A 64,111-nucleotide genomic window follows, 5' to 3' on the forward strand; every position below is an offset into this window, starting at 1 on the left:
TCTCTTTCTAGACACCTTGATGCAAAATGTCCTATCTTATTACATGAAAAACATTTAAGAGGTAACTTTCCTTCATACATACCGACACCTTTAGGAAATTTTCTGGCAATAATTGCTTCAATCTCCTCAAGCTCTTTTTCTTCATCTTCCATCTTTTTCATCTCTTTGTCATATCTGGATACTCTTGTAGAACTTTCTCCTAGATCATATCTCTTCTTCCCAGATACAGTAGATTTGAAGAAAGATTCAATATTAGGAAGAGGGTCACCAAACTCACTCAAATCAAAAGTACCAAATTTACCAACCAACATATCTCTTGTCACATTTGTCACAACCCAGATCTCATCTATAGAAGTAGCCTTATGTCTATAAGCAGGATGCAAGGATATCAATACTTTAGCAACAATCTTAGATTCTTCAAGGACTCCACCAGCACATCTAATTCCACACACAAGCTCATTCACTTTTTTCATAAAAGAAGTAATATTCTCATCTTCACCTATCTTTAGGTTCTCATACTTTCCTTTCAAGCTTTGCAACTTAGAAAATTTCACATGACTATCACCTTCATGCAAGGTCTCCAACTTTACCCAAATCTCATAAGCAGGTGAACTCACAATAATGGTTCCCACTTTTTTACCACTTTGGACACTGAGATGAACATTTTTAAAATAATCTTCAACTTTTGAGAACTATAAATTTTTAACTATTTAAAATTTGAAGATGATGTAAGTTAGTGATTTGTAGCATTTTGTCTATAGATTTTATATATATTTTTTCAAATTTTTTTGAAGTATTTTTTTTTTAATTTTTCCATCTCCCTCGAAAAGTAGTTTTTTACAACAAACTACATTTTTTAAGAGTGATGTGCCTCCCGAAACACATTTTCTTTTCTATAAATGATAAAAAATCAATTCTTTCGAATTTTGGTTTGTAACATCAATATCCAGGGCTTGCAGTTGGTTTGATAGTGATATGTTGAATATTTTTCATTTTATTAAGTTTTGAAGTCCGACTAGTCATAATTCAGACATAGGTTTAAGTTTGAACACATAACTTGTTCTATATATATCGAAATTCTATTTTATTTTTTTTAGAAAGAAGACATAAATACCTAGGGCATAGATATTTTTTAGATTTTTTTTGAATTAGTTTCCTATTTTTCCCAATGCGTTGAATAGAGAAGTTCATGTTCGGTGAAAAACCAATATTCCATAAAATTAAAAAAACAAGAACATAATAAATTCACAATGTAATAAAATTATACTCGTTGGAAAGATTGCTCCAAGTACTACAATCTAATATTTTTGGGTTATTAAGATTATTTTATTTGTGCCTTGAACCAGAGGTCCGAAGGCAAAAATTCCTCAAAACTTTGAAATTTTTTGGGAGAGACCTCTACAAGAGGGTTCAAATGAACACTGGTTTGAGTGAAGGGGATTCACACCCCACTTCGCTCAAACCCCTAGGCAAAATTATGACATGCACATTTATGTAATGGCCAGGTTCGAACGAACCCAACCTTTTTTAACTATTGGCGTTCGTTCGAACCTTGGCTGACTCAATTTTTTTTTTTTTACATTTTAATTTTTTTTATTTTTTAACACATAATTGATTAAAACAATTCGCATTTTTAGATGAAAGAAGACATTTGAAAATTATTTTGAGGGCAATAATATGAAGATATTTGAAGGTTTTTTTTAAAAGCATGGGGAACAAGAAGAGAAGGCAAAATAAGACTTCAAGGAATTATTCTCCCAAAACGGAACAAAGATATCGAGAAAAAAGAAGGCAAAGATATCATGATGCAACTATTTATTTTTATTTTTATTTTTATTTAATTTTATATGTATTACGTACCAAAAATTGTGTTTATTTGTTAGTATTAGTTAAATATTTTTTATCTAATATTTTTAATGAAAATTAATTTAAATAAGATTAATTAAATTAATTTAATTTATATAATAATTTTATCTTAATTAATTCTAAATGATGTTATTTTTATTAAATTAATTGGAAATAGTAGGATTAAAAATAATCTCATTTTAATTAAAATTTATTATGCTTTAATTTTAAATAATATGTGTATTTGCAAATTTCAAATTCCATTAACTTGCTTGTTGTGTAATTGACTTTCTCCTATATAATTAAGTCCATTTATAATAGATCATGGTTTTAATTTAAAATTTAGATCTTAGGACCCCTCTCTTTCCCATTTATTATTTATAATTTATAATTTAATTTAGATAGTTCGTAAATATATAATTTAATTTAGATTTTGAAACCATGTCTCTTTATAGTTTAGCAAAAACTTCAATTGGTGCTCTAAAATTAACAAACTTGTCTTTTGTGTCTTCAACAATAGGCTCTTTTTGTTTTACCCTTAGAAAGAGGTCTGCCTCCCAAGTAGCCCTTAAGGCTTGGTGAGAGGTAACGGCCCAAAGTGGTAACAAGCTAAAACCAAGCTCTTCCAAGCCACTATAAATAAATGTGTTTGTGATGAAAGTTGCAAGCAATAGGTGTTACAGGCTGCTATAACGACATTATGACTCCCCATAAACCCTATAGAGCGCAACCTCTATAGGCTGGGAGGCCTTCCATTTAACAGAGTGTAACACGCTGCTGATTATAGCCACCCGGACGGATGCCCTTACTAGACACCTTTTGTGTGAGAAGCCAAAAACCTTCTAGTTGTTGGCGCAGGAGGTCGGACCTCTGAAGTGGCTCACATTCTTACGGTTCTTAGTAGAGATACAAAGTTCACCATAGGGAGTTTTCATGGGGACTGGTGCTTGGCTGCCCCAGAGAAGTGAGTGTCATGGAGGGGAGCCAGTGGGGTCAAGCACTTAAGTATCCACTCTAAATTGCGTAGCTTGGGGTAACCCCCCAAGTGAGATTCAACAACTACTATCTCGTCCAACCCTAGGATTTGTGCTTGCATGATCAGAACAATCAAATATTTTCAAACAAACAAACATTATGTCTTCTTTGTTTTCAAGTGTATGCAAAAATATTTCACATTATACTTGAGTCCCCTTAAAACCTATATTATGTGATACTAGGACCTATTATGTGATATTAAGACCTATTATCTGCGATAATACCTATCTTAAATATGACATAATAGAACCTATTATGAAATAATAGAACCTATTATGACATAATAGAACCTATTATGACATAATAGGTCTTTTTGCAACTTAATAACATGATCACGTATGCAATCTAAACATTTCACATTATATACTTGAGTCTGGGCCTTAAGATTTCTATATTTATGATATATTAGGGCCTATTATGTACATGTGATAAATTGATGACCTATTATTGCATAATTTAGGTCCTAATATCACATACATAATAGGTCCTAATATTTGCATAATACAGGTCTTAAGGGGAGTCAAGTATAATGTGAAATGTTTTTGCATACGTGGTCATATTAAGTAATAATAAGGCGTATTATGTGATATTAGGACTTATTATGTGATTATAGGTCTTAAATGTGACATAAATATAGAACTTATTATTTCATAATAGGTTCTATTTATATGACTTCACGTATGCAAAAACATTTCACATTATACTCAAGAGTCCCCTTAAGACCTATATTATGCAGATCATATTATGACCTATTACATGTGATATTAGGAGGTCTATTATGCAATAATAAGTCTTAAATACATGACATTATAGTCCACCTGTTATGACATAATTTTTAAACCTCTTAATAAATGTCTTGAAAATTTGTTTTCAAATTAAACTTGGAATTTTGTTGCATTAAAAATATTCTCTATCATCTTAAATTATGTGCAGAACGAGGTCGAGAAGAAGGGAGTTCTGAAGCCGGAGTCAAGGCAAATGAACCTGTTGAAGAACACAATATAGTTGATGAGCATAGAGAGTAGCTTGCCCAAGTTGAACCAATGGAGGTTGAAGGAGAAGGGTTAGGCTCCTTACCTCCTACCACTGGTATGGATGAGCATATTGTGGATCTAGCTAAACAGGTGAAGAGAAATTTTTCTTATAAAAATTTAGATCATTTACTTGAAATGGATGTGGATGAGTTGAAACGTCTCAGTGAAGAACCTAGACATACTAAAGGAGGTCAATAAATAAAAGTGCAAAATAAATAATGTCTCATTTCTACAATCTTGATACTACACTAAAGAAAGCTCAATTGTTATTAATTGTACTTACTCATAAAGACTTAATAGATCCACTGAAATTGTTGGGTATAGATATAAAAAGTCAAAAGAGGAAAACTTCTCAGCTACAACAATCTATTGTTGATAATGTTAAGAAAGGTTTGGTGAACATTGGTAAAAATTATCGAATAGTAGATAAGACCATTTCAAGAAGAGTGATGTTGACATATTTAGTAAATGAAAGATTGCCTCAAAAAAGATAAATCTCTTCACTATCATCTGAGTTTGGTTTTAGTAGAAGGAAAATATCAAAATATGCTAAAGGAGAAAGAGCTTGAATGATACTACCTCAGAAGGGAATTTGGCAATTATGTGTAGAGCTCCTCATTCTGATAGAATTGAAGATGTTGTTAGGAACTTCGTGACAAGTTTTTGGAATGATAATACTCTTCCTTCATCAAACAGTAGAGATGTTATCAAGCAAAGGATTGGCCCTGATCGTTATGATCTCCATGTAAAATAATGGATAGACACAAAAAAACATGAATTGTATGTGTTGTTTACTAAAACAAACCCTCATATAAAGATTGGACAAACCATGTTTGAACGGTTAAGGCCATATTATGTGAAGGTAAACAAAGTTTTTGAAACTTGTTGTTGTCATTATCACATCGAATTTGATCTATAATATCAGGTGTTTTGAAAGATTAGAGAAGATAGTGATGGTTATGAAAAATCTCCTCCTAAATGAACAAGTCAATTCATAGCATCCATCTTATGTGATAAATTAGATGATAATGCAACTGGTCAAATAAATTACATAAAAGGAATTTGTGGAACATGCAGGGACTTGGCTAAATTGCCTTTGAGAGATGAAGATACTGACATGAGGAAGATGGTAAATTGCAATAGTTACAAGTACAAAAAATTTGAAACACAATTTGGAAAGGAATCTACAAGGTTAGATTATGTAGAAGAGGAAATACCTATTGGAACATTTATGGAAAATTTTTGTAAGTTGATAAAACCATACATATGCCATGGTTTTTTTGCCAAGTGGCAAGCAGAACAATTTAAAAGATTAAGAGGTACTTTCCCACTTGGAACTATTCTATCTATAGTGGACTTTGCAGAAAATTACTCTTTTGCACATCAAAAAGAGATTCAATTAGAGTATTGCTTTTCAAAGCAGATCACTATTTTGGTGCATGTGTGTTATTGACATGCACATATGGATTTGGATGGTGTTGATAGTACATTTGAAAATCATGTCATTAAGAAAGAGTACGACTTCTATATCAGTGATGATAAGGAGCATGACACACTTTTTGTACAACATTGCTTTAAGAATTTTTTTGAATATTTGAAAGAGAGAGGCATAACAATAGTTAAACATTTAGTTTGGTCTGATAGATGTGTGGCACAATTCAAATCTTCAAGGCCATTTTATGCAATATGTAGATATCATTGAAATGACAAAATACCACATGTTTGGAGTTTTTTTTAGAGTGGTCATGGAAAGGGTGAACATGATGGTGCAAGAGATTGTATCAAACGTGCTCTATGAAAGCATCAAATAAATTACATAGGAGATTGTATAGACAATGCACATGATGTTGTTGAATGGTGTAAGAAACACTTTGAGCAACCTAATTATCCCAGTGAATCATCATTGAGAACATACAGACCCATTCCATATAGAGTGTTTTGGGAGATAACCGGTACGTGTTCTCTTTTAGTGTTTTATTTAAATTTATTTAATTTTTTAAAACATATTCCTGGTTCAAATGTTTTAATTTAACAACTTGATCTACATGTATGTTCGTGTACACATGTACATTTTGTAGATGTGGATAGAAGATCAATGCATGGATGCAAGAGCTTGGAGAGGACAAGATCTTTGCATTGTGTCATGAGTATAGATAATCACCCATGGACATTATACACTAGGGATCATTCATGTTTTTGTTCTGACTGCATTTTGGAAAACTATGTTGATTGCAAGAACCGAGAGCTTGGATATGTTAGTGAATGGAAATTGGTGCCACTAGATGTTTCTGACACATATGAGGATTCAAATGAGAACGAAATCCTTGAAGATATTCCTTTGATTTCTGGTGATTATGATCATATTTTAGGATTGATTAAAAAAGGTATATGACGTACACATATATATTTAAATTATATATATATTTATTTCCTTAAAAATTATTGTGTACATGTAAGTAAATTATATATAAGTTTTAAATCAAGTACATGATTTTTAAAATTTATTTAACTTGTTTCAAATTGCAAGATATATTTTTGCAGTCATAGAAGAAGATGGAAATATAAAAGGTGTTAGTTATTATTTATTGCATTGCATAGAAGAGAGAAAGAAGTTAACAAAATATGAAATGAGCGATGGAATGTCCTTTTCCATAGGTTTGAACTGATTCAATCTACGTTTAAATTATTTTAAATAAATTTATATTAAACATGCACACATCTACACATGTTTTCATTTTTATATGTACACAGATTGCTTACATGCAAATTTTTAATTTCTCATTTCTTATATACATGTACATGCAGGCTCAGTTGTAGTCCAAGGGACATATTTCAAACAAGTTAAAATTGTGCAACATGGGATTCATTTCATTGAATACCAAATTGACAACAAGGTATATCAATATAGCCGCTTGGTCATTGTTGTTGGCCTAATTCTTCAAATAGTTCCACGTCGCAGGCGGTCTCAAAAGTGGAGACTAGATAGTGAAGATCATGACAAAATATTAAGTGTTATTGAAAAGCATTTTGAACCACTTGATGTGGTATGAACTATTCAGTAAACCAACGTATAAGTGGTTCAACCCATGAATTGAATTAATACTTGATAAATTAGAACTTAACTTGTTTTGAAACTTAGATAAATAGTTGAATTTAATATTTGATCTCTCTCTCTCTATATATATGGCTTGTGTGGACCATATATTGTTTTGTTAAATATGAAATTTTCAATTATATTAAATTAGGATGTATGAAGTTAATTTGTATGTATGTTAAATACTACTTGCGTGCATGTATGTAAAGTAAATTGGGACATGTGGATGAGTTGAAAATGTGTTAAGGCCCGATGTATGCAGTTGATTAGCATGTATAGTCTATCTAATTCTAAATGCATGTATGCAGATGTAATTTATAAGTTGTTAAAATAATTTTAAAGCATGCATGTACAGTAAATTAGGACATGTATTTATTTAATTAAAAATGTACATGAACGTAAATTTAATTAAAAATACATATTTAAATTAGAATGTACATGTGTAAATTTGATATTAAATTAGGACATGTGTGTAATAATTGAAGAGCGATCTAAACCACTAAGTGATGTGTTGTGAACTATTTAACTTGTATGTACCTAGAAGTACATGGTGTGAACTATTTAGTACACCTAGAAGTACACCTAGAATTTAAATTATTGAATATGTTCATTAACTTTAGTTTGTTCGTTTGATATGAACAATTGTGATTTTTATATTGTTCATGACTTGCACACTGGAGTGGATATATATTGTTCACAAATTCTTTTAAATTAATGCATACCTACTATATACATGTTACATGTAGTAAAATTTAAAATTTAAATTATAAACATATCAATCTTTTTTTAATCTATCGACATGTACATGTAAATTTAGTCATAGATATTTATAAATTTGAAAGTTTTAGAGAACCATGTGTATTCAATCATATATATTTAAAATGTGTAAGTAATCTAACATGTGTGCATTCAATCATATATAATTATTTGAATACAAATGATGTGATATATTTAATCCAGGATCAAATGTACAAACTATACATATATAAAGTATAATCTAACCATACATGCACATGATATATATAATCCAGTCCATCAAACACAAACTCTATAAAGTACATAATCTAACATACATGCATGAAATATATAATCTGATCAAACACAAACTATATAAAGTATAATCTAGTCTAAACTTCATACATGCATGAATATATAATATGAAAGTCTAAAATGTACATGTATATATAAAAAGATAAACAAATGAGCTATAAAGTCCAGCAAATCAACATGCATCATGTCGGCCACGAACAAAGCGACCATCTGAGGGAGAGTCCTAGTGAGAGTCTGGATGTCCAATAGACACCTGCAAATGTATAATTTATTTATATATTAAATGTAGATCTCTAGACACATGTACATCAAATCCGACTAGAGTTAAATTAAAATTAAACTATAAATTGTAACGCACATACATACATGTACATATATACAAAACACCATAACTAACCTATCCACTAACAACATCGAAAGAATCTTTCCTATGGACACACTCAGAGCTCAAGCTAGGAGTGACATGAGCTCATTGTTATATATATATGTATTTAAGGATTAGTCCATGATCAATTTAAATGATACAAATTAACTTAGAACTATTATTTATTAAATGATCTACATATAGATTTATCGTACATTACAACATATACATGTCTTGTAAAAATTAAAATGCACATGTATGCACATACCTGTGTATCAGGAGTAGGTTGTATAGTCTGATCATGTCTTGTGATCATATCAACCACATCACTCGTGCCTGCGTATCTCTCTCTAGTTGTACATATGATTGAGGAGTGTAAGGGGATAACTAGATGACTAGGCATCGTGGACGAAGTGTCTGACTGTAGTAGCATATCCATAAACCTAGTATGGCTCAAACCTCACAGTTGCTCCTCAAATGAATCCAAGCCCTCATCTATGATATGGACCTGATCAACTCGTATCTCCTCCTCTGCAGCAACATAGTGATATGTAGGTGGGTCAGTGCCCAGAGCATGAATTCCTCAGGGTATGCATCGATGCAGCAGTAGCCTACTCGTCTTTGAGAATCTCCTCTCTAACAAAAGCCAATGGTATCCCAAGTCGAGATGAAATAAAATGGTAAGAATGTAGTAGGTCCTCGGCTAAATACTGTGAGATTTGTACGTGTCTACTACCTCCGACTATAGCTACTACCTCATATGGCGAGGGGATGCCAGCAGTAATATACTGATCATCTAAATCTGAAGCCACCCCATGACTAGAAGATGCATGATATGTGGATGATCTCAAATGTTGTCGGCTCATCATATATCTCCCCAGCTTGTCAGATGATATGGTGGTTGCTGCTGATGCAATTTGTCCAATCCTATCAATTTCTTCTCTGAGAAGCAATCACAATGTGATCCGCTATGGGGCGAGGCCTGGGACTACTGCTGGAAATGTCTTGCCAACAAGCTCTTTGTGTCTAGGTAGAGTTCTATCACGCCTACGACATGCATCTCTATCAGCAGTCCTGCCCCTCCTCTGTCCATAATATGTTGGAATATCAAGGTAGTTTGGTTTCATCTGACAATGAATCTTAGCAAATACCTATTGTGCAAAGTAAAATAGTATCTAGTCATTATTAGGATAACAACCATGGGCAGCTAAGAAGCGTGGGTAAATCAATGATGCAACCCGTGGGTCGATACATCTCGTGACTTGATATCCTCTCACCTTACTCTTATCCTGATACTGTGGAAATAATCTCTCCTTGATGGTCTCCTTCGAGAGCACCCTCACCACATCAGCAAAAGAATCAGGACCCCTCACCTCACTCCTCAATTGTCTATAAATATCCTCTATAACCTCAGGTGAGAATGAGGTGTGAGAAACTAAGCGGTCGCTCAATGTTTGCAAACTATCAAAAATGGATGTGCATGTACTCTTGTACACACCATCAGTATAGGGGTCATCTAATATGACCCTCAACCTATGCAACTCACGATCACTGTACTGGAAAATGGTAGCAATGTCGGGCAATGAGGATCCTGGTGTGGATGATCTATATCATCAATGTGTGGCTCCTGATTAGGAGCCTACGCAAGTGGATCCTGATCAGGAGCCTGTGCAGGTGGATCCTGGGACGTCATCTATCTAGGCAGGTCATAAAGTTAAAATAAATACATAAGCACACACACACATGAAGTGCATTCAATTTAAAACATTAAAAATTAAAATCAGTTAAATTCTAGAGAGAGGGAGAGAGATTGTTAATCTTGAGCTCATTAAAAACTAAAATGTACACATGTGAAGTTCTCTCATAATTAATAGATATATATATATACACATGTACATTTTAAATTAAATTAAAACATTAATAAGAGAGAGAGGGAGATCATTTTCATGACAAAGAGAGAGAGAGAGAGAGAGAGAGAGAGAGAGAGAGAGAGAGAGAGAGAGAGAGAGAGACCATTAAAGATATATACATACAACTTTACTAAATTAAAACATATATATATATATATATATATATATATATTTCTCATTTAAATCTTGAATACGTAAAAAATTCAAGAACATGATATATAATTTTTATAAGTCAATAACAAAAAAAATTACACCTATATTTTATTGTAACGTATAAATATTTTTGTGTATATCAAAAATAATTTTTTTGTTCACTAAAACATGGGCATTGATCTACAAAATGGAATGTAAATTCTCTAAATTTTTTGACATTGTTTGTTATTGAACTCCATATCTCAAAAAAATAGAGGTCATTGTATTTTTGTAATGGGCATATGATTATGGCGTCATGAGTGAGATGGCTCTGCGTGTGCATGGGTGTCATGCTAGGGCCGAAGTGCCCTAGCTTGTGACCTGCACTCTGCTTGCTTCGTTCCTGGGGGGGGGGGGGGGGTTCTTTCTTGCTGGGGGTCAATTTTTTGCTTGCCCGTGGTCGGGTTTTTTAGGTTGTCGTAGGGTTTTTTTGCAACCCTTTTCTGTTTCTTCTGCTCTGGGTTGTCGTTGGGGTTTGTGGGGTTTTGGGGTTGGATTTTCCGCCTCTCTTCTTTTTATTCTTTTGGTATTTTCTCTGGATCCATGGAGAATAGAGGAGTATCCTCTTCTCAGATGGTCTCTAGAGATCTAGATATGGCGAATCCATCACATTTGACGCATGCATATGCAAAAGGAACACATTGGTCATTACCAATTAGGGGTAGATGTTTCTTCTTTGAAAGAGCCTTTTCACATGAAAAAGGTGAATGGCTGTTTGGAGAGATCCCAAGATCGTCCAATTCTGGTTATTCAACCTGAGCGAATTTCAGAGGATGTTGAATATTGGTGCAGCCATGCTCTCATATGCAAATTCATCAGTCTTCACCTCTCTATACCTGTTTTAGAGTCTTGGGCACGCCGTGTCTGGAATCTTGAAGGAGGCATGGAGCTACTTATGATAGCCAATAACTATTTTCTGGTTATTTTTTCCAACCTGGCAGACAGGAACAAGGCTTTTGAGGGTGGCCCTTATTTTTTCAACCAGGTGGGACTCTTTATCAAACCCTAACATATTGGCTTTAATTCTGCTAAGGAGATTCCCTCTTGTGTGCCCATGTGGATTCAATTGTCGAGGCTTCCATTGGAATTCTGGAGAGAAGATATTCTTCACTCAATCTCACTGCTTCTTGGTAAACCTGTGGGTTTGGATTCACAAACTCAAGATCGAAAGGTAATTTCCTACGCTCGCATATGTATAAAAGTTGATTTAAATAATCCTTTGCTAGACTCTATGGAAATCAGTTTGGGGACATCTTCTTGGATCCAATAGTTGGACTATGAGACCCTGCCATTTAGATGCAAAATTTGTCATGAATATGGTCATGTACAGTGGAGATGTCCCAGAAATAAATCTTCTAAACCGACTGTTTCCAATCCTCCCCACTCTGTTTTGGGGGAAGATAAGGGGAAAGCCCCTTTGCCTAATGGTCCTATTGATAAAGATGGCTTCATTCCTGTGAAACCTCAAAATAAAGACAAGGGAAAGAAGAGAACCTGGTTGGATAGGCAAAATGATGTCACCCTAAATAGGTTTGAGGTTCTAGAGGATTTGATCCAAGAGGAAGGATTTCCAGTTGAAATGGCCTTGGGTGCCCAATTTCAACATGAGGTGCTAGATGGGGATTCCAAGAAAGAGGGTGGGGCCCTATCTTTGGAAAATCAATAGGATGTTCAAATGGTTAAGGATTTTCCTTCCCATGTTCAGGACAACAAAGATCTTAGTGAGTCACAGGTCCCTGAAGGTGCAATGGTCATGGCATCTACTCCTCCTTCCACTATAGTGGCCTCAAGTTCAATGAAGAGTAAAACAACCCCACCTATTTTAGGTTTGCAATAGAAGATCCTCAAAAAGGGTTCTTTAGACAAACCTTTGAGGAGTGGACAAAAAATGGATCAGGAAAAGGTTAAGCTTATTGGTGATACTTTGGTTGAGTCGAGGTCTGTGAAGCCCATTGATTCTCACTTCTCTCAACCACATAAATGATTATGCTCTCATGGAGTGTAAGGGGTTTGAACAACATCCCTAGACAAAAGGTTGTTCACAGATTAATTGACTCTGAGTCTCCTAATGCTATTTTTATTTAGGAAACCAAGCTTTTAGTGGATGGTTTGGGCAGTTGTGCTTTGTGTGTTTGGCCCCAAGGCCTTTGGCAGGGAATGAGCTCTCATGGCAGTTCAGGGGGGGTTGCTTGCTTTTGGAACCCAAGGAAAGTTTCCCCTTTGTGGTGGTTTTCTAGCAAGTCTTCCATTTCTATGGTCGCTTCTAGCTTTGAGACAGGAGAAAGATGCCTCTTCTCTAATATTTATGCTCCTATTGATCTTGTGGGTAAGTCTCATATTTGGTCTTACATCAATTTTGTTTGAGATCAAGATCCTTTTCTCCCCTAGATTTTGGCTAGAGATTTTAATGCCATTATTAGTTTGGAGGAAAAGCGAGGTGGGTTATTCAGGCTTGATCCTTCCTCAAATTTACTCAGAGATAATATTGGTCTCTTGAATCTTATTGATGTGAAGCCAATTAATGGTGTCTTTACATGGAATAATAGGAGGAGTGGTGTTGAGGCTATCTCTGAAAGGCTTGATAGATTTTTGGTTTCCTACTTTAGGGTGCATGATAGGTGGTCCACCTGTTGAGAAATTCTTGATTGGAGGGGTTCTAATCATTGGCCTCTTAAGCTTTCTATTACATCTTTTAGAACCTCCAAAAATCCCTCTTTCAAATTTCAATTGATGTGGCTTCGTGATTAGTACTTGAGGGATCTTATAGTTGATTGGTGGTATGAAGGGGTGCCTTCCCACGGGCAGGATATGTACTCCTTTGGGAAGAGATTACAACATGTAAAATACAGGCTGAAGAGGTGGAATAAACAATGTTTTGGGAACCTGCATAGGCACAAGATGTTAGCTCAATCCAAGCTGGATGAGGCTATGCGTCAAATTAGGGATCAAGGGATGACTGTGGAGCTCAGTATGGCCGAGTCCCTTTCTCTAAAGGACTTAAAAGAGTGGGAGTTGCGTGAGGAGATTTTCTAGAAACAAAAGTCTCGTGTGGATTGGCTCCAAGAAGGTGATAGAAACACTTCTTTTTTTCATAATTTTGTTAAGGCTCGTAGGTATGGTAACTCTATTACCTCTCTCATTTATTCAGAAGGGGTTCATCTTTCATCTAAAGAAGAAATTGCTACAGAAGCTGTCAGTTTTTTTTCTAATTTGTTTACCAAAGAGGATCCTGAAGCTATGGTGGAAGAGAGGGCCATCCTAAGCTGTATTCCCCCTCTTGTCTCTGTTGAAATGAATGATTCTCTCTTGCACCCCATTTTGTTGTCTGAACTTGAGGAGGTTGTGTTTCAAATGAAAAAAGGCAAGGCTTCTGGTCCTGACGGGTTTCCTATTGAGTTTTTTCAAGAATTTTGGGAGATTATAAAGTATGATCTTCTAGATGTGGTTCAAGAATCTCATAGGAATAAGCAAATTCTCAAATTTATGAATTCTACCTTCTTGGCTCTCATTCCTAAGAAGGAGGGGGCTAATAGCTTGGATCAGTACATGCCTATTGCTTTATGTAATGTTATCTACAAGATAATCACTAAATCGATTTTTGAACGACTCAAACCTCTCCTCTATACTTTGGTTTCTAAGGAAAAAGGTGGTTTCATGAACAGAAGACAGATCCTTGATGGAGTTGTGATAGCAATGGAGGCTATTCATTTGATGGCTTCCTCTAAGGAGAAGGCTATGTTTATTAAACTTGACATGGCCAAAGCTTATGATAGGGTGAGTTGGGATTTCTTATAGAAGATCATTTTAGCTTTTGGTTTTGGAGAAGAGTGGGTAAATTGGGTTCTTAGTTGTGTTACTTCTACCTCTTTCTCAGTTCTTATTAATGGGGAACCCTCAGAATTATCTAGCGCTTTGCGGGGGCTTCGGCAAGGGGACCCTTTATCTCCCTATTTCTTTATTCTCATGGTTGAATGTCTTGACAAATTTCTCACTTCTCAGGTGAGACAGGGTCTTATTCAGGGCTGGATTTGGAGTAATGCTCTACCTCCCTACTCCCATCTTCAATTTGTGGATGACACGGGTTTGATGGGCAAGGCCAGAATCAGTGAGGTAGTGAATTTCAGTAGAGCTTTGGATATCTATTGCAAAGCCTTAGGTCATAAAATTAATGAAGATAAATCATCCATATATTTCTTTAATACCCCTTGGCTTATTCAGATTAGGATTGCCAAAATCCTTAGATTTCAGATGGGGTCTTTTCCTTTGTTGTACCTCGGGATTCCTTTAGATTTGGGGGTTCAGCGTGAAGATTTTTGGCAAGCAATTTTGGATAAATTTCATTGTAAGGTTAATCATTGGACTTACAGGTGGTTATCCTCTACTGAAAGAGTGATCCTTTTGAAGACTATGGTGCAAGCTCCCCCGTCCAGCTTTGTGAGAGATTTTAATGCTCTTTCTCATCAATTTCTTTGGTCTGGTAGTTTTCTTTCTTCTAAGTGGAGTTTAGTTAAATGGGACTTTATTTGTAGACCGAGACATGCTGGGGGTCTTGGCCTCAGATCTATTGCTCTGGTTAGCAAGGCATTGGTGGCTAAGCTGTATTGGAGGTGGTGTAATAGTCAGGATCAGGACCAGGCCAAGATTTTAACCCACAAGTATCTCCCTGGTGCTAATGATCATGAGGTGCCTCATCTTAGTTTAGTGGGCAGGGGCTCTTGTATCTAGAATACTCTTAAAAAAGGTGCCTAACTTATTAAAGATGGCCTTTTTTGGATTTGTAATAGAGGCTCTAAATCTATTTTTTGGCAGGACTCTTGGGATGGTCACCCTCCTATTCAGTCTACTTATCCATAGCTTTAGTCTCTTTCCAACATTTTCACTGATGCTGGATGGGTTAAGGTGGAGAATTTTAAAATGGTTAGGCGCATTGGACAGGTTGAGGTGACTTGTTGGAAGGATCCTCTTGAATGGCTCTTGGGTGGTTCAGATGAAGATCGTGTGGTGTTGGTTAATACCTTGGAGGGTAAGTTATGTAGTTCCCTCAAGGAGAGAGATATTCTAGCTTGGGGTCGTAATCCAAAAGGCAATTTTTCTGTTGCTAAAGGTTATGCTCAACTTGATAGGCAATTGCATGGCCTAATGGATGTTCCCTGGTGGAAGAAGGTTTGGAATAGCTTCTCTTTGCCAAAATGTAATTTCTTCATTTGGTTGGTTGCTAAGAGGAAATGCCTCACATGGGAGAATCTTTGTAAGAGAGGCTTCCAGGGACCATCTATCTATTATCTTTGTATGCATAATGAGGAAAAATACTCCCACTTGTTTTTCCTATGCCCTTTCTCTAGGGATATTTGGCACAAGTGGTGGGAAGCTTGACAACATGCTTGTTTTCATGCTACCTCCTTAATTGAATTTTGGGATAGCTTGGGCAGACCCCCAGCAAAGACCTCTTTTCTTCAAGTGGCTTGGGCTATTGGGCCAAGTCTTATTATCTAAATTTTATGGTTGGAAAGGAATCAGAGGGTCTTTTGTGACTCACATATAGGGAGTCCTCAGTTGCGGTAGAAGATAGTTAACAGGCTTCAGGAGACAATCTCGGCTAAGTGCAATTTTTCTAAAAATGTTGATCCAGGTGATTATGCTATTGTAAGGAATCTACAATTGGAAAACATTAAAATAGACTATGCTGCTGGAAATAGATACCGTCATGCAAAGCAGCAGATAAGTAGAGATGGAAGGTGGATTCCCCCTCCTATGGGAATCTTAAAAATTAATACTGATGCCTCTTCCTGTGGGAATCTTGGACATACAGGTATTGGAGGTCTAGGTAGAGGTGATGATGGTTGTGCAGTTTTTTTCTTCTTTATTTATATTTGGCAACACTCTAACAATCTTATGGAGGCCCTAGCTATTAAGATTCCTATTGAGCGAGGCTATTCTTTAGGATGGAGGAAGATTATTTGTGAGTCAGAGTCTCAGATTGTTGTGGATGTGTTGAACAAACAAAATTTGAATGATGTGAGTTGGCAATTAGCTTATGTGGTCAAACAAATTTTACAAATGTGTAATACATTGGAATTTGTCTCCTTTTGTCATATTCCAAGGGAGTGGAGTAGAGTGGCTGATTGTTTGGCCAAGTGGGCTTCTGAGCGCGTTGATGGTTCAGATTTTAGTGGAAGGGATGGTATACCTCATGATTATCTTGAAACTTTAGACAGGTTAATGCTTGAAGACAGGATGATGCAAGAGCACCCAGTGGTGTAGGATCAATTTCCCTTTTATGTTTGTTTCTTTCTCATTGTCATTTTTTAGACCCTTCAAGGCTCCTATGGGGAATTTCGTATGTACACTAGGATGTTATAAGGGGTTATATGTAGTCCTAAGGGGTCACACATGTGTTAGAACACATGCGTGATCCCTTAGGACCACATATTCAACCCCTTAGGACATTGTACATGTGATCTTAAGGGATCGTATGTCGTAGACACTAGGATGTTATAAGGGGTCACACATGGACATTGTTAGAACACACATGCATGACCCATTATGACTGGAAATATGACCCCTTCTAGGACACTATGTGATCCTAAGAGGTACATGTTGTATACAATAGGATGTTATAAGGGGTCATATGTTGTCCTAACGGGTCACACATGTGTTAACGCATGTGTGACCCCTTAGGTCATATGATGCATGTGTGACCCCTTACCACATATGACCCCTTAGGACACCATGTGATGGACTAAGGGGTATGTCATTCACACTAGGATTTTATAAGGGGTCATATGCGGATCTCAGGGGTCACACATGTGTGACCCCTTAGGACCATATATGACCCCTTAGGACACTATGTGATCCTAAGGGGAATGTCGTATGTACACTAGGATGTTATAAGGGGTCATATGTGGTCCCAAGGGGTCACGCATGTGTTAATGCATGTGTGACCCCTCAGGACCACATATGACCCTTTAGGACACTATGTGATGGACTAAGGGGTATGTTGTTCACACTAGGATTTTATAAGGGGTCATATGCAGTTCCAAGGGGTCACACAGTGTTAGAACACATGCGTGACCCCTTAGGACCACATATGACCCCTTAAGACACTATGTGATCCTAAGGGGAATGTTGTATGTACACTAGGATGTTATAAGGGATCATATGTGGTCCTAATGGGTCATGCATGTGTTAACGCATGCGTGACCCCTTAGGACCACATATGACCCCTTAGGACACTATGTGATGGACTAAGGGGTATGTCGTTCACACTAGGATTTTATAAGGGGTCATATGCAGTTCTAAGGGGTCACACATGTGTTAGAGCACATGCGTGACCCCTTAGGACCACATATGACCCCTTAGGACACTATGTGATCCTAAGGGGAATGTCGTATGTACACTAGGATGTTATAAGGGATCATATGTGGTCCTAAGGGGTCACACATGTGTTAACACATGCGTGACCCCTTAGGACCACATATGACCCCTTAGGATACTATGTGATGGACTAAGGGGTATGTCGTTCAGACTAGGATTTTATAAGGGGTCATATGTGGTTCTAAGGGGTCACGCATGTGTTCTAACACATGTGTGACCCCTTAGAACCACATATGACCCCTTAAGACACTATGTGATCCTAAGGGGAATGTCATATGTACACTAGGATGTTATAAGGGGTCATATGTGGTCCTAAGGGGTTACGCATGTGTTAGAACACATGCCTGACCCCTTAGGACCACATATTCAACCCCTTAGGACATTGTACGTGTGACCTTAAGGGAACATATGTACATTAGGATGTTATAAGGGGTCATATGTGGTCCTAAGGGGTCACACATTTGTTAACACATGCGTGACCCCTTAGGACCACATATGACCCCTTAGGATACTATGTAATGGACTAAGGGGTATGTTGTACAAACTAGGATTTTATAAGGGGTCACATGTAGTCCTAAGGGGTCACGCATGTGTTAGAACACATGTTTGACCCCTTAGGGTCCACAATGAGATCATCTAACACATGTGTGACCCCTTAGGACCACGCGTGACCCCTTAGGGTCCACAATGCGATCATCTATGATCCTAAGGGGACATATAGTGTCATCAGGGGCATATGTGGTCTTAAGGGGTCATGTTGTGTGTCTAATAGGATGTGAAAAGGGGTCACATTGTAGAGAATTTATTTTTTCTAATTTGTTTAAATTTGTTATGTAAGTTTTCTAATATTTTTTTAAATTTAAATTTATTAGTTTTCCTAACGTTTTAATTTATTTTATTTAGATTTGTAAAATTTTTCTAAATTTTTTTTTGCTAATGTTTTTCTTAGTGTTTTTCTAAGTTCTAATTTACTACCATGGTTTTCTAAGTTTTTCATAACATTTTTTTTAAAAGTTGAAAAAAAAATACATATACAGTTATGTAATTTTAAAAACAAATTGACAAATTTAAATCAAAACATTAAATTATCAAAAAAATTTCTAAAATGTTGAAAAACAATAAATATACAATTATTTAATTTAAAAAATAAATTAACAAATAAATTATTTATTAATTTTTAAATAAATTTAATAAAAAAAGACATTATTAAACAAAAAAAGGGTTATTCTATGCACCTGAAATAATGTACATCGAAAGGTGAAAGGTGAGACGTGTTGGCTACTAAAGATAGGGCATGGTGGCATGGTGCTGATGTCAGGTTCGCTCTAACCCCCTCTGGACATAGAAAAATATAAGTTTGAAAATGATAGTTTAACTGTCATTTTCGGATTTTATAGAATTTTGAAAAAAAACAATTTTAAAATGGGTTCGATCAAACCCCTTAAAAATAAATATTTTAAGGGGTTCGATCAAACCCTCAAACCCTCCTGGGGTTCGATCGACCACATGTCCTATGGTGGGTTCAAGCGAACCCCCCCCCCCCAAACAAAATTCTCCACTTTTGCCAATTTCCTTCGTTGGCAAAAGTGGGAACCATTAATGTGGGATAGCCCAAGCGGTTTCAAGATCCATCACATTAGTCATTTCAGAATCTAACAAGGCACTCAATAATGCTTCCTTGGCTCTAATAGTGTATTCTGCTTCCTTTAGCTCATCCAGAGTAGAAGTACCATTCTGAGGAACATTATAGACATTCTTAGTGATCTTCCAATTCTCTTCTCCAATACATCTCAAATGAAGTTGCATCCATCTCTTCCAGGGAGTGTAGTTGATTCCATCAAATCTCAGAGTATCTTTCCTAAAAGAAAAGGTTTCCATCCCAAATCTCCTCAAGCAGTCAAGATTCTTCTTAATGATCTAGCTCTGATATGAATTATTGGTAAAAATGCTACGAACTGAGAGGAGGGGTGAATCAATTTGCACCAAAAACTTCTGCAACTTAAACCATAATTTTGATCTGATAATGAACATTTAAAGCATTAGACAACACCACATCAATACGCACATAACACTAAGATTTTTGATACAAAAAACCTAGTTAAGGGAAAAACCACGATGGGAACCTACCCACAATGAGATAATGCCTTGTTAGGAGTGAGTGAAATATTACAATGGGGAATACACATGCATTTAGGCACACTGCCTAGAGCTCACTGCCCAAATTACAAAACCCGGAAGGGATACAACCCTTAGGGAAGGTTCACTACCATACAAGAAGTCACACTGACTTACAAAAATATTTGGATTACATCTAGAGAATCATGAACTAATGGAATGGAATCTCAACATGCCTGAGTAAGTTTCAATTAAGCTCACTATTTGATCTTCTCTACAACTCACCTCTTCACATTTCTGAAGGATCAAGAACTTGTTCACACACTTAATCAACCACACACATTCACATTTACTTAAAGATTCTTCACAGATACCTCTCATAAATGATTACAATTCTTATTTATACGATTTATTAACCTATCTTTCAAGGTCGACTCACCACACACTACATATTACAAAAATATAATCACACATGCTACAATAATGCATGCAGACCAAAACAATGTTAGCTAAGACATAGTCTAGATCTAAACAACCACTGCAAATATGAAATGCCTCCAAGAATTATGCCTCAATCATCCACAACATGCTACATCACTGAAAACATGACATAACAAGAAGAACATCACCAAACGCACGACAATCAATGCAGACCACCAATACACATAGCACATGATCTAGAAACATCCATAAGAAAACGTGAATCACACCGCAACAAATGCAACATCTCACATTACTAGAATCATCATCATCATCATAATATCAGATCTAAAAAACATCAACAAAATTGACTGTCAAAATGAAATATTTTCTTATGGACCTTCAAATCATGAACCACTCGAGCTAAAGACATACATCAACTTCCAAAACACATCCCACACATCCGCAACCAATGATATTACAATTTCAGAGCACAACAAACGGATTCACCAAAACTGTCGATACAGAACAATTAAATAACCAACCATAATACCAGATCACACAACTCGATCAAATCATTATATGGACCTCTAAAACTACAACTGAATCAACTAGAGATAAGTATCTCACAACCCATTAAACCACATTAGCTCATCTACAACATACATGCTCAACCAACTCAACCAATCTGACTACAACACTGAAACACATATGTTGACATCAATGACAACATATTAGCCAATATCCAACAATATATATTTTTCTAATAATTGTGACTATATAGTTATAACATGTGAATATAGTTTCATAAAACAAGCAAACTTCTTTACATAGGCATTGCATTGTACCAATTATAGTAGCCCCTTATTAAAGATGTTTTGTATATTGAAAGCATGTAAGGGGGTAATAAATTTTGAGCACAAAGATAAAAATTGAATACTGTAATCATTAATGTGTTTGTTTGATCTTTGAACACACTCATAGATTGATAATAATTACATTATACAACATATACTTATTGAGATCATTGAATAAATCTGTAGATCCTCAGGGAAGTGAATATCATGATCTTTAAGATTTTCTATACACCTTTGTGAACAACTTACCCTCATAGAGGAAGTTTGTACAAGGCATTGAATATGGTTTTAGATACATGTTGATTGATGAAATACAAAACCCCTTTCTATAGACTTACAACATTCAAAACACAGAATACCCTTTTCAGAGACTTTCTGCTACAAGTGAACAGTTAGATTTCAAAAAAACAAACTTATAGGTTCATCAAATTAGCAACACAAGATGTCATAACAACCAAGTCAGGGAGAACAGTCAAAATTCTATTAGAACCCTAGCTATCCTCACTACCAGGAAATCTTGTGAACAAAATCTGTAAAGTCTTTTTAACAACTCAGAATTTCAAATCATCGGCAATGAAAGGTAACACACACTCTACACCCACATGTACTCACTTAAACCGTTTGAATCCAAACAGAAATATGTAAATATAAAATGGAGCAAATTACATAAACAAAGTGAATTGTAGAAAATAAGCTTCCAACACTGAGCCAATGATTTCAATTTTTTTTTATAAAAAACACCGAGTTTACATTACAAAACTCCCCCAGTTTTATCCCTCTTTGCCTCTTGTTCTCTACTTGTTGCTCATACAATTTATACCAAACTTGAATTTTCTCGTCATGACAGTTGGACTGCATAACTGTTCAAATTCAAAAACTGATGAGTCATTGTCAAATATAGGTGTCGGAATAGCAATGTCGATATGCATCAATGTTGGGTACCGATGTCAAATTAGCAACCCCGATCATGACCTTTTTGATCGCTCATCGGAATAACTCTTCAAGGCGGAGTAACCATTTCATTTAATTCTGACAAAATAGCCTACCCCAATATCGCTCATTTCAGTATAGCTTATGCTGAACAAAACATTTGAAGGTCTATTGGTATAACCCATCGAAGTCGGTTGAACAATATTTTGTAATCCCGATAGTGTAAATTAGCCCAGTGACAACCTTATCGGATTAGATATTTTGATGACAACTTTCCACCACAATGATGCATATCGGGTTAACTATCTCGATGCCCATATTGATATCTTATCAGAATAACTATTTGAAGTTAGTCGAATAGGATTTTGCAAAATTGATAGTATAAACTATTCCATTAACCACAATGATACCCTTATCAGTTTAACCTATCCCGATAACAGAAATGATAACATTTTGAGCAACTTTACAAATTTGAAAATCATGATTCCAGTTTTGACAAACAAACCCAAAAACGTGAAATAACATTACAAATGGTTTCAACAGAACTTATTGAATCAAAATAGACCTAACCCTAACTCCTAAGACTCAAAACACCAAATTGACACATTTACTAAACCTTATGTGCTCCTGCACCAAACACCTGGGCTTGAGAATTTTCCAAGTCCCTTGGAAACTGGATTGTCCTTGTTCATCTCTGACTTTCCAAGGTGTCATCTCTGCTTGAGTGCCTTGAACTGGTTTCTTCATCACAACCGGTTCATGCTTTCCATATATGTCCTTTGACTCTTGCCAAACTCTCCCAGCTCCTTGTCCAAACACTTGTCCTTTATGCCTCAGGTTCTCTGTCATTGGAACCCCTGATCCACCATGTTTAACAAATCCAAATTTCTCTATTATTGCACAACATGTCTGCTTATTAGTTTATTTTCCACTATAAGGTAAATTAGAGTCCCAATCATGATTGCTTTATCCTCCTTCCACCCATCTTGTGGCTGCACATACACTTGATCTTTAGCTTTTTTTTGGTCTCTTTTAGGTACCAACACCTTACCTCTATCATCCATGCCTGAAATTGTCTGCAAACCTTCTAACTTGGTATCTCTAAACATAGGAGTGACTGCAACTTTTCTTGACTCATCTTCACTTACTTTCACCAACTCCTTCTTGCCAACAAAGATAATTTTTGCTACCTTGCCTCTTGCTTCTTTAGTCTCCTGCAATGGGGTTAATACAAAAGTTTTTTCATCCTTCTCAATGGTGTAGGTATTACTTCTACCATAATAAAGTGTTTGCCTATCAAACTTCCATGATCTTCCAACAATTAGATGGCAACAATCCATGGGTAAAATATCACAAAGTATCCTATCTTTGCATTCTCCAATATGAAACTCAACATAGGCTTGTTCATTTATCAAAAGTGACTGATTATCATTTTCCCAAGATGCTCTATATATGGTGCTTCATGAGGAATTATTTCTAGTTTCAATTTATCTACCATCTCTCTAGACACCATATTATCAGTGGAACCTAAATCTATTACTACCTTACACACCTTACCTTGAAATTTGCATGTGGTCCTAAACAAGGTCCTTGTTTGAGTCATCTCCTTCTCCTTAGATTCCTTCAAAAGTGTTCTTTTCATCATCAATGCTTCACCGAATTCTGGAGTAGCAACATAATTTGGAGTGCTGGCACTTTCACCTTCATCTTCCTACACAATTTGGATTGTCTTTTCACCCCTTCTTTCACTACTTGATGTAGATCCTTGTCACTCAAGACACTTGAATGATGGGTGTCCAAACTCTTGACAATTATAGCACCTACCTAAAAATATATTGGAATTCCTACCTCCACCAAATCTGCCTCTTATGCCTCTACCTCTTAAATCTGCACCTTGCTCTTGACTCTTGTTTGCATATTCTTGTCTTTCATTTGATTATCTTAAAGTAGAAAATGTTCCTCTACCCTGAAAGGTGTTGCCTCTATCCCTACTTGACTTATCTTGTCTCCTCTTGATCTCTTCTTCCACTTTAATGGCCAATTGAAAACATTCCTCCACCATCCTTGGATTTGCCACAACTAGTTCATCTTGAATGATAATTCTAAGTCCACCAAGGTATCTAGCAAACTTTTCAACCTCATCTTCCATCCTACTTGATCTTATGCCCAACTTGTAAAATTCATTAGTATAAGTTTTGACATCTTACTCTTTTTGTTTCAAACCTTAGAGTTTCTTATACAATTGAACTTCATAATATTTAGGAAGAAACTTACCCTTAAATTTAGCAACCATCCTATCCCAAGATACTATTGTGCTTTACTTCTCTTTCTCCTCTCAACTTGTTCATAGTACCACCATAATAATGCATGTCCTTTCAACTTTCTCTTTGCTATCTTCACCTGTTGCTCATCGGGAATATCTTCACATTAAAAGTGATTGTCTATAGCTGTAATTCAATCTAGAAGCTCTTCTTCATCCAAATTACCTCCATACATAGGCAATTCAACTTTCACCTTATGTTTATCACCTTGAAATGCTTTTAGAAGTCTTATTGTCCTCTATTCCTTAGGGTCCAATTGCTCTTCTCCTTCTTCTTCCTGGAACTCTTCTTCTTCTTCCTCTTCACTCACATCTCGCAAATCAACATTCCTTCTCTGATTAGACTCTAAGGCTTCAAACCTTGCCAACACAACTTTGGCAGGACTCCTACAACCTTGTATTCTTCTCTCTCAACTCTTGCAACTCTCTAGCGGTACCAATGTTCTTAGGAGGCATCTTGTCTATAATCACTTACTCACTCTTCTTTCAAACTTCCAGTATCTCCTTTCAAGGAATCTACTCCCTTGCTCTCATACCACTTGATGCAATACAAAACCCCTTTCTACAAACTTACAACATTCAAAACACAGAATACCTTTTTTAGAGACTCTCTGCTACAAGTGAACTACCAAATTTCAACAAAATAAACTTATAGGTTCATCAAATTAGCAACACAAGATGTCATAACAACCGAGTCAAGGAGAATAGTCAAAATTTTGTTGGAACCCTAGCTATCCTTTCTACTAGGCAATGTCATGAACAAAATTTGCAATGTCTTTTTAACAACTCAGAATTTCAAATCATCAACAATGGAAAGTAACACACACTCTACACCCACATGTGCTCACTTAAATCATTTGAATCAATATATAAATACAAAATTTGAGCAAATTATAGAAACATTGAAAATTATAGAAAATAAGCTTCCAACACAGAGCCAATGATTTTGAATTTAAAAAAAAAATCATTGAGTTTACATTGCAGAATTTCCCCAGTTCTCTCACTCTCTACCTCTCGTTCTCTACCCATTGCTCATACAATTTATACCAAACTTGAATTTTCCCGCCATAACTGTTGGACTGCATGACTATTCAAATTCAAAAACTAATGAGTCGTTGTTGGACACAAGTGTCAGAATAGCAATGCCAATCTGCTAAATCAATGTTGGGTACTGATGTTGGATTAGCAACTCCAATCATGACCTTTTTGATCGCTCACCGGAATAACTCTTCAAGGTGGAGTAACCATTTCATGTAATTCTGATAGAACAACCTACCCCGATATCGCTCATTTCGGTATAGCTTATGCTAGACAAAACATTTGAAGTTCTATCGGTATAACCCATCGAAGTCGGCTGAACAATATTTTGTAATCCCGATAGTGTAAATTATTTTGATGACAACCTTATCAGATTAGCTATTTCGATGACAACTTTCCACCACAATGATGCATATTGGGTTAACTATCCCGATGCTCATATTGATACCTTATCAAAATAACTATTAGAAGTCGACCAAACAGGATTTTGCAAAACTAATAGTATAAACTATCCCAATAACCACAATGATACCCTTATCGGTTTAACCTATCCCGATAACAGTAATGACAATTTTTTATCCCAATGACATCTTATCGGTATAGCTTATCCCGATAACAGAAATAACAACATTTTGAGCAACTTTACAAATTTGAAAATTATGACTCCAGTTTTGACAAACAGACCCAAAAACATGAAATAACATTACAAATGATCTCAACAGACCTTATTGAATCAAAATAGACCTAACCCTAACTCCTAAGACTCAAAACACCAAACTGACACATTGACTAATCCTTAGGTGCTCTTGCACCACTAATGAATGTGAAACATATATTTAATCATTGTAGAGTAGACTAAAATAACAACGAGAATTTGTCCCTTGTTAATATGCACTTATATTTAGAACACTTTATAAAAAGAGATATGAAACTAATGAAAAAATGACATGGATAAACAAATTTCACTTTTAAACATATAAACATATCAATCTAATTTAAAATATTAAAAATCATTACTAATCCATTCATTTAACATATGCTTATTAGACCATTAAAATCCTTTCATTGAACATATACTTCTTAAACTGAAGAAGATAATCCATTTCTTCCTCTTTCAACAATATTAATATATTGCTGGTGTACAAAACTGATGAACATTAAATTCAATAACATTACCATTAAAAATTTACATCAAGAAAGGGACCCATACATTTCATTTTTCCTCCTAAGAAAAAATCACAATACTCCATCACACTCTCACACCCAAGGTCAAACGGACAATTCTACTTTCTTCTCCTACATCTTTATTGGCTCTCCAAACAGGTGAAACGAAAATAACATATACGGACATTATTTAAGCTTGACCAAGCGCTCATGTAATTTCAAACAATGCAATCGGTATCGCTGTAATCGCCATCGCCATCGCCATCAGTGTTCCGTCGGTCTTCCACTCGCTGGTTGGTCACGCTTGGAATCTGTGAGGCGTGAGACTCTGTCTTACCTTGAAGCATCAGCACCACTTGTGCCATGTTCGGTCTGGTCTTCTCATCATTTTGAATGCATAACAAACTTACCAGGGCAGATCTTCTCACCTCTTCCACATCTGCATCACTTGCAATCCTTTTATCCACAATATTTATCATGTTTCTCTCACAAATTTGCTCTTTAACCCAGGCTGGAAAGTAGTACCTACTTGGTTCTTGCACATTTAGGTCCAGATTTCTCTGGCCAGATATAATTTCCAAGAGAGTCATGCCGAAACTGTAGACATCAACCTTGGGAGTGATGGGAAGGCCAGAGAGCCATTCAGGAGCCAAGTATCCTCTCGTTCCTCTCGTAGCAGTTACCACCTTGCTGAAATCTCTACCCACAAGCTTTGCTAAGCCAAAATCCCCCAACTTGGGAGTAAAATCCTTATCTAGCAGAATGTTTTCGGGCTTTATGTCGCCGTGAATGATGCGCTCGCTGCATTGCTCATGGAGATAAAGTAATCCTCTTGCAGTACCCAATGCAATCTCAAATCGGGTTCTCCAATCCAGTATCTTCGATTGGTGTTTCGAATTATTGGTGAAAAGAAAAGAATTTAGAGAGCCGTTGGCATGTAATCATAAACCAGTAACCTTCGCGATCCTTGTGCACAAAATCCTCTAAGCCTCACCAAATTCGCATGATTTATGATTCCCACGGAGTTGATTTCCGCTCGGAATTGCTTTTCACATTGCTTTGAACTCTCCAGTTTCTTTACGGCTACAAGCGTACCGTCTGGTAGAGTTCCTTTGAACACTGTGCCGAATCCGCCGCTCCCCAACTTATGTCTGAAATTGCTGTTTGCGGTCTTCACCTGGTTGTGAGTGAACCTTTGGGCCCACCTTTGCGGACGCAGTGCATCCGACGAAGCTGCACACCTCTGGGTCGGTCTTAGCCGACGCCTCTGCCAGAATAGAAATGCAAAAATCAAAGCAACAAGGACAGCAACAAGAATCTCCGACAGAATTATAATCAGAAATTTCTGAAGTGTTAGTGCCATCAAATAAGAGTCATTTCCCAAAAAAAAATCCCTAAAAGATGCTCAAATTTCTAGTTGGTTCTTTTGTACGGGACGGTGCAAATGGACCTTTACACATCTGAAAATTTGAGCTCTGTGAAATGAATCTTCACCTGCATACGTCTGACAATTTGAGCTCCTTCAGAGTAAATTAACGCTCAACTATTGCTAAACCAGTGAGTGCATATGCCTAAATACACTTGAAAAGATATACATTAGAAAGCTTTCCGCGAAATGACTTGGTCGTCGGAGAGAAAATACACGCAGTCTTTGTAGCGTCTATCCTATGATTGTGTGGATGATGCAAGCTTAAATTTGATGCAAAATGTTTAGGTATGAGTGGTTTAGAAATTTATTTATTTTTTTTAATTTTTCAACCATCTTTGTCGTTTCTATTTTAAAATTGTTTTTAAGATGAAATGGAAGGTAAAATCAATAGTGTTTGAAATTTTGAACACAAAGACGTGTACTATAAAGTGTGCTATTGACTAGACATGTTTGGAAAATAATATCATAAAAAAAAGGTTTAAATTTCAATATTTGTTTCTAATAGTAGTGAGAAGAAATTGGTCTTTGATGGCAAGCGTAAATTTGATTCAAAATGTTTAGGTAAGAGTGGTTTATAGATATTTATTAAAGAAATCATTTTAAAAATCTTTGTCCATCTTATTTTTTAATTTTTTTAAAGATGAAATGAAACGTAAAGTCAATAGTGAGAGAAATTCAGGACACAATGATGTGTACTATAAACTAGCATACCTATATTCTATCAATAAAATTTATGTAGATGGCGTTGAGAGATATCAATTTTTACAAATATTTACCCTTAACATAGGTTAATTAATTTCATATGGTTTATATTTATTGCAATTTAGTCTTATTTTAGAATATGAAATGATTTGCATGAAAAACATAGAAGTTTTTAAATTTAGATTTAAAAATATAAATTTTAGAGCCTTGTTTAGAATATGAAATGATTTGCATACAAAAAAAATAAAAATATAAGTTTTTTTTTAAATATAGATTTAAAAACATATTTTTTTAAATTAGATGTTTTTTAAAATATAGATTTAAAAATATAATTGTTTTTTACATTTAATAAATAATAATAGTAGGAAGTTGCTTTTTAAATTAGATTTCTCTCTCTCTCTCTCTCTCTCTCTCTCTCTCTCTCTCTCTTTTTAAATGCTCTCTCTCTCTCTCTCTCTCTCTCTCTCTCTCTCTCTCTCTCTCTCTCTCTCTTAAATCAGAATCATTGAGAATGTGGGAAATAAAATATCATAAAGAGATGTGTAAGAATATTATCCTTAAAAATGTCAATAAAGAGTCTAATAAGCTAAACAAAGATGATATTCTCAAGGCTATGCACTTTCTAAAAAATGCTAAATCATCTAGCATTGATGGCTTGCTAAGTGAGATTTGTTAAGATGATTTAAATTTGATTGTAAATAATTTATTTCTCATGTATAATGAATCTTTTGAGAATGGCTCTTAAGGAAACAAAATAAATAGAAGAATTAGTAAACTCCTTCCTAAGAAAAGACATAAAAATCAAAAAAATAATTGGAAGTCAATTATTTTGTTTTCGAAAGATTTATTTGTGATAAAAAAAATTTGTTTTAGATCCAAAATCAACTTTAACTGAATAAATGAATGCCATGTTTCATTAATTGTGAAATGCATAGACATTTTTTATGGAGGCAATAAACATTGGCGTAGTAAGTTTTAATCTTCTAAAAACCATGTAAACATTGGTGTGGCATGTCCCTATCATGCATAGGCTTAACGAATGTTATTATTTTAACAAGTCAAATGTTTTTTTTCTTTATAGAAAGGTCTGCTTGCCTACATGAGAATCTTCTCACCTACTAAACAAATCGATATTTTTATTTGAATCAAGGTAAATGTAATGGTTTTAGTGGGTCTTTTTAAAAACATATGGTTCCATCAAATTATTTGACGTGACAGTTGGATGAATTTAATGGTTTTAAATAACATATTACTTTATAAACAAGCATGCTCAGCAACCCCAAAATATTCCCACCAATAGAAAATTAATCAAAACAAACTCAGCATCAGAGCCTTTTCGACATGCATGAGACACTTTTGGTGGGGTGTTGCCCACCTAGAAAAATCCTATTGGCTAAATATAAGCATAAATTGTAGCAAGTCTATATAGAACAAGGAAAAAGATTACCTAGCTTAAAATCATAATATTTTGGCAATTGCCTCTTAAGGAACAACAAAAATAATTATAAACCAAATCATGGAAGGGGTACTTTAAGTTACAAAGGATATATTTTAGACCAAGGAACATCTTTTTACATGATTGGTGACAAATTAGTGTTTGTTGATTTTGTTGAGGAGAGGAATATAGTTTCGGAAATTATTCTTAGAAATCAAAAAAATAGTTGTATTGGATTTCATAAGTTTTGAATTTAAGATGGAGCTTTGAAAAAGAATTTGTTTGTCTAAGGCTTAGGGATTAATCTTCTCTCAATATACGTGATTGTATTCAATAAAGCTATACATTTATTGGTTCGATTGATTTAGTTATAATTAGGAAAGAAACCAAATAAAATAGTTGTTATAGGCATTATTGATCACAATATCAATCTTTCCAAGTTTGATGAAGTTCCTAAAGCGTTGGCTTGTCTAATGTATTATATGTACAGATTATAATGTTATATACTTGGATATTTAAACTATAAACTATAATGTTATATACTTGGACATTTATCTAAAACTTTGAATATTTGATCACTACCAATTTTAAAATGGCTCTTTTTCCATATGCTTAGCATTTTATTTTATGAATGCACTTAAAGGATTACTCTAGAACTACAACATAAATAAAGTCTTATATCAATGACTTTAAGAATGCAACCTCTTATAATGGGGTATAATAGGGTTTCTTCAAGGTCCTCCATAAAGATATATAGACAAGGGATTGAATTTCTATGATGTAGTAAGGAAATATATAATATATATAGCTTATATGGTAAATAAGGATCATGTTTTTATGGAGGTAGTAGAACCAAGAGTATCTTGAATATTAAAAACACCTTACAAAATTAGTAATGATCTAGGACTTTTTAATATAGTGGCATTTTTAACTCTCCCTAACTATCGCAATATAGAGAGATTTGTTACATAATTATGGATTCATGGATAAATAACATAAACAAAAGTATGAAGAGAACTAAAGAAAAATAAACAAAAGCTACATAAGAAATGGGGAATATCAAAGGATCTAGCTACACTAGAAGTGATAGAAATCTTAGATTCACCACCCCCAATTGAAGTATCATACAATGTGTGGTATTCTAAGCACCCAAACACATGAATCTTCTAGATTTTAAATAAGAGACTCTTAAATTCTCAAACTAGTAAGGAAAAAGGAATTAGAAAAATGATTACCATAACTCACCTTAATAGGAAAACTATAGTCTTTGAAAAAAAAATAGAGAAACCTAAATCACTAGAGGTAGAACTTATAGAATCCATCTTACATATGAGAAATACAAATAATAAAGGTGAGACATGCCAACATAGGAAGAAGCAATAGTTAAAAAGAAACTACATTGTAGCACATAATAGAGAATATAATTTGTACAAGATAATATAAAAATAAGAAATGATAATATATGTAGAGAGGAAACACCTACAAATAAGTTGAAGGTGTATCAATAAGAAACAACCGCCATTGTTGAGAAATAAGGAACATATAAATATAAAAAATAGGAAGTAGAACAACCAGATGAGGATAAACATAAGGAGAAAGTAGAGGAAAAAGAAGAATTTTTTAACGTGAAACTACTATTTAGATATTTATTGGGATTCTTCTCACCATTGTATATATGTACACATTTATAATTAAGTAAATAAAAGAAGGAAATAATTATGAAGGCAATTCTATTTTTCATCCTAACAGCACTATAAAACTTTATGGAGATAATTAGAAAAAAATATAAAGGAACTAGCAACAATATTGAAATAGAAAAGAGAAGAGATAGCCAAAATTAAACAAGATGTGTCTTTCCAGACATTTAGTGCCATGATAGAAACACCTTGTTGGTGAGGTAGCCACCACAGTTCAAAACCTCATTGCACCACTGAGAGTGCAAGTCTTTGTGTCGTCGCTACTCCGTTGGGCTCACAAGTTTGAATAAGTGAAGTGTGGGGATGAGGTCCCTTGATTTTGACCTCACTATTTCATAGCTCTCCAAGTCAAAATCATTTCATGTGGACCCGAAGAGCATGTCATGCAAGTGTGACCAGTCACATTAAAAATTTTACTAGACATAAGAAGAAAAAATAAAATAAAGAGGATGTAAGAAATCAAACATTAGATTCAATAGTAGCAAAGTTGTCACCAACTTAGAAAGAAATGCTATAGAAAAAATTAAAATAGGAGATTGTGGAAGAAACTCAAACGAATAATAATGCTTTTGTGGAGAAAGAAGAAAAAGAATAAACATAGAAAGAAAATTAATAAAAGTTGAAGAATGAAGAAAATGATGGGAAACAAATCCTTATAAATCAATCAATCCACAAATTAAGTGACTTGAAGATCATCAAAGAAGACATTAATATTTTTTATTAATTGATAGTTCTCTTCAATTCATTAATAGATGCGAGGTTGCAATAAGATGTCAAATTATTTGATGAATAAGAATCTCAACGACTATGTTTTTTTAATATTTTTATTTAAAAGTTTAAATTTAAAAATAAATATGTATTTTGAATAGATAATTTTTAATATATAATTGCTTAGCAAATACAAAGACTAATTAAAATATGTTGCAATGTTAATTATTATAATATAAATAGTAATAAACTTACTTCTTGAAGTAGCTCTTAAACTCTTAAAGAAATGAAATAGTTTGAATAATAAAAATAATCTTCACTTGAGGTATTCATCCAACTCATTATATAAGACAAAGAACAACATAATTTATAATCTATTAATATTACTCACTCTATTCGAAAATCAAAGATTTAATAACATCTTTATACTCTAACGAATTATATATATAATTAACCTTTGATTGTTGAATTTATGACAAATCTCAAGAATAATATAGAAATAAAATTATATTTGAATAAAGAAATTGATCACTTCTTTTCACACTAGGAGATATATGAAATTAATAAATACTTATGGAAATAGAGACTCTTAGGATGAAAATAATAAACTTTATCAATTACGATATCAATTAGTTATGAGAAAGAAAAATCGCTTATCAAATTTTTTCTTCTATTATTAATGGAAAAAAAGACATCTAGTCTATCTAACCCTCCAAATACACATTTGACCATCCTTAGATCGAGAATTTAGGGTTCTAGCAGAAGCTGACGGGTAATAAACGAAGTGGTTGATTTTACTCGACTTGACTGACTTCAGAAATGTCAGTTTTTCTCTTTTTAATTACGGAGGGAAATAAAGATTGCTATGCTTTGGCTCTGCTCATCGTCGATCGTTTCATTCTACATAGCCCGTGCAGGTGAGGTTCACTCTTATTGAGACGCTCAATTGCATAGAGGAAAGAAATTGGAATTGCTTATCTTCTTCAGTTGCTTAAATTTTCATTATTGTTGCAGCCAAGTTATATTTTTAGGGTATATAAAGTTCTATGCAAATGTTGTCAATTTATTATAAGGAAAGAAGTATAATATTTCAATCAATTTTTCATTGGATGAATATTTTTAATTTAAATTCAGAAAATCTGTTAGGTTGTGGTCTTATACATCGTGGTTTTCTAAAATATGAAAATTTTCAGAGTATTTTAATGCAGGTAGTTTAATGAATTTTGGGTTAGCCTAAGACTTGAAGTTCCAAAGTTGGTAGTTCTTTTAGTTTTTTCAACAACAGTATTGCCAAATGATTTTGCTTATTTTTGTAAGAAGATGGCCGTTGAATAAGAAAGTATCCTTAAAATTGTTCTCATAATCTAAATTTAACTGCAAAATCTCCCAAACTAGTTCTTTTTAAGGAATAATTGAGAGCTTGGTTTAATCTTATTATATGTTTTTGATTAGATAAAAAAGGGAAATTAGGGTTCTATTCTTGTTACGAAATCACTAGCAATGGGTGATGAAGCTGTGCATGAAAGTTTCCTTTGTTTCTTACTGCGCTGTCCTGTTGAGATGTATGTTGACGACAAGGATAATGTGAGTTTCCAGACAAGTCCTGTGACACCGGGAAGAAAGTGTAATAAGCCTGTAGTTGGGTTTGAGGTTGACATATAAGCTATAGATGCTACGATGTAGTAATTGATGCTGAAGATGCAGACATTGGAGAAAATTTGGCAGCAGATTTGTATAGTTATAAGAAAAACATTGGTACGGGGATTATGGAACTTACTAGTGGATATACAATGCCTCTATTGGAAGATGATAGACTGGTTAGGGTAGTGTGAAGGGTGAGGGGATACAAGGCTTTAAATTTCAAGGGTTAGGTGAGGCAGTGGGACCAATGATTCACTCAATGGTTGCAGTTTTGATTAATGGAGTTTATACTAGGGCTTGTAATCACCAATCGACAGATCCATCTACAATGAGAGTGGTCCATTGGATAATTTTCACAATTGCTCTAATGTTTTTGGTAGTGTTATGCGTGTTTTGTAATATTATCTGGTGGCTACTACTGGTTGCCAATTTAGTCTTATAGTTTAGAGCTATGTTATATTTTTTATTAAATAAAAACGAAAGTTAGGATCATAAAGGTAAATTGGGATCCTATTTCTGTTACAGAAACAGTCAGAGACAATAGCAAACAAAATTATTTAGAAGGAATAATGGAGAGCACAGAGGAAAAACAAACAGTTATAATGCCAACTTAAACAAACACAAAAGAGACATTCCTTGAAAACTTAAAGACATTTTCTTATATTTTAATATCAATAGTTTATAAAAATGAACTGTTAATAAAACCCCATATATTAAATTTAAAAAATTTAGATTCTAGTGAAAGTAATTTGTAGTCTTTTCATTTTTATGTCCAGCAGATGGTGAAAAGATAGGAGTATGCTACGGAATGCTTTCAGACAGTTTGCCTTCTCATGATGAGGTGGTGAATCTGATGCAGTCAAACAACATAGGAAAGGTGAGAATATACATGGCAGAGCAGACCGTTCTAAAGGCCCTGAAGAATTCTGGAATCGAAGTTCTTGTGGGAGTTGGCAACGCTGAGCTTCAGACGATTGCAGATGACCAGGATGCAGCGAACGGATGGGTGAGTGACAACATTAAACCATTCTATCCTTCTGTCAACATCAAATACATTGCAGTGGGAAATGAGGTTTTTGCAAGTAGAACACGGCGTGTGCACAAAGATGGTGGTCAGAAAAGTGGACACTACCCAAAAAAATTTGGAAAAACAGGTAGCGCATACGCGGTCTGAAATTTCAAATTCCTACATACGTGCTTAGGTTTGTTCTTCCCAAGCCTAGAAAAGGTAGCGCGCACGTGCTAAGTTTCGGAAACTGAGTGCGTACGCGCTACGCCTAGGAAAATTAGCGCGTATGTGCTGCTTATAGAAAAATGAGCGCATACACACTAATAATCCTAGTAAAACCGCGTACGTGGTGCCTGATGAAAAAAGTTTTTAAAAAAACTGGGTCCTCATTTACCCGAAAAGCGCATTTTTTACTTTGTTTTTTTCCAATTTTCTAACCTAAACCACGAACGGGGTGCGAATTTGTCCTCCAGGCTATGGATCAAGGTTAGTTTTTGGTTATTTTTGTCTTTCTTTCTGGTTTATGCAATTTGTTTTACATTTTGAATTTAATTTCATTAATTTTGATTAGGTTTTTTCATTTTTTGTTTCAAAAACCAGATTCTTCTAATCCAGAACAAGAACAACCAAATGCACCTCCTAAAAACCCACAAGAACAACCAAATGCACCTCCTGATAACACACAAGAACAACCCCCAATTCCTCCTTTTGACCGCACAGCTGAAACACAGGAAGAATTAATTAATCAATTAGGGCAAAATACATCCAAAATCAATAGACTGATTGTAAAATTGAAAACTTCTTAACTTGACCATCATCAATCCCTCGCCACTAGCCTAGAAACATTAGCTAGTGGTGCCATAGTTGTTTCCATAGAAATTACCAAATGGGGAAGCTTTAGGGATAGGTGTCATCAATTCTATGCCAATGGGCTATCATACGATGGAGTTAAAAACAAAAATATTTCTAAACAACAAATATGTTCCCTTTTTGTTGACCCCAAAACTGGTCAGTCATTACCTCCTAATGCAAAGAGGTTTCCCATACATTGGTGTACTAATGTGCAGATGAAGAATCTTTTTTGGTAGAGGTGGTGGATGGTCTTTGATTATCCACCTTGTAATAATTATGAGGTGCCATTATATTTTTTGAGAAAAATATATTGTGAGTTTGTGCTCAATGTCCGCCCAAATTATTTTGACATGAGAGAGTTTCATGGTAGAGGTGGTGGCTTTGCCCAAGATAGACCTAGAGCCTGTAGGCGATTAGCCGTGGAGAGTCGCCGCCGCCTAGCACCCAAACCCAAGGTGCATTAGGTTGTCCCATTAGAGCTGAAAGAGTCGATGGAGCTACAGACTCTTCATGCGGCCACAGCATTGGCTAGTGCCATCATCCAGCATGGGACATCATTAGCACACCCTATTGTATTGGATGATGAGCCGTTAGAGGGCAACAAAGAGCCCATCAAGCATATGTGTGTCAATTTCTCGGGGATATGCTCGGGGATAGATGATGCAGCCAGTGCAGATGGATACTTATATAATCTATGCACGATTTGTGATTGTAGATGTCAGGCTCACACACTTGAGGATGTCGTGCTAACAGATGAGTTGATGGACATGGTGTTTGCCCATGAGCCACAGACACAGGTGTGCTGATTTGAATTCATAACGTTTTATTTATCATTCACTTTAATTTTGTAATTACATAAATGAATTTTCATTTATACATTGATTTAAATTGAGACAAATAATATGCATTTCAAGATGCAGCAGTGGTATCCCATACACCTCCCCCAGTTACCATAGCTGCAACTTCGATGCCTGAGGTATAAATTTTGTAACATGTTAAAATAGAATAGTACACTTTGAATTAAAAAAAATACAAGATATACTAACTATCTTTAATGCTTGGTCCAATTTCTGGTTTGTAGGTGTTGACAGGGGATGGAATGTCCCAGATTGATGACATCACGCTCTTGGCGATCGATTTTGGCCTACAAGGCTATACGGTATGATATTTTGTACAACTCTTTTATATATTGTTTTGATGGAATATGCAAGTCATTTCATTTTAGATTTTTAAAATTATGTTTAATTTATTATTTGTACTAATATCTCATGTTAATTTTGTGTTTTTAGGGCACCCCCTCCGCGTCTAGGGCTCGTCCTAAGAAAAAGAATTCCTCGAAGATGCCAAAACGTGTGAAGAAGGTAATTGAACACATTTTTAGTTGTACAATTGTTTGAAAATGTTGAAATCAAGTATTAGTTGGGGTTTGTAGATTGATTAGTGTTTTTTGTCTATTTTACATGTATAGTGGCCATTGAGCTTTGTGGATATGTTGAATGCACCCGATTCACCCATGGATCGAGAGGGCAGAGGTATGTATCTCTACTTAATTTTCTTGATTTCATGATTATATGCACGCATACATGTGAATTTGTGATATATTATAATTTCTTATAATTTTTTCATACAAGAAATTTCCATACCTATTTCGTCCATGGCGAACCCTCCTCCTTGCACTGGAGAAGCACATTAGGATCCCGTACACTTTTGTTTGATATGTAAAATTAATTGTTTTCAACCTTCAATACTTATCATTATATTAATTGTATTTAATCTTTGTACATTTTTTGTATAGCTAATAGCGTTAGTTTCTACATCGATGGTGAGCCATCCTCAGTCCACTGGTGAAGTGTCTTAGGCACAGGTATGTCATTGTTCTCTATATTATAGCTTTTAAGTGTTTTTGATATATTTATGTTAGTACATTTTATTAATTGTACATTTAATCTACAATAGACTCCTTCGCGGTACGGCCATAACGTGGATCAATTTAAGTATGTCTTCAAGAAAACACCTAAGAGTGACAAGGAGAGGAGAGCGAAGACATTAGCTCCTGGATCAGTCGATGAGGTAATATACATTTCAATTGCAAAGGAATTAAAGTTAAATGCATAGTTATAATGTTAATTGTGAACTATTTTCTACAAAAAAATTCTAACTTGGCTTTTGAATTGTGGTTTTGCAGCCATCTACAGAGCCGCATACTGTGCCAAAGAGGCTTGATTTTGATGATCCACCAGAAGTTTAGGATCATATAGTGTTAGTTTTGGTCATAGAATGACCAATACATGTAGATATATTCTACATTTTTATTGTATATCGATTTGGACATGGCATATGCCACATTTTTGTAATACTTGTATTGACTTGGCAGACATGCCTTTTTTAATATATATAAATATCGATATTCGATCCAATAAATGTGTAATGAGTTTATTATTTTGTATTCCTTGTATTTTGTGGTTATCCTTTTATAAATTTAAATGAATATTTGCATATGTAATCAACAATATGAATATAAACAACAAAATTTGGCAAAATAAAGCATGGCAATTGTGGAATATGATTTGATAAAATTTCTAAAATGTTGAATTAACCCTACAAAACTCCTTGTATTCAGTTCATTATTGTGTATTCGTTGTATTTGGTGGCTGCTCTTTTATAAATTTAAATTAATATTTGCGTATGTAATTAACAATATGAATATAAACAACAAAAATCAATAATATGAATTTAAACAACAATGTGTTTGGTGCGAGAGCACCCTCACACTCGCAATTGTCAAATTTTGTTCCTCGTGTGCACAAACTGACATCGCGAGCATGTCCGGGTGGGAATGTTTATGCTAGGAATACCCCTTTCGTGCATCCCAAAGCACTAGAACGTCGAGAGTCATACCCTACCGGTGTGATCTCTCAAGTGCCTTGAGTCCAAAAAATTGTCAAAATTTGATGGACCGTTTCTTCCAATCCATGACACATACGGTCAATCTGTTTGATCCCATGGGGTTGCATGAGGCTCCTCTACAATGGCCTATCTTGGTTTTCGACAACTCGGAGCCATTTTCAATTAGTAGCATTTTTTTGCCTGCTCAAAAAACTGTCAGTTGCTTGTAAGGAAAAGTTGCAAGATTGGCTAGAATTGATTATGTTCCTTGTGTGCACAAACCAACATCGTGAGCGCATCTGGGTGGGCATGTTTACGCTAGGCATGCCCTTGTCATGCATCCCAAAGCACCAGAACGTCGAGAGTCATACCCCACCGGTGCGATCTCTCAAGTGCCCCGAGTCTAAAAAATTATCAAATTTTGACAGACTGTTTCTTCCAATCCACGACACATACAATCAATCTATTTGATCCTATGGGGTCGCATGAGGCTCCTCTACAATGGCCTATCTCAGTTTTCAATGACTCGGAGCCATTTTCAATTAGTAGCATTTTTTCGCCTGCTTAAAAAACCGTAAGTTGCTTGCAAGGAAAAGTTGCAAGATTGGCTAGAATTGATTATGTTCCTCGTGTGCACAAACTGACATCATGAGCATGTCCAGGTGGGAATGTTTACACTAGGAATGCCCCTGTCGTGCATCCCAAAGCACCAGAACGTCGAGAGTCATACCCTACCGGTGCGATCTCTCAAGTGCCCTGAGTCCAAAAAATTGTCAAAATTTGATGGACTATTTCTTCCAATCCATAACACATACAGTCGATCTGTTTGACCCTATGGGGTCCCATGAGGCTCCTCTACAATGGCCTATATTGGCTTTCGACGACTCAGAGCCATTTTCAATTAGTAGCATTTTTTTGCCTGCTCAAAAAACTGTCAGTTGCTTGCAAGGAAAAGTTGCAAGATTGGCTAGAATTGATTTTGTTCCTCGTATGCACAAACAGATGTCGTGAGCACATCTGGGTGGGCATGTTTATGCTAGGCATGCCCCTGTCATGCATCCCAAAGCACCAGAACGTCAAGAGTATACCCTATTGGTGCGATCTCTCAAGTGCCCTGAGTCCAAAAAATTATCAAAATTTGACAGACTGTTTCTTCCAATCCACAACACATATAGTAGATCTCTTTGATCCCGTGGGGTCATGTGAGGCTCCTCTACAATGGCCTATCTTGGTTTTCAATGAATCAGAGCCATTTTCAATTAGTAGCATTTTTTTGCCTGCTCAAAAAACTGTCAGTTGCTTGCAAGGAAAAGTTGCAAGATTGGCTAGAATTGATTCTATTCCTTGTGTACACAAACAGAAATTGTGAGCGCATCTAGGTGGGTATGTTTATGCTAGGCATGCCCCTGTCGTCCATCCCAAAGCACTAGAATTTCGAGAGTCATACCCTACCGGTGCAATCTCTCAAGTGCCCTGAGTCCAAAAAATGGTCAAAATTTGACAGATTGTTTCTTCCAATCCATGACACATACGGTCGATCTGTTTGATCCCGTAGGGTCGCGTGAGGCTCCTTTACAATGGCCTATCTCGGTTTTTGATGACTCGGAGCCATTTTCAATTAGTAGCATTTTTTCACCTACTTAAAAAACCATCAGTTGCTTGCAAGGAAAAGTTGCATGATTGGCTAAAATTGATTCTGTTCCTCGTGTGCACAAACAGACATCGTGTGACATATTATTCAAAAATTTGCCTCTAAATATGGTCAAATCAGCTCTTGGCTATTTGATTATACAAAAAATTGTCTTACAAATAATCTCATGGGCTTTTATACAAAATTTGGCATTACAATATATGCGATTCATCTCATCGCCATTTTAATCTACAAATCATCTCATGGGATTTTATACAAAATTTGGCATTACAATATGTGTGATTCAGCTCATCGCCATTTTAATATACAAAATTTGGCATGTACATATGTACAAATCAGCTCATTTCCACTTAAATATACAAAATTATGCCCCTAAACATGTAAAAATCAACTCATGGGCATTTATATATACAAAAAATGAATATAGATTTATACAAAATTCTCAAAATCATTCTACTCTGAACTGTAGAATCAATCAAGTGAGCCTTTAGGATTGGCTCTAACCCGTATTGTGTCAAGTATTGCCTCATGGTCAGATTCATGAACTTTCCATAAAATCTTGTTATGAGGTCTACCATGATACTTCATCAAATGAATATTTGTTGCAACAACAAGGTTAGAGAAATGAAGAATATGTCTGTGTGTTTCAAAGTCCTCGAACAACCAAACATCAGAATTCTTGATAGGGTATCTCCGAAGCCATGTTCCTGTCACGACAACAGACCCTATTGGGTACTCAATACCCTCTCCGTCAATGATTGTGGTTGTCAATTTTCTTTTAGGCTCAACACAACAGCACAAATAGTAATCTGTTCCTTCTTCATTGTTCTCTTCTGCAACAACTACATACACATGACCTACATTTTATAAAGTGTTAATTAATACCAAAAATAAAGTATGATGTACAACAAAATGAACCAAAAAGAATACTAGCAAAAAAATTAACTCAAAAAATCACCTGAATCCACTAGGTCGGATACATGGTCAAAATCCACTAATGTCTCAATCTGGCTCAATTGTAGTGCTTTGAGAATTTGATATGAATCAATGGGAACCAATGGTCTACAAGAACATTTGTCAACCCACTCTTCTGATTCACATTCTTCCCACAAACAATACATGCATGAAGAGCAAAAACATACCATCTGTCTCGTATAAATTACTAGTGAACTTGAATTTGAACTCATAAATGAGTGCATGTCACTCGATCTCACAACTGTACAACAATCTAGATAGTTTTCAATGTTAGATTCAGTAATCAACCAAAAATATCTACGAACCAATGACGTACCTAGATTACCTAGACCCATTGTAGACTTACACCATCGCACAATTGTTTCTGCATCTACCAACTCAGCACCACCTTCGTACTTCAATTCTTCCCTGGCTAGGGCTCTTTTCACGCATGCTCGTGCACCATCGTGCTCTCCCTTACCATGTCCAGCCTCAGTGAAATTCCAAAAATGTTGTACACCACTTGTCACATGCATCCTTGTCAGCCAATAAAACATCCTTGCATTCTTAAATTGTGCAGTGCAATTATCTGACCATATTAAGTGTCAGTTGTATCATTTGTTCCTTTCCCTTAAACTATCATAATAAACTTTAAAGCATCCTTGTACAAACTCTGATGAATGAGTACGATCATCACTTATGTAGAAGTGATACTCTCTTACAACCTTTCTATCCTCCTCTGTGCTATCATCTACATGCATGAATGCTATGTGTACAAAAATAGAAACTTGTGTAGAGTGATAATACATGGATTGCACTTCATTTTGAGGTTGTAGTGTATAATTTTCAGTGAAATCAATGATAGAGACAATGGTGCCAAGAGGAAATGTGTCCTTACACAACTTGAATTGCTCATCTAACCATCGAGCTCCATGTGTATGCATTATGTACTCATAAACTAGTTTCTCTTGAAACATTTTCATCAATTGAGCTACACATATATCATTTTTCACTAGCTCGCATCTCTTCAAATCTTTTCCATCTTTAACTCCATATGTGACTATCTTGTATTTTCCAAAAGAAACTAGTTTCGTACCAATTTCATGTGTGCTCTCTAAATGTATGCATCTTGGTAAACGTTGCAAACCACCACATATAGCACAAGAACCTTCCAAACAAGGCATCTTATAATAAATGCAACCATCATGTCTATTACATAACACACTTGAAATAAATTCTCTTGCCGACTTAGGAGGTGCTTGTATATTACATTCCTGCAAAACATCATTAGTGTGCAAAGTAGAACAAATATGATGAAAAATTTCATAATGCATGGAAAATTCAATATGCATCCTACAATAACATGTGGTGCGTACATGATTAATCTTAATATAAAAAGGTTTTGCCATTTCAAAAAATCTTTGAGAAATTTTTATTTGAGGAAACTTTTGAAGGAATCTTTCATAAAATTTAGTTTGAGTCATATCCAAATAGTTTTTCGCATGTGGCTCACGATTTTTAGACCCAATTCACATTCTAACAACATCTCTTTGGTTGGGCGATACTTTTGTGTTGTCATGCCAAAAAATTTCAATTAATGTTTTTAGTGCATCTACAACAACCTTGTCTTTGTGTGGTAGTCTACCCGAGAATACCCAAAGAGAATTATTGTTAGGTTCCTCTATTTGTTCTCGCCTCTTTAATGCTTTACTTAATGTTGTTCTACTAACGTTCAATGACTTACTTGTTTTGCTTATCAAACGATTTTTTTTTATTTTCTTGCTCATTATGGTTGATGTAATGACACGTCGAGTAGCATTAGAATCTTTACTACATGATTTTGAACCTATAGATTGATATGCATCAAATAGATTTATGACAATAGTTCTTTCACTGTTACTTTCAGATGATCTTAGGCCTAGAATTTTCATTGTCTCTCTAAAATTCAAATTTTTAATCATTTGAACAATTAATTGACATCTTGCGGTTTGATTTAAGTTTTTAAAAGAGTTTTGCTATATTCTTTTAACTATTCTCCTACAAGTTCATTCATTCATTTTATTGGCCATTGACTTCAATATATTCTCATCAATGTCAATTAGATATTTTGATTTCCTACGAATGATTCTAGGAGGTGTTAACATCGGTGCATTATGTACATTCAATTCATCAAGTAGAGAAGGTGTAATATGTTCATCATTTAATTGATTATTCAATGCGGTATCTTCTTCAATTGTATTAGGTTCAAACGGTAAATTATCAAATGTTTCTTCTTCAATTGCATTAGGTTCAAACGGTAAATTATCAAATGTTTCTTCTTCAATTGCATTAGGTGCATTATATTCATTTGGTAAATCAAATTGAGATGTTGAGGTTGACATACCTTCTTCTCCCATTGTTCTTATGTCACGCAATTTCTTCATACACTGCCTTTGTCTTTCCTTTTGAGCCTCTCATTGTTCCATCGTTCCTCGCTTGTTCTTTCCCATGGTTGAGATCGATTGACCTAAATAGAATCATATTACATATATATGTAAAGAAAAGTTCAAAAATAAATAAATAACCATAAGTATGCATCTTATCACTATTTTTTGGAATCAAACTATTAAACAATCACAATTTAATCATTTGAAACCATGCAAAAACAAAAAACTAATAAAAACAACAATTCAATCATTTGAAATCATGCAAAAAACAAAAAATTCACTTACTTTTATGTATACAACAGTGATAGAAGTGCAGACAGAGTTCCAATGGGGCCTTCAACGACCTCAAAAACTTCTTTTGAGGCCGTTGAGGCTCTTGGGCAACTAAAACTATGTCTATAAACCACGTGCGCGCTACATTGATAACCGCATACGCGCTGCTAGGCCATAAAATGTTGGCAAGCCCAACGGTAATTTAGGTTGATAAGTAGCGCGTACGTGATAATAAGCCTAAAAATTTTATCCCAAGGTATTGAATAATGGGAATAGTACCCCATACGTTCTTATGAGTAATAAGTACCGTGTACGTGCTACTAAGCCTTTAAAAAGTTATGGAAGGGGTATGGAGGAAGGGAGAGGGAGAGAGGGAGAGAAGAGGGGGGGAAGGGAGACAGAGGGAGAGGGAGAGAGAGGGAGAGAAGAGGGGGGAAGGGAGACAGAGGGAGAGGAGAGGGGAGAGGGAGACAGAGGGGGGGAAGGGAGACAGAGGGAGAGGGAGACAGAGGGAGAGAAGAGGGGGGAAGGGAGACAGAGGGAGAGGAGAGGGGAGAGGGAGAGAGAGGGAGAGGAGAGGGAGAGAGGGAGAGAACATGGGGGAAAGGGAGAGGTATAGAGAGGGAGAGGGGAGAGGGAGAGAGAGGGGAGAGGGAGAGAAGAGGGGGGGAAGGGAGATAGAGGGAGAGGAGAGGGGAGAGGGAGACAGAGGGAGAGAAGAGGGGGGGAAGGGAGACAGAGGGGGGGAAGGGAGACAGAGGGAGAGGAGAGGGGAGAGGGAGACAGAGGGAGAGAACATGGGGGGAAGGGAGAGGTAGACAGAGCGAGAGAGGGAGAGGGAGAGAGGGGAGAGGGAGAGAGAGGGAGAGAAGGGGGGGGAAGGGAGAGAGAGGGAGAGGAGAGGGGAGAAGGAGAGAGAGGGAGAGATGGAGAGGAGAGGGGAGAGGGAGAGAAGAGGGGGGGAAGGGAGACAGAGGGAGAGGACAGGGGAGAGGGAGAGAGAGTGATAGATGGAGAGAAGAGGGGGGGAAGGGAGAGAGAGGGAGAGGAGAGGGGAGATGGAGGGAGAGGGAGAGATGGAGAGGAGAGGGGAGAGGGAGAGAGAGGGAGAGAAGAGAGGGGAGGGAGAGAGAGGGAGAGAGAGGGAGAGAGGGAGAGAACATGGGGGGAAGGGAGAGGTAGAGGGAGGGAGAGAGGGAGAGAAGAGGGGAGAGAGAAAGAGGGAGGGAGAGAGGGCAGAGGGAGAGAGATAGAGAGAGGGAGAGAGAGTGGGGGAAGGGAGACAAAGGGAGAGGAGAGAGGAGAGGGAGAGAGAGGGAGAGGGAGAGAACATGGGGAGAGGGGAGAGGGAGAGAGAGGGAGAGGAGAGGGAGAGAGGGAGAGAACATGGGGGGAAGGGAGAGGTAGAGAGAGTGAGAGAGGGAGAGGAGAGGAGAGGGGAGAGGGAGAGAGAGGGAGAGAACATGGGGGGAAGGGAGAGGTAGAGGGAGGGAGAGAGGGAGAGAAGAGTGGAGAGAGAGAGAGAGAGGGAGGGAGGGAGGGAGAGGGAGACAGAGGGAGAGAAGAGGGGGGAAGGGAGACAGAGGGAGAGGAGAGGGGAGAGGGAGAGAGAGAGAGAGAGGGAGAGATAGAGGGGAGAGAGAGGGAGATAACATGGGGGGAAGGGAGAGGTAGAGGGAGGGAGTGAGGGAGAGAAGAGGGGGGAGGGAAGGTAGAGAGAGGGAGAGAGGAAAGGAGGGAGAGAGAGAGAGAGGAGAGAGGGAGAGAGGGAGAGGAGAGGAGAGAGGGAGAGGAGAGGGGAGAGAGAGAGAGAGGGGAGGGGAGAGAGAGGGAGAGGGAGAGGGGAGAGCGGAGGGGACAGAGAGAGAGAGAGGAGAGGAGAGAGGGAGAGAGAGGGAGAGAGGGAGAGAACATGGGGGGAAGGGAGAGGTAGAGGGAGGGAGAGAGGGGGAGAAGAGGGGGAGGGAAGGTAGAGAGAGGGAGAGAGGGAAGGAGAGAGAGAGAGAGAGAGAGAGAGAGAGAGAGAGAAGAGGGGGGTGGGAAAGAGAGAGAGAGGGAGGGGAGAGGGGAGAGAGAGAGAGGGAGAGAGAGGGAGAGAACATGGGGGAAGGGAGAGGTAGAGGGAGGGAGAGAATACATGATAAAAATCAAAGAGGAAGTTGCAGATAAGAAATAAATTCACTTACTTCTATAGAAGTGCAGACACAGTTGCAGTGGGGTATGGAGGGAGAGAAGAAGAGAAAGAGGGATGGGGTATGGAGGAAGGGAGAGAGAGAGAGAGAGAGAGAGAGAGAGAGAGAGAGAGAGAGAGAGAGAGCTTGTATGCGTTTGAGAGGGAGAGACGATACATTTACATGTATATATATATGTTTAATATATTATATGTATATAAACATAATATATATACAATGTCATATTATACACATATTATATATACAATGTCATATTATACATATATTATATATTACATATATTATATGAATATACACATATTATACATAGAATATCATATTATACAATAGTGCGTACGCGCTGTGTATAGTAAAGATAGCGTGTACGCGCTGTTTAAACCATAAGTACCTCGTACGCGTTTTTTACTTTTTAGGCTTGGAAATAGGCCTGGATGACAAAGCTATGGATTGGAAGTTTGATTTCCCTCCATTTCTCTCATTTTTGACGTGTTTTATTTTATCAACTTGGTTTATCAACTTTGTCATCATCAGGTTTACACTTCATAAAGTGGGTATTTCTAAAATTGCCACCATATTTTCACCCATCTTCTAAGCTTTCTAACCATATAATTTTTTTTCAATTTGAACAACAATAACATATTATTATTGAATTTCTTTTACCAGTGTCTCCATAGTTCTCATAGACATAGGTGCACCAGTTTTTAAATAACTTTTGATATACTTATCTAAATTTTAAAAACTTTATATATTATTGTAGTGCACTTGATTATTTACAATTTAAAAAAATAAAATTGTATTTTTGATTTGTTTAGTGCAACTTATGCTTTGTGCACGAATAGGTACCGAATTTTCAGGATGTGTTCGATTGGAAAAATCATTAAAAAAAAATATTCAACAAAAAATTACAAAAAAATACACATCTTCTAGTGCTCACTCTTAACTATCTTTCTGCCAAAGGATTTGTCAAAATACTAAATCTAACCATGAGTTTTTTGATGCGCACGTCAAACACTATGTTATGTTTTTTAGAAAAAAACAGGGTCAGTTTTTTATGCGCGAAAGATTTGACCCCCTTAATCTTATCCAATTTTGAAAAAGTTTAGTAGTTTGGAAACTAGATTCAGAGTACTACAATATTTGTTCTTTAATTATCTTTATATCTTGAGTGGATGACTTTCAAATTTTGCCTCTAAGTTCAGGTTCACCTGATTTCAGAAAAAAAAAAGTGTCCACTTATACCCCTTTTTTACCACCATCTTTGTGCACTTACCCAACACTCATTTCGTATCTCCTCCCTGCAATGGAAAACACTCAGAGGGCATTGAGGAACGCCGATCTGCAGAAAAACATCAAGGTCTCTACACAACACGCAATGTCCGTGTTGAACAACTCATTTCCTCAGTCATGAGTGCTATCCTTAAGTTTCTATGAGATAATGGCTCCCCTTTCATGGCCCACGTCTATCCACACTTCAGCTCCAAACACTATGTAGGCTCAATTTCTGCAGACTATGCTTTGTTTAGATCGACAAGTACTGTGGTGAGTCTGGTGATTGATGGCAGTCTCATGTATAATAACTTGTTCGACGCTTTGGTCGACACTTTTATAGCTGCTATAGACAAGCTGGGACATTCCAATATTCCAATTGTAATAACTGAAAGCGGGTGGCCTTCTGCAGGCAATGCGGTGGCTACAGTGGACAATGCCCGAACTTACAACAACAATCTCATCAAGCATGTTCTGTCCAATGCCGGAACACCAAAGAGACCGGGGACGACAATTGAGACATATATTTTTGCACTGTTCAATGAGAATCAGAAGGCTGGAGGTGAGCAGGAGCGCCATTTTGGTCTGTTTGAAACCAATAAAACTCCTGTCTACCCTGTGGTCTTCCAACCTGAAAGCTACAGGGGTTTGAAAGTTGTGTATATATATCTAACAGTTGTCTACAATGTTTTTTTAAAACTAAAATTGTTACAAGCACCTCCAAAACAGAGGAGAAACAGGGCACTGCTAGTGCACAATTTATTATATTAATTTACATTGAAAACAAAAAAAATAGTTACAAATTCATACCACAATCTAACTCTAATTTTCAGTTGATGATTGGTTCGTTCTTTGTGTCTTAATAGAAAGCCAACTTGCTTTTTACAGTTGAATATCACATCTAAAAATGTGTTTTTAAGGGAGCTTCTAATAACTCGAGATTTTTAACTACACGTCATTTTAAAATGTGGAAAAAATTAGACAATTTTAGTTATTTTTAACATTTCTTAAAATTGGTTAGAATAAAATATAAATGAAGAGGATATATAAAAGAGGTAAGAACATTATATTACTATTCTTCTTTAATGTTTACATGTATGATATAAGTAGTCTATCTAGTTGGTTTCTATCATGTTTATAATGAATATATCTCATTACTAAAATAATTATTCAAATAAACAACCCGAGCTTAAACAGGATCTTATATTTAATGGACATCAATTTTAAATGTTTGGTTTTTACATGAAATAGAGAAATTTTCAAAATGCAATGCACATCCACTATCAAATATAGCTAGTTCATTTTGATATATGTGGTCTTATGCAATTTTTTTTTTAAGTCATTATATTTCATTACTTTTATTGATGATTATTCATGATAGTGTTTGTTTTAAATTTTTTGAAGGCCAAAATAATCAAGCCTTTGATATACGAGCAACAAGTTTAAAGCCCTCATGGAAAATGAAAACTATGATAAAACAAAATTCTTAAGAACCAATCATGGAAGGTAATTTTGTTCAAGAGATATTATGGATTATTGTGATCTTAATGGTATCTAAAGATAACTCACCGTTTCTTACATACCTCACAAAAATGTCATTGTTGAAAGGAGGAATCCTACATTGGTGGAAATGGTAAGGGTTATATTACAAACCAAGAGATTGAGCAATTTCTTTTTGGGCTTATGTAGTTGCTATAGTAGTGTATATTCTCAAATAAAGGTTCACTAATGCACTTGCGATGACTCCTTTTGAAGCCTAGTGTGAGATAAAGAATGGTGTTGATATGTTCATGTAGTTGGTCAAAAGAGATAAATTTAGATCCAAAAAGTGAATCATACATTTTTGTTTGGTTTAGTGAATAAAGTAAGGACCACATGTTCTATAATCCTCTCACTAATAGTATTTTTGTGTCAATAGATGTTATCTTTTGATGAAGGGAGAGGTAAGGTTGTAAAATCCTCTTACTAATAGTATGGTTGTGTCAAGGAACGTGATATTTATGCAAGCAGAGTTTATGGAGATCAAAATAGCCATGTTGAGAAGTCGATTTTTTTTTTAATGATAGTGTCAATAATGATGATATTATTAATAAAAATCCTACTAATTTTTTAGTTTCTAGCACTACAAGTCCACAAAGTAGCACCTCTTTTAATTCTAGTGCAAGTCAACTTCAATTTAAAGTTCTACAAGATAGATAAGAATTTGAAGTGATGTTTACAAGAGGAGTAGAAGTCAATCCTATGAAGACAATTTGAGAGGTGAGATATTAAAATCTACTTTATTTTTAGAAGATAATGTTGAACAATCATGGTTTGAAGATACATGTACTAATTAGGTTCGAATGAAAGAAATGCAATTAGAGGTAGTTTCTACTAATAGGAATGATATTAAAAAAAATTAAAATATTCCACATGAGAAGAAAAATATTAGTACAAAGTGGATTTACAAGACTAAGTACAACATTGATAGGAGCGTTGAAAGATGTAAGGCATAGTTAGCTATAAAAAGCTTCATACAAAGGTATGTAATAGATTATGAAGATATATTTACATCAATAGAAAGATAAAAAACTATTAGAATAATGGTTTTAATAACAATTCAAAAAGAAGTAGAGCATACATCACATGCATGTGAAAGGTATCTTCATAAATGGGTAGTTAGAAAAAGAATTCTATGTCCAACAACCATAGGGTTTTGACATGCAAATTAAATAATAGTAACACCAAGTATACAACCTAAAGAAGGAATTATATGGCCTGAAGAGAGCACCAAGAGATGGTATACTAGGATTGATGGATAATTTTAGTATAATGAATTCAAGAGAAGCAAGAGTGGGCTTACTCTTTACTATAATAAATGAAGTAATGATATCCTTATTGTAAGTTTCTATGTTATCTTTTTTTGTATATTGGTAGTAGTTTTAAGATGAGGGATGACTTTAAAATTGTGTGCAATGCTTTTGCATTTGACTGTGTGATTTTTTTGCATCAACGTTTCAGATCACACTCTGTGAGTGCGATCTGAAATGTTGATGCAAAAAAATCACATAATCAAATCCAGAAGAATTACACATAGACTAATGGATTGTGTAAATCTACTAACATTGAATTTAAAATTGTTAATGATGAATAAATTTGAAATGAAAGCTCTGAGTCTCATGCAATAATTTCTAGGAATGGAGGTACATCATAGTGTAGATATAATTTCTATTAATCAAATAAAGCATCCAAAAGATAATGTTAAAAAAATTGGTATCATTAAAATTTTAAAGATAATGTTAAAATTCATTTTTAGATGAAAATTGATGAAAAAATATGATTGCACGCATATTACACAAACCCTCCTTACTAGTCAACCACAAGGAAATAGTAGGGATTTTTTGACATTACCAAATTTGGTAGACAAGGTATAAACTTGTGAAAACATGGTAAATCACACGTGATTAAGTATAATGGAGGTTTAGTGACAATTTGGCCAAGATGCTATCTCTTGTTAACCTCCATCGAGGTATGTTCAGACCTATTTAGCTAGTTGAAGTTTATGACTAGTACATATATCACTCAACAAATGTCAAGGGTATCTATGCATATATATCATAGTCAAAGCACATAAAATTCCTTGATCAAGGTCAAATTGATAAGTAGAATTAGTCACAGAACCATACATGTATAATTAATTGAAATAATAAGCACATAATAACTAGACTGAATAATACTATAACTATATCAAGGGGTGCACCATGTGGATGCTAATATAAAAGAATGGTGGTATACATAATTCAATATAACCTACAATATCAATAATGGATTAAAATAATTATGATTGAATGCAAATGTGGGAGGCATGACATCCTCCCCCTAGGGACAAGCTTACTTCTAGAAGCCTATACAAAAGATAGGGATAAATATCTCTCAATTTTGCCACATCCTCCCAAGTAGCTGAATTATCATCATTTAGGTCCCATTAGACCCTTATCTTCTCTATGTCTTGACGCCTAAGAGTTTTCCTCTAATGATTAAGTGTGTTAGGACTATAAAAATTTGATTTATCTAGGGCTTTGTTTTACCTTTTAAGATAAATTAAAACCCTAGCTATGTGGTACCCTTAGCTTGCGTTGTTGGCTTGTGATACCCAGTCGTAGGTCCTATTAGTTACATTTAAGGGTATCATGCTCATTAAGTTGACTGGCCCCAAGTGTCAGCATTTTGAGTTGAGCCCAGTCAAATTGTCCTAAGTGACTTATGCCCAATATTTTGCTATACTTTTAGCACATGACCCCTCATACCTTTTATGTATCCTAGTAATTCATAAAATATCCACATGCAAGATAAGTCATTTGAGTGATCCTCTCATCATTAAGACACACGCCTATCATCGGTGGTTTTTCAGGTTCTAGTGATCCAACAATGAGGTTGTTCAACTATATGGTCTGGGTGGTAAAATGTTTATCAACGAAGCTTCAAATATTGTTGAGTGCTCGATTGAGCCCCAACGATCCAATGACAAGATAGTGTGATCACATCTATAAGAGAAAGCATAAAGGTAGAACCTATGCCCATCATTGGGTGCTCTTTCGAGACCCAACAACCTAAAGATCAAAGGTTAAAATAGGGAATAGTTCAAGAATGTGGGTCCACATATCATTGAAGCTTAGAAGCATTGTTGAAGTGGTTTTTATCTCCCAATGATAGAGTGGGAGACTAAAGTGGCGGGCCTGACTATGAAGGTGATGCGGAAATAATAACATGTGGGTTCAACTCCGGTATGTCATTGAGACCTTTTCTTGGCCTCAACAATCTAGCAATAAAAAATTGTAGTAGTGGTGATGCACATGGTGGCACATGCAAGTGATGAACTAGAAACTAAAGTGTATTTCTTGAAATTGGCTGGCCATTAGAACATCTAGTGGTTTCCAATGACCTAGTGATGTTATGATCATCTTCAAGGGTCTATCAGTGGAGCATATGGATATCGTTGGGTTCCTTTCAATGTCCCAACAATCCAAAAATGATAAGTAAAAGTCAAGTTGGTCGATGTGGAAGTCCATGCGGTAAATGTGGCAAGCAACAAATACATCATTGGGAGTCTGCTCATCATGGAAGCATTGTTCAAGCCTCAACAATCCAATGACACCATCTTAATGGAAATTAAAAGTTGTCTCATCACTATGACATGTATGCATCGTTGGGTTCCCTCTTTAGGCCCAACGACCCAGTGGCATTAATGAACAAATGAGATTAGCTTAAAATGGGAAGCCAAATGGATATTTACAGGTTTCACATCTTGCATACCGAATCTTATGAGGGTCTTCTCGACATATTTCTACTATGATAACCAAATACTACCATGTTCCCTGTCTCTATGTATGTCTATGCCCAAATTTTTTTTTGTTGCTCCTAGATCCTTCATATAAAATGTCATACCCAAGCAAGCCTTTAACTAATTGATTTAAGCCATTCTTTTACTTGTTACAAGCATATCATCAACATATAACACCAAGATAATGAATAACTCATTTTTCAAAATTTGAAAGTAAAGACAATGGTCATACTCACTTCTTACAATGTTTTGGTTCACCATGAAGGAATCAAAATTCTTGTACCATTTTTTGGTGACTACTTTAGGTCATACTATGAATTCTTGAGTTTGCAAACAAATTTTATATTGTGATCTTGAAAAAACCCTTTGGGTTGTTCCGTATACATATCCTATCGTCCAAATCTCCATGTAAAAATACTATTTTAATATCTAGTTGCTCTAAATCAAGGTCAAGTAATACAACTAATAATAATACAACTTGAATAGAAACAAGCTTAACAATTGGTGAAAAAAACTCATGAAAATCAATACCCTCTTTCTGAGAATTTTCTTTTTCTACCAACCTTGCTTTGTACATCACAATCTTATCATCAACACCCTTCTTCAGTTTGTAGACCCACTTGCAACCAATAGCTTTCCTACCTTTTGGAAGTTCTAACAAGTCCCATATCTTATTCTTCTCCAAGACATCCATTTCTTCTTTCAGTGTTATTTTCCATTTAGCATTTTTAGTGCCATTAACTGCTTCCTGATAACAACTTGGTTCCCCATCATTAGAAATCAAAGCAACTGATGAAATTAAATCATCATACCTTTTAGGAAGATTTATGTCTCGTGTAGATGTCCTTAGAGATGGTTATGGTGTTTCCACATTTTCTTGTATGTCTTCTAAATCTACACCTTCTTCTTTAGAAGTCCTTTCCTACTCCATCTGTTTTGGAGATGGATGAGTCTCCAACTAAACTTGTTGATATTATGGTACTTGTTCCTGTTCCAAATCATTTTATACAAAGTGATTTTGTTAGAGAAGATTCATCAAATACTACATCTATGCTAACGATGATTTTGTGGGCAGTAGGATCCCACAATTATATCCCTTAACACCATCACTATAACCAATAAAGGAGCATTTATTGGATTTAGGTTCTAATTTAGAATGTCGATCCTTAGAAATAAGAGCATAAGCATCACAACAACAAAAACAATTAGATTTGAATAATCACATGAATGGCTTGTCCATACCTCTTCAAGAATCTTACAATCTATTGTAACTAATGGTGACCAATTTACCAGATAACATGTTGTATTAACTGATTCTACCCACAACTCTTGCTGCAATGTGGCATTAGTGAGCATTCTCCTTGCTCTTTCTAGAAGAGTCTTATTCATGCATTCAACAACACCATTTTGTTGAGGAGTGTAAACTGTAATTTTATGCCTTACAATCCTATCTTTCTTGCAATAATTTTCAAACTCCAAAGATGCGAACTCACCTCCATTACTTGTTCATAAATACTTGATTGATTTGCCAATACTCTTTCCAACCAAAACTCTAAATTGCTTGAATACACCAAACACATCATCTTTTCTTTTAATAAAATAGACCCATACTTTTCTAGACAAGTCATCTATAAATCTCGCAAAATATGATGCTCCTCCAAAAGAAACTATAGGGGATGGAACCCAAACATTTGAATGGACATAGTATAAAACACCTTTACTTGTATGACTACCCGATTTAAACTTATGTCTACATTTCTTCCCAAAGACACAATGCTTGAAAAAATTCAAAATCAAAGATTTAAAACTTGGAAGTGACTTACAGTTTACTAGTACCTTTAGCCCTTTATCTCTCATATGATCCAATAGTTGATGCCATAAATGAGTAGATTCATTTGCTTCCTTAGATACTATCGTTTCCTCATTTACCTCAGTACACCACTATAGCCTATGAAGGTTTCTGACTTTTGTAGCTTTCATGACCACTAAAATGCCATTGGACACTTTAAGTACTCTACCTTAACAAGAGAATTTATAACCACCATAATTCAAAACACCCAAGGAAATTGAATTCCTTTTTAGTTTTGGTACACGTCTAACCTTTGTTAATGTCTTTACACCACCATGAAACATCTTGATTCTAATACTCCCAATTCCAATAGTCTTAAAATAAGAATTATTTCTCATAAGAACAACACCTCCATCAATATGTTGATAAGTGAAAAATCAACTCCTATGTGGAGACATGTGAATGTAAGCACCAGAATCCAAAATCCATTCATCTTGATGTCGTAAGATATTACAAACAGATAACACTTCACCAACCATACCAGAACTAGTCTTAACAAATTTCTCTTCCTTTTTGGATCCATCATTCTCCTCTTTCCTTTTCCAACATTATTTCTTGAGACACCCTAATTTATTGCAATACCAACATTTTATAGTACCCTTTTTACCTCTTGACTTGGATCTGAATTTACCTCTCGAATGCTCCGCCTTTTCTATGGATCGACCTCTAGTCACCATTGCTTCTAATGTGGAGGTTTCTACATTAGACTTCCTCTGCACCTCTTCAAAAAACAAAGCTCCCATAGCAAAATCAAATTCAAGAGATTCAGTTGTACTAAAGCTAATAGAAGTGACTAAGTGATTCCATGTTTGGGCAAAGAAGATAGCAGTGTGACTGCCTTGTCTTCATCTTTGATTTTTACATCCATACTTCCCAACTAACAAGTAAGAGTATTCAAAACATTTAAATGCTTGATAATTTTCATACCTTCATTCGCAAACTATGCAATTGCCTCTTCAAGTAGATTCGGTTTGTCAAGGATTTTGCCATGTAAAGAACCTCCATTCTACTCCATAAACTTGTTGTTATATCTTCTCCAACAATATTAAAGAGAAGCTCATCTGCCAAACACAACCAAATTGTGCTTAGATCTCTCATATCTAGATCTTCCTAGTTCTCATCGGACATATCTCAATCCTTGTTGCACTAACAAATCTCGTTTCTTGAGCTTCCATAGCTCAAAGTTATTTTTTTTATTAAATTTCTTCACCTTAAACCTACCATTGGAATCCTTTGCCATTTGATGTTGGAAAAATTAACACCAAATTCTAACACAACCACTACAAAAATAATTTCTCTGATACCGCTTGTTGTGCAAGTGAAAGAAAAAACCCCAGATAATTAAATATTGCAAACAGTTTAGATGCAAAGAAATATTGAAGAAAAGAAATGAACATCAAAACAACACACAAGACACAAATTTACATGGTAAAACCTTGACAAAATACCAACAAAACATCCATAGGGCAAGGTATTAGTATTCTTATTTCTCGGGAGAAAATAATTACAAACTCCATAGCTGCTCTTCTTTTTGTAGTCTAAATTTGCAAATACAACAACAACAATTACTTACATTTTCCTTCATAGGAAACATAGATATATACAAAAATTATTCTAAATGCAACCACCACCAACATAGAAATATCCCGCTCAACTCCTTAAAAGAAAGTAGGAACTTTCTCACAAAGAAAAAAATAAAAAAAAAGTAAGAACTTTCTCACAAAGAATAAGTGCTATTCTAAAGGTGAGAAGAAATTAGGAATTTCTCATTTCTTTTATTTCATGTTTCTAATTGTTATTGTCTAGCAATCACTAGTGAAACAATCAAATTCTTGTGCAATTAATATGAAACATGACCAACATAGTCAACTACACCAAAATGTACAAAATAATGGTGTAGAAAGAAATAATTAAGCAAATGAAAAATGTGTAAATTCACAATGTCCCATAAGATATTCAAATCCAAATTTTTAGGATGTGACATAAAACCCCTAGAAGAACCCATACACCCATAATAAGAGGATGAAGTGGTGAGATATCATGCCAAATACAATGCCCTAAACTTAGTCATCCACTAGGACCATGGCTTTTACATGATACAATGAGTATCAAAGAAATGGACACCCTATATGGCCACAATTGGAGGATGAAATTGGAGAGTGTCACATTTAATACAATACCTTAGATTCAGCCATCCATCAAGACATATATTTTGAGTAGTATTATAATACAAGAAATGGGCAGAGGAGGAGAATGCACAAGGAAAAAAAGCCAAAATTGTGGACTGTAAACGATTTCCTTATGGTTTGTAGAGAAGCTTTTTAGAATTATGTGATTGATTATTTAATCTCCAAAACTATTGATTATGTGATCTTGTATGAAGGATTAAGACAAAGTATATTCTAATTGATTTTATTGATAATATATTGGTTCAGATTTAGAGGTTAGTTTTCTTAGGAAAATGGATTACACTTATCACCTATTAGGTGTGTTTTTCATATTATTTTTGGTTTAGAACTGAATAATTTTAGTTACTACACTACTCTTCTTATAGGCTAATATTGGAATGTGGAGATATTTTCTATCAAGGATGATTATAATAAACGATAGCTATCTCTTTAAAATGTAAACCAATTGTAATCGTTAATATATGAAGTTTGATTGCTTATTTTACTTGTGTTTATGGTGAAAATGGATACAGCAATAACAATATTGAAAGACTAAATGGATTCAACCACAAAACCCTAGCCTAACAACAACAAAGATCCACCATAACATATGAAGATTACCTAAGACAATGCAAATCAAATAAAATCAAAAAGATTATACCATCACATGTCCAATAGGGTTTGAATATCCATTCTTCCTATCTCCATTGATCTTGCTTGATATATTTGCTCTCAGATTTTATGTGTGCACAAGAGCTCAACAAAGAACGGAATGTGGTTGCAAGTAGGATCACATATGAAAAGTGTAGTGTAGTCAATTGATCAAGTAGTTAGGATGCATAGATTGATTGATTAGGGTTGATAATGAAGGAAGCATCTCCTTATATAGAAGACACTATAACAAATGGAGGGATAAGATTGAGAGGTGTAAAAGAGGTCAGCTATGATTAGAGGGTAGGTAAAGAAAATAATAAAATAATGAAAGGGGGGAGGTAGTGTATGAATTAAGAGATGAATGACATGTGTCATGGGTAGAAAAGGTTAATGAATGAATTAAATAAATAAAGATTCATTTAATTAATAGAGGAAGTGGGATCAATTAAATAAATAAAATATTTATTTAATTTAGGAAAAGGATAATTTAAATAAATAAATATATTTATTTAAATGAGAAATAAGGCTAGAAGAGGATAAATGAATTAATTAAATAAATAAAGATTTATTTAATTAATAGAAGAATTTGGCTAAAGTAATTAAATTAATAAAATATTTATTTAATTAGACATGACATTTTTAGGTGTCTACATTTTGCCCCTCTTTGAGACAATGCAGCTTGTTGCGTTGTTTCAAAGAAGATAAGATGAACTGATACAGAGTTGTCCCAAGATGGGAATGATATGCCCCCTCAAGAGATTGGATGAAAATGTCTAGAAAGATCGCAGACAATCTCTCAATAAGAAAGAATGGCTAGAATCGATTGACCAGATAAAGTGACAGAGTCACAGGATAATGAAGACTGACTCAAGAAACGAGGGCTAGGGTAGTCTATAAAATAGACCACAAGGGGAAAACATCCTCATTGTAATCTACACCTTCAAGAGATCAGAGTACAGAGCAAGATAGAGTAGCAACAGTCAGTAGCGATGGCAATGATTCACAGATTCAATTGCGTTCGCCGATATCAGAGGCCAGCAGAGGCAGGAGAGCCGGTAAGTACCATAAAACCTCCTTGTACTTTGTTGCATTTATTGTTGTCATTAATGCATGCTAGATAGGGTAATAAATGTGCTCTAGGATAGGGTCCAAAAAATGTCAAAAATGTCCAGGCGCGTCTGCGTTGGTGCCAAGCACGTCTATGCTCGCTAGGCATGTTTGCGTTGGTGCAAGGCGCGTCTATGTTAGGAAAAGTGTCTGTGCAGAATGCGGTCGCGTCTATGTCATACAGGCGCGTCTGTGAAATTCAAGCACGTCTATGTAAGGGAGGCACGTCTGTGTAGAGCATAGGCACATCTATGTTTTTCAGGCGCGTCTATGCAGAGAAGGCATGTCTATGCAGTCTATAAGTGCATTTATGTCATGAAAGCGCGTTTGTGTCTAAAAAATATGAATTTGTGTCTTCTAGGTCAAATCGACAGTTCTGTGATGAACATACATTGTCGATTGGATAAGCTACTAAGAGGATACACCCAAGTAGGTCCTCTAGGGAAGACTAGGATAGGTTGAGGCACTTTGTGATGAACAGTGAGTACCAAGACATAGAGAGTACTCTGTGATGAGCAGGGAGTACCAAATGCGAGCAGCACTTTGTGATGAACAGGGAGTACCAAATGCGAGCAGCACTTTGTGATGAACAGGGAGTACCAAATGCGAGCAGCACTTTGTGATGAACAGGGAGTGCAAATGTGAGCAGCACTTTGTGATGAACAGGGAGTGCCAAACACGTAGTACTTTGTGATGAACAGGGAGTACCACTAGGATAGAAGTAACACTTTGTGATGAATAGTGAGTGTCACTAGCATAGAGTACCATATGCACTTAGATAAAAAAGTAGCATTTTGTGATGAACAGGGAATGCCACTATGACTGACATGATTGATTTGATTGACTGCAGGAGTATTTTCCTATGCTAGAGTCACGGGAGAGATTCCCATCCACTCAAAGGTTGTGACCTGAGTTGACATTCGAGGACCGAGCTGCGATTGAGGCTATGGGTCTGAGATACATCTTGTATGTGCCTGAGTTTCGGGCAAACATGGGGCTGCTGACTGCGCTGGCTGAGAGATGGAACTCAGAGACTTGTACGTTTCATTTACCGATGGGGGAGATGACAGTCACCCTGGAGGATGTATACAGGATTCTACAGATACTAATCAATGGGGAGTTGATTCCTTACGATCGAGATGGAGACAAGGATGCCCTAAGACGAGTGTTCCAGGATCTGGCATTGGAGATGAGGGCTAGACATGTTGCTTGGGATACCATGGCAGCAACAGGGTTAGCGCTACCAGCGGTACTGGGAGGAGTGATTAGTGGGTTCTTATGTCCGAACAGAGTGACACGAGGGTTGGTTGTGGGCTGGGGAGGTGCACTGGAGACACTAGTTACTCAGCACACCAGATATGCCTGGGGACTGTGCATGCTGGCACATTTATATTATGAGCTGCATCAGTTTGTGTACCACAGATCAGTGGGATTGGGCTGTGGAGTGACATTGCTACAAGTGTGGGCATATGCACATCTGCTAGTGACACGACCGATACACTTCAGGGGTAGGGGCCATGGATGCAGTTTTGTGCATTTGTACGATATGATCACCTCACAGCCACGGATTGGCAGGTTGGAGTACTGGCAGTGGGCTATAGATGAGATTGATATGGTTATATGGAGGCCATACCTAGGATGCGAGCAGTGGGAGGATGATGCAGTAGAGATATCCTACACCTTCCAAAGCAGGTATCTGATTGGGCGGATGCCCTATGTACTGGAGAGGTAGCTAGTTGATAGGGTGGATAGGTAGTTTGGTAGGATCCAGCCGATGCCACGGTGTTCTGGTATGTACGCACGGACGGTCAGGGATCAGGCGCACTTTGGGCCGTTGCTATCATATGATCAAGCTGTTACACAGCTAGTGGAGATGATGCCCTTACCCTAGGACATGTGGCCAAAGATCGAGGATGCTGGCATGGATGCAGAGTACACAGCGTATTGGGCCAAGCATCCATTCCCACGATGGGGGGTGAGGCCGACGGAGGAGAAGAGGTGTAGTTGGAGAGAGGAGGGTGGTGCCGTAGAGGGAGGGTGGAGAGGACAGACAGGCTCAGATTGTGAGGGGTCGTGGTGGATTGCCGTTATAGGTGCCAGCAGCACAGGGTCCCAGATAAGTGCAGGGATAGGGACAAAGGCAGGTATAAGTACAGCCACTAGTATAGGCACAGGCACAGGGACAAGCACCCGTACAGGGGGAGCCATAGGCAGAGGCATAGGGGGCTGAGGCAGAGGAGGATGAGCTGGTTGAGCTGAGGGAGATCTGCTAGGGATAGGAAGATGAGATCCGGGAGCTGGAGAGGGAGAGGGATCGACTGAGGAGACAGCTCTGAGATACTGAGCGAGAGTGAGACCAGGCCATTCAGTGCTACACAGAGGCTAAGACAGCACGGAGGGCTGGGAGACAGGTGACAGAGGACATAGGGGCTAGATATGCCTATGTCCTGCGAGCAGGAGAGGAGATAGGCTACTGGTGGGATCTATACTATGGTGTAGTGCCACCAGATTAGCGGGCGAGGAGCTTCCGCAGACCATCGCGAACAGTGACAGCTATGGGAGGGAGCCAGAGGCAACAGGCATCCAGCGGTGGGGTTATGGGTCCTCCACCACCACCAGATAGAGGGGATAGGAGAGATGATCCTGAGGCAGGTCCTTCCAGGGCTCAGATTCCGTCGAGGCCAAGTGGCTCCGAGGGAGGGAGCTCATCATAGCCGTAGAGGGCTCCCTATGTATCAATATTGTACCATTTTGTATTATGATGTAGACACCTGCAGGTGATTATAGCCATATGATTTTGACATCATTGTATCATGACACTTTATATATATATATGAGATGATTCATTTTTTGTGGCAGCTATATGCATGTGTACCTATGTGATGAGATGCTTCATGATGTATGTTTTATGTGATATGGATGCAAATATGTACATAATGAAATGCAATATTTTTGTTCTTTTATGTTTTATATGTTATGCATATGCAAATGTGAATGTATGAAATGTAGATGAGTCTAATAATATAGATAACTGTGATGAAAATGTAAGATGTGCTAACATGTGTTGTGTGCAAGATGTGATGCAATTGTGATATCTATATGTATGTATGAAATTCTTATATGTGGTAATGCAGGTGCAACTACATGAAATGCAAATATTTTTGGTGTGTGATTATACTCAGTCATGTGATAGCAGGCTACGCGGACTCGAGAAGGATGATGGAAGTCAATCAAGAAATGGGGATGGAAGATAGAAGGTATGAAAGTGAAAGAGCTTCTTGTGCATTATCATCATTGAGCTTTATTATGGAAAAATAGGTTATGACAATCGAGGCATATGTTCGACCCAGAAAGTCATTGTACCTGTTTGCATGGAGATAAGATAGTCACAAACAAGGAATGCCCCAGTTTATACTAGACTCACAGTGTCCTCATATCCTTGGACAAGTCATAGCATTACTAAGAGACAATCCACAGACAGCAAAGAAAAATAGGTGATGATACCCCATCCTCGCCTTTCTAGTCAAAGACATCTTGGAGATAGAATCTCTAGTCAAAGACATCCTGGAAAAGCTAAAAGACATGTCACCAAAAGATAAAATCAAAATAACACCAAGACTCGACACCAACATCCACTGTATTCCTCAAGTTTAGTGTCTCTTGTCACTTGTATAAGTCTTATTTGATTATGGTCACAATGTTTACTTTCACAAAAAGGATAGATGGCACTGAACGATATGTTGTCTAAGTATGTTGAAAGATTTGATTTGTTGAAGTCCATTGTTGCTGTTGTGTCTCATCTGAAACTGATTGAATCCATGCAACTGATACTTTATTGTGGAGAAGACAAAACTTTATTGCGGATTGGCGATGTAGATGTTGCTTTATTACAGATTGTGCGCGAATAGACTGAAGAAAAGTGGAAGAAACTGTACTCCTCGAAACATGTGATGTTCTTAGTTCCACACCCATCACTAGATGTAGGATTTGCCTTAGCCACAGATAGGAGCTGATTTATTATGGATGGAAAGGGATGAAAAAGGAATGTTTATTATTACTGGCTAAGCAATCTTAGGTAGATCAACAACAAGCTATGATGGGAATGGGTAAGTTTATTATGGATGGATAGGTTGTGAGTGTGTGCAAAGTGAGAGGATGAAAGTGAATCCTAAAGGAGGGAGGAGCAATGTCTCTACGCATGGCGTTGGTAACCCAGTTTTCACCATGGTACTTGCCTAGGGCGCCAACAAAGTGGTTTTCACTGTTGGACGAAATTATTTCTCTTTACTTTTTTCAAATTTTTCAATGTTTTTTGTGTCACAAGGTGCCTGTTTGGCAGATTTTCACCAAGTAACGATTTTTTATTTTTTATGATTTTTTTTGTATTTTTAAAATTTTTAAAATTTTTGAATTTTTTTTTTTTTTTTGTATTTTTTACATTGGGATACTCCGAAGAGCTATGTGTAAAACCTGCGAAGATGCATGCTGTTGATAGGATCCTCTAAAGGTTCACCCTCTGTGGTTGAGAGTTGATATGCACCAGATCCATATGCTGTTGTGATGATGTAAGAACCAAGCCAGTTTGGTTCGAACTTGACCTTCTTCTCTCTGTCTTGCTGATTTTTAGGATTTTTTATGAGAACCAAGTCACCCACTTCAAATGTGCGAGGCTTTACCTTGTGATTGTAGCTGCATTGTTCCTTGACTGAATGATATGTTGCTCGAGTGACTGTCTTCCTTGATGAAGGAACTGAGATAGAATTACTAGTGTGTGGACTACGTAAGCCCATATACATGTCATCTAAAGAAGTTTGGGCATCCTTGAAAACAAAGTCCTTCGAGGAAGCTCCATTAAAGGTCAATGATGTATCGCCAGAAGGGAAAAGATGTGTGGAACAAGTGGATGAGTTATGAAGGCTTATGATTGTGAAAAGAAGTGAAAGTAGGATAGCATGATGGACACTTACGATCAACAAGTGTGCTTTTTGACTTGAAATTTTAGAACTTTTGCCCCTAGTTATTTTGATATTAGGGGAGATCAACTCTTGTTCTTTTTTCTTCATATGATTTTTATCCTTGACTTTGATTTTTGCAAAGTCCTTTAGCTTTTGATTTTGATTTTGACTAAAGGACTTTTCTTTATTTTTGAA

General features: G+C 36.1%; 1 protein-coding gene and 1 pseudogene across 1 annotated transcript; one reads left to right on the forward strand and one right to left on the reverse strand.

Moving 5' to 3' along the window:
* Positions 1 to 26,960: 26,960 nt before the first annotated feature.
* On the reverse strand, positions 26,961 to 28,105 carry LOC131856744 (G-type lectin S-receptor-like serine/threonine-protein kinase At2g19130). The gene is made up of 2 exons (XM_059208654.1): positions 27,737 to 28,105; positions 26,961 to 27,620 (listed from the first exon to the last, which is right to left on the reverse strand). Exons 1-2 carry the CDS (start codon positions 28,103 to 28,105, stop codon positions 26,961 to 26,963), a joined length of 1,029 nt encoding a protein of 342 aa, XP_059064637.1.
* Positions 28,106 to 33,532: 5,427 nt separating this feature from the next.
* Positions 33,533 to 48,634, forward strand: LOC131856745 (glucan endo-1,3-beta-glucosidase-like; annotated as a pseudogene).
* Positions 48,635 to 64,111: the final 15,477 nt, after the last annotated feature.

The sequence above is a fragment of the Cryptomeria japonica genome, chromosome 7 (genome assembly GCF_030272615.1).
Source record: "Cryptomeria japonica chromosome 7, Sugi_1.0, whole genome shotgun sequence".
In the NCBI taxonomy this organism is placed as follows: Eukaryota; Viridiplantae; Streptophyta; class Pinopsida; order Cupressales; family Cupressaceae; genus Cryptomeria; species Cryptomeria japonica.

Bases quoted from the DNA above. Each gene is read 5' to 3' on its own strand.
- LOC131856744 (XM_059208654.1), bottom strand. From the start codon at position 28,105: ATGGCACTAACACTTCAGAAATTTCTGATTATAATTCTGTCGGAGATT. The intron at 27,621-27,736 runs GTGAGGCTTAGA...CACCAATCGAAG, and splicing joins TCATAAATCATGCGAATTTG to ATACTGGATTGGAGAACCCG.